The following is a 72,089-nucleotide window of genomic DNA, read 5'->3' on the forward strand; positions in this document are numbered from 1 at the left end:
TCTTTTCCTACTTTCTCCTTTCTATTGTGTTTTCTGGATTGCATGTATATTTTTGAATACCGCATCGGGTACTCTGAGCCTATATGCCTCGAAGAAACCAACTTTTGGGACTCTATTGATTATATTTTTGTTACTTTCGGCACATTTCGATGCCGCGAGTGGAGATCCCTTTGTCCGCAACTCCGAGCGTCCCTTGATCTACACGAGGAACCAGCTTCTCGGACTACGTGACTCCTCGCGCTGCGGCCCCGTTCATCACCACGCTGAGAAACTATACATCCCCGCAGAAATACGGAGGAGGCGGAGAGGATGTCGGGGCGGGAGGACGAAGCGGAGGAAAGGTTATTTACCATCGGTTGTCACGGGAAACGTTAGATCTTTACGGAACAAGACCGAGGAACTCACAGCACTAACCCGTTTCCAGAGTAAGTACAGAGACGCTAGCATTATGTGCTTCACGGAGACGTGGTTAGATGGATCTGTCCCGGACTCAGTGATCTCCACGGACGGCTTTAAACTTATCCGCGCGGACAGAACTTTTGCGGGGAGCGGAAAAAAGAGAGGGGGAGGGCTGGCGGTGTTTGTGAATGAGAGGTGGTGTAACGCGGCGCATGTTCACGTGAAGCAGCAGATATGCTGCTCGGATGTTGAACTTCTCGCAGTGAGCTTAAGACCTTATTACTTGCCGAGAGAGTTCGGCCACGTGATCATGCTCTGTGTTTACATCCCTCCCTCCGCGGACGCCGCCGCCGCGTGTGAGCGGATCCACGCCGCTGTAAACAATCTGCAAACACAGCACCCCCGCGCTCTCCTGCTGATCACAGGGGATTTCAACCATGCCTCTCTCCGTTCCACCCTCCCCACGCTCACCCAGTACGTCACGTGTAAAACAAGGGTCAATAAAACGCTGGACCTTTTTTATGCTAACGTTAAGGATGCTTACACCTCCGCCCCCCTCGCCCCTCTGGGACGCTCAGACCACAACTTCGTCTATCTGCTCCCCCATTACATTCCACTGGTGAGGAGACAAAAGGCACAGAAGAAGTCAGTGAAAGTTTGGTCAGACGAAGCCAGTGAGAGACTGAAGGACTGTTTCAGAACCACAGACTGGAGCATGTTCCAAAGCTCTCATGGAGAGGACATCAACAGCCTGACTGAATGCATCACTGACTACATGAACTTCTGTGTGGAGAGCATCGTGCCTACACGACGGCTACGATGCTTTCCAAACGACCCCCGCTGGGTGACCCCTGAGCTGAAAGTCCTCCTGAACCAGAAGAAGAGGGCTTTCTACTCAGGGGACAGAGAGGAGCAGCGTAGAGTCCAGCGGGAGCTCCAGTGGAAGATCAGGGCAGCAAAGAAGGATTATGGGAAGAAGATGGAGGAGCAGCTGGCACAGAACAACGTCAGGGATGTGTGGAGAGGTCTGAAGAACATCTCCGGCTTCGGGCAGAGGACCAGCAGGGCTGCAGACGGTGACACCAAGACTGCAGATGAGTTGAACTCATTCTTCACTCGGTTCGACTCCCCCCACACTGGCCCCCTCCCTGCCGTCAACTCTCCACACGTCTCCAACCACCAGCGCTCCAGAGACCTACCATCCCCCCCACCGCCACTCCTATCAACGACTGACCCATCCACACCTTCAGCCCTACCTTCCTCCCCCCTCACAGTCACACCAATGCAGGTGAGAGGACAGCTGACGAGGCTGAAACAAAGGAAAGCCTCAGGACCGGACGGCATCCCCCCCAGGCTGCTGAGGACCTGTGCAGATGAGCTCTGTGAGGTCCTCAGCTACATCTACAACCTAAGCCTCAGCCTGGGGGTGGTGCCCACCCTGTGGAAGACCTCCTGTGTGGTACCGGTTCCCAAAACGCTGCACGCCAGGGGACCGGCCGACTTCAGACCAGTCTCCCTGACCTCCCACCTGATGAAGACCATGGAGCGCCTCATCCTAGCTCACCTGCGCACTGTGGTCAGCCCCACCCTGGACCCGCTGCAGTTTGCCTACCAGCCCAACATCGGAGTAGAGGATGCCATCATCTACCTGCTGCAGCAGGCGCTAACCCACCTGGAGACCACCCGGAGCGCTGTGAGAGTCATGTTCTTTGACTTCTCCAGCGCTTTCAACACCATCAGACCGGTGCTACTGAGGGGGAAGCTGGAGGACGCTGGGGTGGACAAACATCTGGCTGACTGGACCATGGACTACCTCACTGACCGCCCTCAGTACGTGCGGCTGCATGGCTGTCAGTCAGAGGTGGCACTCTGCAGCACCGGGGCCCCCCAGGGCACCGTTCTGTCTCCGTTTCTCTTCACCCTCTACACCTCGGACTTCACCTACAACACGGACAGCTGCCACCTTCAGAAGTTCTCTGACGACTCGGCCATTGTGGGCTGTGTGTCTGAGGGGAACGAGGTGGAGTACCGGTCGGTCATCATGGACTTTGTGGACTGGTGTGAGAAAAACCATCTGTGCTTAAACACCAGTAAGACCAAGGAGATGGTGATCGACTTCAGGAGAAGACCCCCACCTCACTCACCTGTGAACATCCAGGGGCAGGACATAGAAACTGTGGAGAGTTTCAAATACCTGGGTGTTCACGTCAACAATAAACTGGACTGGACTCATAACACTGATGCTCTGTATAATAAGGGCCAGAGCCGCCTCCACCTCCTGAGGAGGCTGAGGTCTCTCAGCCTCCTCAGAGAGTGGGAAGCCGGCCTCTGCTAAAAACTTTTTATGACTCTGTGGTGGCCTCAGCCCTCCTCTACGCTGTTGTCTGCTGGGCTCCTGGCAGTGCAGAGCGGGACAGAAAGAGACTGAACAAGCTGGTGAGGAAGGCCACTTCTGTCCTAGGCTGCACTCTGGACTCAGTGGAGGAAGTAGCTGAGAGGAAGGTGTTGTCCAAGTTCACATCCATCATGGATAACACCTTCCACCCCCTGCACCAGACTGTAGAGGAGCTGAGCAGCTCCTTCAGTGCAAGACTTAGACATCCTGTCTGTAAAAAGGAGCACTACCGCAGGTCATTCATTCCTGCTGCTACCAGATTATACAATGCTGCACTGTAACTGCAACTGTGACCATAACTGTAATAATTAATGTGCAATAACCAAGGTGCAATAATCTATTTAATACACTGTCCTACAACACGTGCAATAATCCTGATGTAGTGACTTCCGCTGCTATCACCACCTGAACATAAGCCTGCCCACATGTATGTATGTATGTATGTATGTATGTATGTATGTATGTACAAATGTATACAATGTATGTGCACGTTCATACGCGTAGGTGCGTATGTAAGTAGGCGCATAGATATATGTATATATTTAAGTATATAGATATGTTTATATATATATATATATAGATAGACCACTAAGAATGTAAATGAGACATCATATGCCCATTCCTATTTCCTTTTTTGTATTTTTTTTGGTATTCTTTCTGATCCATTGTATATATGAAGATTCACTGTATATAACTGAATGCACCTTCCCTACTCTGCACCTTCTTGTATGAGCCGATGTGACGAGTGAAATTCTCCATTGTGAGATCAATAAAGACTATCTTATCTTATCTTATCTTATCTCTATGCAGACAAACTAAAAGACATATCAAAACCCGGCCAAGTTAAACCATCAACATGTGATCTAATATTCCTTAACAGTGGTTTAATAGAAAGAGCGTACAACTCTTGTAACCTTAAAAGATTTATACAAGCAGCCATTAAATTTCAGTACACTCTCAATGTCTTAATACAGAACCATAATCTTGGCAATAAATTCAGGGCCGAGACCAAACCTTCCAGAGGTAATGGTGCTCAACTCTGTCAAAATCCTGGTCCAAACAAATCAAACCAACATTACAACCCAATGAGCAAGAGACCTTCAAAGTATTTCTGAGGGCTATATTATCAAACATAGAACTGCCTGGAACACAGTAAGTTTGTGTCCAATAGACAATCTGATCAATTACTCTTTTCAGTTTGTTTGCCAGCACTTTTGACAACAGTTTGTAATCTGTACACAATAGAGAGATTGGTCGCCAGTTTTTAATGTCCTGAATATCTTTTTTCAGTAACAATGTGAGAATTGCCCCCATATAGCTCTGAGGTCAAAGTTCTTCGACAAAGCTCTGCAGAACTTATCAAAACACTCATCATCCTCAGTGTATTCAGAGCTATAAAGATCAATATGATGTCACCATCTGCAGTCAAAAGGACCTTGGCAGCTGATTTTAGGCCATGCAAAAACTAGCTTTGTCCTTTTTTTTTTCCAATGAGAAGAAAAACTTTGTAGCAGTGTCTGTCAAACCAACTTTTTGGAATATGCACCGAACCAAAGCTCTTTGTGTTTTTGAGCACAGCTGGTCAGCCAAAGCAACTTTTACGACGATCCCACCACTGCCTTGGTGATGCAAAATCCTCTTTTCTAGTTCTGTGAATTCTCCATTAAAATAGTAATAGTAATAGTAATATCATCTTTATTGTCATTGAAACATACATTACAACGAAATTTGTTCTCTGCTTTTAACCCATCACCCTTGGGGAGCAGTGGGCTGCCATGTGCGGCGCCCGGGGAGCGTTCTGGGGTCAAGGGTCTTGCTCGGGGACCCAGAGTGCAGGCGCTGGGGATCGAACCGGGTACTTGCATCCTTCTCTGAGTGCAAGCGCGCTGCTCTAACCACTAGGCCACCACTCCCCAGCAAAAAACTTAATGCCTTCTTAAAATTGGCATCTAACAGCAAAGCAGTGTTAAAATACCAATAAGCAAATTTATGTTTGGTGATAAAACCAGTACAATAAACCAGAGCATGATCAGAAAAGCTTACAGGATGAATATTACACTCTTGGAAAATACCAATATTATGTCTAAAACTGTATATTCTATCTAACCTAGCTGCAGAAAAAGTATTATCTGAACTCCTGGCCCATGTATATTGTCTTTGTTTAATATGTATTTCTCTCCATACATCAGCTAATCTAAATATATCTATTAAATATTTTAAACAAGTTTTTGCAAGTGGATGAGGTTCAAAATGATTCCTATCTAGTTTATCATTTTCGGTACAGTTAAAATCACCACCCAAAAAAAGAAAACTTTCAGCATCACGTTTAGACAACATCTTCAAGCTTGTGCAAGAAAATAACCCTCTACCATCCTGTATTTGGAGTATACACATTAACAATATAATATTGAAACATTCATACTGCGTTCACCACCATTAGTCTACCTTTTGCCAACTCTTCAATTTTGTATGATTCTGGTAAAAAAAAAAATACAGAAAAGAATTTCTACTCCACCACTAGTCTGGTTTAAATGACTCAAAATGACTTATCCCTTCCAGTCTACCTAATTTAAAAGATCACTGTGTTTTTCTTGAACCATTAACACATTCAGATGTTTTATATTCATTAATTCAAATGCACCGATTCTCTTCCTCACATCTCGGGCTCCTTTCAGATTTAATGAAGAGACTCTGAAGTGGCTCATTCCCAGAGGTGTAAGGACTAACACTAAGATAAAAAACAAAGAACTAAGGGGCTTCAGAGTCCTCATTATTAAGTTATTGTCTAAGTTTTCGGATACATTTTTTTAACCGGTAGATTTCTTTCTCAATATAGCCCCCCCCCCCTTTTTTTTATTATTCAACTGAGATCTCACATACAGGAGAAACAACATTTTCTTGTCAGGGAAAAAAATCCTCTACTTTAATAATTTTCAAGTTCTTCATAACCTTCAGAAATTGTTTAACATTCTGTACAGTATAACCTTTCCCCTAATTGTGAATAACAAATCTACATGATGAACTCGCCAAACTACAGTATCTTCACTTTAGACTTTAGACTTTAGAATTTAGACAGCTTTATTTGTCAATTTGTATGCACAAAGTGCGTACAGAACGAAACTTTGTTTGCATACAGCTTGAAAGATCACAGTAAATTGCACTAATTGTCAGGATAATGATGCAGCACTGATTTATGTAAACACTTGAAATGTAAACAATGTAAAACAATGTAACAATGTAAACAATGCAGGGGAAATAGTGTGCTATTCACGGTATCTAGGAGAGTATTATTAAAACCGTGTAATATACGAATGTGGTACAGAGTCCATTTGTAGCTTCAGCCTTTCAGAGTCCATTTTGGGCTTCATCAGTCCAGCATTCTGAAGCATATGTGCAAATGTGTAGCTAGTCCGTTTAGTGGCTTCAGCAGTCCAGCATTCTGCGGTCTAGCATTCTGAAGCATATGTGCAAATGCGTAGATGTGCAGTTATGCGAGTGTGGTGCAGTGTCCGTTTTGGGTTTCAGCAGTTCACAGTCCATTTAGTGGCTTCATTAGTCCAGCATTCTGAAGCATATGTGCAAATGCGTAGATGTGCAGTTATGTGAGTGTGGTGCAGTGTCCGTTTTGGGTTTCAGCAGTTCACAGTCCATTTAGTGGCTTCATCAGTCCAGCATTCTGAAGCATATGTGCAAATGTGTAAATGTGCAGTTATGTGAATGTGGTACAGAGTCAGTTTTTCAGGCTCGACAGCCCAGAGTCACTAGCAGTTCAACAGTCTGATGGCAACAGGGAAAAAGCTTTTGCAGAACCTGGAGGACCTACAGCGGTTGCTGCGGAACTTCTTCCCTGAAGGCAGCAGGGAGAACAGTCCATGGTGGGGGTGTGAGGGATTCCTGATGGTGTTACGGGCTCGGGACACACAGCGGTGCTTGTCTCTGTCGGCTCGAAAGGTGGCTAGCCTTTTGAATATTTTGTGCAACTCGGGATTTGTATTGTGAATGGGTTGAAATCCATGTCAATTGTTCTAAATTAGTTAAACTAATTTAAGCTCATTCCATGTTCAGATCTGCAGTGAACCAGGATTCACTAAATTATTCTGATGATGATTAACCACTTTTGTTTTGTCTTTTGTGTGTTTATATAGTTCCTTAGCTTAGCTTCTTTTTATCTTTATTTTGCTTCGTGGTTTTAGTTAAGTTTCACTAGCCTAGTAGAGAGGATTTGTTGATTGAAATATAGTGTTAATTCAGATAAACAGCTTTCTATAGTGATGTTCTCTGGATCTTCATTTTATTTCTGTTATTAAATTCTTGAACTTGAAGAGAAGTTGTCACTCATTTATTCTCGATCAAAAGATCGCCAGTGCTCGTATGTTCCCTTTCAACTATCGTCCTGATATCAGCTTAAGAGCTGATATTTACCAGACAATACCTAACAGACAGAGAGTTATTTATTAAACAATAAATAACTTTAAACAGTGTATAATTGCAGAACACTGAGCATCAGATGTTTGGTAAAAAAAAAAAAAAAAAAAAAAACAATCATGCAAACTTAACTCTTCACCACAACGGACTGGTACAGCGCCCGCTTCACAGCAGACACCGCACCAATCTGCCTGTCCATTTCCCGCTTCATCTTCCCCTCATTCGTGAACAAGACCCCAAGATATTTAAACCCCTCCACCAGAGGCAGCACATCCTCCCCAACCCGGAGGAGGCACTCTACCCTTTTCTGGCTCAAGACCATGGTCTCGGATTTGGAGGCACTTATCCTCATCCTGGCCACTTTACACATGGCTGCGAACCACTCCAGCAAGAGCTGTAGATCGCGCCAATAGAACCACGTCATCTGCGACTAGCAGAGGTTACCAAAACGGATTCCCTCAACACCTTGGCTGCACCTAGAAATTCTGTCCATAAAAGTTAAGAAAAGAATCGGTGACAAAGGGCAACCTTGGCGGAGTTCAACTCTCACCGGAAACGAGTCCGACTTATTGCCGGCAATGCGGACCAGACTCTGGTACCGGTCATACAGAGACCTAACAGACCTTATTAAAATGCCGTTACTCCATACTCACAGAGAACCCCCCACAGGACCCCCCCTGAGGGACACGGTTGAATGCCTTCTCCAGATCCACAAAGCACATGTAGACTGGTTGGGCAAACTCCCATGCAACCTCCAGGATCCTGTTGAGGGTGTAGAGCTGATCCTCCTTCAGCTTGACAGCTTCCCTCATCGCTGGTGTCCACCAGCATGTTCGATGGTTGCCACCGCGACATGCATGACAACCTTGCGGCCACAGCTCCGACTAACCGCCTCAACAATAGAGACACAGAACATGGTCCACTCAGACTCAATGTCCCCCGCCTCCTGCGGGACGTGTTCAAAGCTCTCAAGGAGGTGGGAGTCAAAGTTCCGTCTCACGGGGGACCAGCAAACCCTCACAATACATTTGGGCCTGCCAGGTCTGACCGGCTTCTTCCCCCACCATCAGAGCTAAATCACCACGAGGTGGTGGTTGGTGGAGAGCTATGCCCCTCTCTTCATGGGCCATTCCTCCCAACCACCTCCTCCAGGTCTCACTGTCATTGCCCACATGAGCGTTGAAGTCCCCCAGAAGAACGAGGGAGTCCCCAGGAGTGGCACTCTCCAGTACCCCCTCCAAGGACTCCAAAAAGGGTGGGTAATCTGAACTACTGTTTGGCGCATAAGCACAATCAATCAGAACCTGTCCCCCCACACGTATGCGGAGGGAGGCTTCCCTCTCGTTCACTGGGGTAAACCCCTACATACAGGCACCAAGATGAGGGGCAACAAGTATGCCCACTCCAGCTCGGCGCCTCTCACCAGGGGTAACTCCAGAATGGAAGAATGTCCAGCCCCACTCAAGGAGACTGGTTCCAGAGCCATGCGTCGAGGTAAGTCCGACTATCTGTAGTTGGAACTGCTCCACCTCGCGCACTAGCTCAGGCTCCTCCCACACCAGGGAGGTGACATTCCACGTCCCAAGAGCCAGCTTCTGCAGCCAAGGATCGGAACGCCAAGGTCCCCGCCCTCGACTGCCACCCATTGTACAATGCACCGACCCCTTTGGCCCCCGGGCTCCATGGGCAAAAGCCCGGCCACCAGGCGCTTGGCAACGTGCCCCACCTCCAGGCCTGGCTCCAGAGTGGGGCCCTGGTGACCCACGTCCGGGTGAGGGAACACGATGTCCATTAATTGTACTCATCATAAGTGGGTTTTGGCATGGACATTGAAACCATATCCACATTGTAGTCAAATTTAACAGATTTCCAAATTTAATGAAGATCAAGAAAAATGGCATGACATATTCCAACTTCTTTTAAGAACGCAAATGATACAGATGTCAAATAACAGCTGAAAATAAATATTTAAAAATAAATCATACATAGATTCATTTCATGCTCCTTCACTCTCTGGAGGCTTTCCCTAACTGTCAGTGCTGTAGCCTGGGGTCCGTTCTTCGTACGTTGCTTAAAACATCCAAGATCAAATGAGACATTCAAGATGATTTCATCCGGCTAATCATGATCAGGCTAATTGGGTTCTTCGAACACACCTGTTGTTTCCGATTAGTATGGCTGGATTGAGTTATCTGAGACAACTGAGCGTTCATTTAAAAGGGGAAATGTATTGATAGTAGAAACAATGATCAGCAGCGCTGCTATTGGCTGTTCAGCATGGCCAAAGAACGCCCACAGTTTTTCTCCCAAGCAGAACACGACCTTTTAATGGAAGGTTATGTCGAATTTGAGTCAATAATTAAAAAGACAGGGAACACCACAAAGTCTGCTAAAGACAGTTGAGAGGGCTGGCAGAAAGTAGCAGACAAATTAATGCATAAATACTGTCCATGGTAGATGTTTCTATCACTTTCTACAGTATGAATTTTTGCATTTTAATAATTTCATATTTACTTTATTCTTTTATATCAGAGCCTCCACGGGAGCCACTAGAACATGGGAACAAGTAAAAGTGAAATACAAGAATATTCTACAAAATGGTAGCCTTTAATTACAATACTTTATTTTAAAAAGGCACTTGTTATGTCAAGAGATCCAAATTTCGGTGTCATTCCTTAGACACTGGAAGTAAAGAACACGTGCAAACTGGGATTTTTAACAAAAAATTATTTATCTATAAAAAAATGAAGTTCTTCCTTTTCCAAGTCATCCACAGTTTTCACGGTCAAAAACTGTATTGCTCTGTGTCTAGATAATCCATCCATAGTTTTTTTCTAATACAATATACGGCTCGACAGGAAGCAAGCCTTTCAAAGTAAAACTAAACTTCACAATAAAATGGCCTGAACAAACCTTCTTACTGAATATGATAAAAATAAAAAGCAAACCATCATACAAATAACTTAAATATTTTCTATTTATGACTCTATCTCCTCCGCTTATACAGCTGCAATCTAATCCTGTTTACATGAAATAAGCCTGCTCGCAATCCAAGATCATGCCAAATTGTCAACAATCAAATCCGGCTAACTGAGTTAGCGACGTACGAAGAACGGACCCCTGGTCTTTACCCTGATTCATGGCCTTCTCCCTGGGCTAACAAAGTACAGATTAAAACTATTTTATTGTAATGATCAGAGGCAGCGGACCCAGAATTCAGCCAGACCAGCAGAGGTTTGTTTAAAGGAAAGGCTCTTTAATAACAAAATAAAAAAAAACAGGGAGAAATCCAAAGAGACCGTTGAACAAAAAGGTATAAAAATAAACAGACCAGCTGGGCAGGTACAAACAGGGACAGACCGACCGAACAGGATGACTCAGGCTTCTGGAGACAAGAGGGTGAAAATAATCCAAAAGACAATACAAAAACTGAATGCTGCAGGAGGAGACTCACCCATCAACTCAACAAGACAACCTGACACTGATGTCTGGTCCCAACAGCTTATATGGAGGTGGAGGCAGGTGAAACCGGTGAGAGGTGATTGCAGCAGGGAAGAAGTTAGGCAGGTGTGCAGAGTAAGTAATTAGACCTGGGGTCCGTTCTTCGTACGTTGCTTAAAACATCCGAGATCAAATGAGACATCCAAGATGACTTAATCCGGCTAATCATGATCTGGCTAATTGGGTTCTTCAAACACACCTGTTGTTTATGATTAGTATGGCTGGATTGAGTTATCTGAGACAACTGCGCGTTCATGCGTTTGTTTAAAAGGGGAAATGTATCGATAGTAGAAACATTGATCAGCAGCGCTGCTATTGGCTGTTCAGCATGGACAAAGAACGCCCACAGTTTTTCTCTCAAGCAGAACAAGAGCTTGGAAGGTTATGCCGAATTTGAGTCATTAATTAAAACACCTCAAAATCTGTTAAAGCCAGGAGAGACGGCTGGCAAAAAGTAGCAGACAAATTAATGCGTAAATACTGTCCATGGTAGATGTTTCTATCACTTTCTACAGTGTGAATTTTTGCATTTTAATAATTTGATATTATTTGTTCTTTTATATCAGAGCCTCCACGGGACCCACTAGAACATGGGGACAAGTAAAAGTGAAATACAAGAATATTCTACAAAATGGTAGCCTTTAATTATTACACTTTATTTTAAAAAGGCACTTGTTATGTCAAGAGATCCAAATTTCAGTGTCATTCCTTAGACACGGGAAGTAAAGGACACGTGCAAACTGGGAACTTTAACAAAAAAAATCTTTATCCATAAAAAATGAAAATCTTCCTTTTCCAAGTCATCCACAGTTTACACGGTAAAACTGTATTGCTCTGTGTCTAGATAATCCATCCATAGTTTTTCCTAATACAATATACGGCTCGACAGGAAGCAAGCCTTTCAAAGTAAACTAAACTTCACAACAAAATGGCCCGAACAAATCTTCTTACTATAGTATAAAAATAAAAAGCAAACCATCATACAAATAACTTAAATATTTTCTATTTATGGCTCTAACACCACTTTTTCCTCTATAAAAGCCACTGTTAAATGATGTGTTTCTCTTTTATAACAGCCACCAAGAAAAATCTCTCTACAATTACACTGTCGCGCTGCGCTAAAGGATCCTGTCTATTGCGCAATACGCAATTAATTCGAAAAACTCTGCAAATTATTCTTGCACCTTCCGCAACAGGTTGCTGTCGTAAAAATGGACATGGCTACGGCAGACTTCCCTATCTCCTCCGCTTATACAGCCGTGATCTAATCTTGTTTACATGAAATAAGCCTGCTCTCGAGCAGGCTTAAGCTGGCGCACATGTTGCTATGACAACAAGTGCAGGATGTCTTTCGAAGAACCAAACGATCCAAGATCATGCCAAATCGTCAACAATGAAATCCTACTAACTGAGTTAGCGACGTACGAAGAACGGACCCCAGACATCAGTGCTGAGGCCCAAAACAATAACAGAGCAGAAACCAAACCTAAAAAGCTGACAGGACAAGTGGACAGAAACTACACCAGACTTGCTAAAAAACAAAACCACCCTGAAGTACAAACCCTAAAACAGAAGATAAAGCTAAGACTAAAACTGATGACAAAACAGGATAACCTAACAGTAAACAAGAACCTAGACAAGACAAAACTCAAAGCAACCAGAGAACCTAAGGCAGGAGAACAAAATAGCTTAAACATAAAACCAGAACAGAAACCAGAATATTACATTTTATAGTGTAAACGAGAGTTATTCTGAAATATATTTGAAAACCCTGACCTGACAACTGCATTACCTCAGATATATTTTACTCAGCAATGTGTAGCCTCTCCTTACCTGTGAAGATTCAATACCATCATCCATTGCTTCTGGCTTCTGCTCTCTCTGACTCTGCTATTGTGGCAATAAAGATTTCTGTATGGAAAGTGACAGTGAACATAGGAAATTAAAGAGGGCTGTGTTTGTTCTCACCATGATTCAAAAGGTGGGGGGTACATGTCTCACTTATACCCCTCGTCCGTTCCTCTGATCGTTCTTTCCATTTAGCTTTCACTCTTTCACCCACTGTGAAGCTCAAGCCTTGTTAAAGGAACCCCCGGACCTAGACCTCACCATCATTTCTAAGCTAACCTATGACACGGCTCCAGACCTACTTGTTTAGGATACCCCAAACTTGTATGTAGGCAGACATTTTAAAATATACTACTTTTCCAATAGTTCTGACGATTTGGTAATAAGTTGAACAAAAAGATTAGACAACTCTAAAGTACTCATACATATAGAATGCTATCTAGCTTATTAGTTGCAGACAGTGAGAGGAGGGAACAGGAGGAGGATTTAACTCACTTAGCATTATTTCTTCTCATGTTGTAAAGAATACAGACAGAAATCTGATACATATATTTGCCTTGGAAAAAGTTTCTTCCTCTTGTGTTCACATCCCTCTCGTTTTCTAATAATCAGAACACAAGAGTAGGTGGCAGTGTTAACAAGTAAAAACAGTTTGCTTGCATTTGAAAGCAGCAAGGAGCACTGATTTTACTCAAATCTATTGTAACATGATCTATTGGGGTGAGGTGTCTTAACTCCTTCATTTTGGAAAACCGCATCCAATAAGTTTTGTATAATGAATTAAACAAAGTTTTTTTTCATGTCTACCTTTATTAAATTACTTAATTTTCCACAAACAAATGGCAGGTCCAGAAACAACCTATTTGAGGTACTTCATAAAAACAGTTTGATGTGTACATAATGTTAAAGATATGTAAAAAGTCTGTTGTATGAAAAGTAAAAAAGTTTGGACTTAACTAAGCTGTTTCAGGATTCTGACAACAGATCTGCTAGATGATCCAAGAGTGACTGAAGGAAACGAGGAGGAGTCAGTTAGTCAACTGATCCTTCTTAACACATTTGTTTGATATCAGCAAGAGGTTCTGGTCTCTACTAATCACTGAAGATGAAGACTCAGGACAGTGCAGACCTCTGCTACCCACACCTCTACAATAACTCCTGCAAAAAGCCTACATCTCTCTGGACTGAAGTTGTCCTGGTTCAGATCATATTGTCAGTCATCTCTCTGATCGCCGTGGCTCTCAACTTACTCGTCATCATCTCAGTCTCCCACTTCAGGCAGATATTTCATTTTATCTTTCTTTCTTTTTAAATGTGATTTATCAAGCCTTTTAAACGGATGTTTCTTAATTAATTATTTGTTCCAGATGGAATTAGACTCATAATAAATTTTGGAAATATAGACAATTGGTTATTTTTTCTCTGTAAAATTTATTTTTTTGGAGAAAAAGTTTAATTACATTTTTTTCCCTCCCATCCAGGCAGCTCCGCACACCCACTAACATCCTCCTCCTCTCTCTGGCTGTGTCAGATTTGCTCGTAGGGTTCATATCAATGCCAGGGGAAATCTACCGAAACACAAGCTGCTGGTTTCTTGGTGATAATATTTGTTTTATATTTAATTACTTGTGCTTCATCATCACCTCTGCTTCAGTAGGCAATATGGTGCTCATATCAATTGATCGTTATGTGGCTATTTGTGATCCTCTGCATTACCAAACTAGAGTCACAGGGAGAAGAGTCAAAGTCTGTATCTGTCTGTGTTGGCTCTGTTCAATTGTCTACAGCATTTTATTTGTAAAAGATGATCTGATTCAGACAGGACGGAATAATTACTGCTATGGAGAGTGTGTAACTGCTATGGACTTCATTACAGCAACTTTTGATCTTGTTATAACCTTTATGGCTCCAATTACCATCATCATAGTCCTATACATGAGAGTATTTGTGGTAGCTGTGTCACAGGCTCGTGCCATGCGCGCTCAGGTCACAGCTGTAAAACTGCAGCTTTCCACTACAACAGCAAACAAATCTGAGCTGAAAGCAGCCAGGACTCTTGGTGTTCTTGTACTGGTGTTCCTGTTATGTTTCTGTCCATATTATTGCCTCTCTCTTGCAGGAGAAGACTCATTCAGCAGCTCCACAATTTTTGCAGTGTATTATCTGTACTGTTTTAACTCATCTTTAAACCCAGTGATTTATGCCCTGTTCTACCCTTGGTTCAGAAAAACTGTAAAACTCATTGTCACTCTAAAGATACTAAAGCCAGGCTCATATGAGGCCCAAATATTGTGAAAAAATATTAGAACTTAATTGACTTTATTGAATCTGGGATTCCTTTGACATCCATGCAGACAGGTTGCATTACTAAAAGGCTTGTACTACAAAAACATGATGAACCCAAATAATGATTTGCTAAACTACATAATTCCAAAAAGTTTCAACACTCAGGGAAACACATGACCTAAATCAACTGCCTTACTAATGATGAGTATAGTACAAAAAACATCAAATGGATCTTTAACAGAAGTGCTAAAAGAACAAAAAAAGTTTTCAAAGGCCACATATCCTCCCAAAATGTAAACCTGCCTGTTTGGACTTTTTAAAGAACCTTTTAACATGGGACAGTGAAAGACAGGAAAATAACAATTTATCTTGACCAGTCCTAATTTCAGAGTTACCTGCGCAGCACATACATCCCAAAGATTCTCTTGACTCTGTGGTGGCCAATCCATGTGTGAAAATGTCTGATGTATCCTGAACCACTCTTTCACAATTCGAGTGTGGTGAATCCTGGCATTGTCATCTTAGAATACGCTTGTGCTATCAAGAAAGGAAAAAGTCAATTGATGGAATAAACTGGTTGTGATGGCCGCATGTGCAACCACACAACAAATGATTTGGTAATGATTTCATTTAAATAAATGTCATATTTTACTTTAACACATGTCACTTTTTCACTTTGATTTGACATTGGTTAACTATTTGGGTGCACACATTTAGTTGACTCATTTTGTCATTTCTTGTGTTTTTGGTTTACTTTAAACTAATATACTTTTCATCTGAGTTGCCAGTTCCTGGGAGGCTGTCATGTGGGTGTGGCCAGTAGAGGAAAGGAGTCCCCAGCTGCAAAAGATCCCCATGACAAGGAGGCTTAGTTGGACTCTTCCATTTAGTTTTAGAAGGGGTGTTGGAAATGTTTAGGTTTTTCTATGTGGTTTTGTCTTTTGTAATTAAATTTGGCAAGTTTAATTATTTAAGTCCTCTTCCTCATAGGTTGCTGATTTTAGTACTGTACTGATTAGCTGGTCTTTTGTTGTAGTTTTGTTTAGGTAAATGTATTTTATGTTCCCCTCTTGTGTCAAAATGGTCTGATCAACCAGTGTATATGTTTCCCTTGTGTGTCAGTTTAAGAGAGGAAGGAGAAAAAGTATGTTCGTGTGGTAAATAAATTTTGTTACTTTTTTTCCTCAAAGATTTCCCTGTGCTTCTCTGCTTTTTCGGCTCGGTCCCTTACACTGGTCATTCATTATATTCAGGTAGTCAGCTGACCTCATTCTTTGAGCACATACTTTTGCTGAACTGCTGTCTGACCAACGGCAGCAACCCCAGATCATAACAATTCCCCCCACAGGCTTGTACAGTAGGAACTAGACATGATGGCTGCATCACTTCACCTGCCTCTCTTCTTACCCTGATCCGCCCATCACTCTGGAGCAGGGTAAATCTGGACTCATTGACCATATGACTTTGTTCCATTGCTCCAGTGTGCAATCTTTTTGCTAGGTAGCAAGGTGAAGACTTTTTTTTTTCAGTTAGCCTTACTGATTACCAGTTTTCTTAAGGCTACATAGCTGTTTAGTCCAAGTCCCTTGAATTCCCTTCACATTGTGTGTGTGTGTGTGTGTGTGTGTGTGTGTGTGTGTGCGCGCGCGCAGTGAGAACATATTTTTAATATTTTGCCATTAAAGTGAGTACTTTGATGTAGAGTGAGGACCTGGTTACTGCAGCAATTTGATCAAATGTCATTTATGAGCATCAGCCAGAAAACGGGTATGGCTCTACCCTGGAAACCTTCCGTTTCATAGCGCTTGTATCCAGTGTCCGAAATTAACTTTGTGATTCACCGGCCAAGTTGGCCGGTAGATGTAAAAATCCACCGGCCAGGCATATTTTTTACCGGCCAAAATATTAATCCTGACCAGACCTCAACTTTTATAAAAATTAAGAGTGAGATTATGTTAATTATGGGGTGTGTGGTTGGGGGCGTGGCTGACTGGACCCTGGAAGAGAAACCTTTGTTTCCTGACTTAAAAAAAAGAAAATATTGTAGTTGATTATAAAAGACACAATATGAATTATCAGATTCACATCCAGGCGATTAAAAAACACTACAGATTATCATTATTCTATCCATGTTGGTCTTATTTGTGAATGAGGCAGTTTCATCAAGCCTGTACGGTCAGTGGGGGTTCTAGACCAAATTTAGCAGGGTGGGTCAGGGTGGGGCCAGTGTTTTTTCACAGGGGCACAGAACAAAAGATTGGGGGGGGGGGACAGGTCAAGATTTCATTGTTTAAAATATTAAGTTAGCCAAAGAGCCAATTGTGGCTCTGGAACTGCAGGTTGCAGACCCCTGATCTTTTCTCAATACAGCGGGAGCTTAACGTGAAACAGCTTAATTTTAATTGTTATTTTTTTATATTTTTTAAATTATTTTGTTATTTTATTATTGGGTAAAAACATAAACAAAAAAAAATACAACTGATCCAAATGACCAGTCAGTCACGTTATCTTTGTCAGCATTTTATCATCCTAAGAAATTTAACATCATGTTTTTAGTACAGGGGCCATAACAGGGGCCAGGAACAGTTCTACATGGGCATAGGCCCCTGTTGGCCCCTGTCCAGAACCGCCCCTGTGTACGGTTCAAAATTTTCCCCTCAGCTGCAACACTTAAAGCACTCAGGGTTCACGCTGCGTCTTTACGCTGATCTCGCTGCTGGATTTTACCCTCGTGCGCTGCGCCCCCGATGTTACAGGTTACATGTAACGTAATTTTGCGCACCTGAATTCAAGCGCAACGCACCACGCCTACCGAAGCACCGCTGGTTCTGTGTCGTTAAAAACAAAAGAGCATGAAAAAACAGTTACTGACTCTGACTTTAATTGGGACATTTTGGTACGAGTGGAAGGACATTAAACGTAGCGATTCACGTTTTGAAGGCTGGCCGCTGATAAAAGCACCTTGCTCCGAGAGGGGGGGCGGGGGAGGCGCAGTAAAAGCGGTGAAGCACAGAACCGCAGCGCAGGTAGTTAAAAAAAAAAAAACAGAATAAATAAGAACGAAACTTATAAACAGACTAATTGGCGTTTTAGACTGTATCTGGTTAGCAGATCTGTTTTCTGATCTAGCGTTCAGCCATGACTGGTTCTGAATGTGAAAGAAGCTGAACCAGCACCGCAGAAGGCGGGTCTAGACTGAGCTCTGGATAGACAGAGCTGTGAACGGATCATATGGGTTTCGTTATTTTTATGTTATTTTTATTTTATTTGGTACAAACATTTACTCGCCATGTGGCAGCTAGCCCTCTGAAATTCACTCGCCAAACGGGAAATTTACTCGCATTTGGCGACTGGCGAGTGTTAATTTCGGACCCTGCTTGTATCATGGCGCCCATCTGATGAACTTAAGCCACACACCCTGTGCACTTAACCTTCAAAATAAAAACTAATGTTAGGGTTAACTTAGGTAAAAGTGACTAAATGTGGAGGTTTTGATGAGCTTTTATGTTGAAATCGCACATCATGAAGTGAAAAATTGTGAACCATCTGGAGGTAGCCTACTGTCACGATGAAATAAAATTATTCACTGGAACTCTACTGTGTCGTAACAATATTGACAGCAACCATGTCAAAGTGGCTAAATGTAGAGGTTTTGGTGGGCTTTTATTTTGAAATTCCACATCAGATGTGGTTGAAATTTGTTGAGCAGCATCTATAGGTGTTCTACTGTCATGCTGAAATGACAGTATTCAACGAAAATTTACATTTCCTAGGCAACCTTGACAGCAACTTAGGTAAAAGTGGGACATAAGAATTGATTGCATCCAGTAGTGGTCCCCCCAGGTTCTTTGCCTGAAAAATGTAGTGTTCTCTAATTGTAGACTTCAGTGACCTCTGTAATAATAAAAAGACTCTTGAAACAAAAACTATATTTTAACATATTTAATCTGAAAAGGTAGTGGGATGTTACGGCTTCAGTACTGGACTCTCATAGAAATAACAACGCAAGACGGGCAGATTTATGGATTCAAGAGACAGTGTCCAACTGTTAGTTATGTCAGCTTAGATAGATCAGCAAAGCCTTCTCATAGATTTGCTGATTCCATGTTGTCTTCCAGGACACGTATCAGAGTCAGACTGAAAGAGTCTGGCTCCATGGCTATCCATGTGTCCATTTCTTTGAAGTCCTTGAGTTTGTGTGTTGTCCAATCGTTTCCTTGGTAACTGTCTCTCGCAGCTCCAGCCTCTATGATCACATAATCTTTAACAGTGACTGAATGTAGAGATTTTGGCGGGCTTTCATTTTGAAAGTCCACATCAGATGTTGTTAAAATTTGTTGAATAACATCTGGATCTGGATTACTTTATTTATTTTTATCGATACATTGTGTATATGTGGACACACTGTATTTACCTCATGCACCTTTTCCTCCTTTTGGCACCTTTTGATTATTGAGCCGACATGACAAGTGAATTTCTCCACTGTGAGATCAATAAAGTCTATCTTATCAGAATAAGAATCAGATATACTTTAATAATCCCAGAGGGAAATTGCTTTTTCAGTACAACCGCCATAACATAACAAACATCACAAATATTTACAGGGGGAGACGATTTACTGAAGCCTTGTTGCCAAGGACAACCGCCTTACACTTACTTATACACAGCCATCAGGTCTCCAGGCCTCCTATGTCCGAGTGGTGTGAGGCCATAGTGACTTCAGAATAATAATTCTTATAACATTCCTCTCTTTTTTTTTTCTTTTTTTTTTTTGGATGATGGCGTCGTCAGCATCAAGACAAAACAAGATGACCCATCATATGAAAATGTGAACAAAGCACAGAGGAACCATTTCTGTAAACTCGTAAAGTGGGACCCAAAGGGTTCCTGTGTTGGAACCGGGTAGTGCTGGAACTTTTAGTACAGATCTACATGAATGCTTCATAGAGCTTTAACTCACACGATCAAAGGTTTAGCTTTTATCTACAATTTAGGATTCATCTAATTAGGTAAGGCCTGTTTTAGGTCCCTATGCGCACATTATTTTGAAATTACATTAGACTAGATAAGCTAAAACCTGTTCAGTAACCAAGGTCCAATCCGTCTACTCTCACCCACCCTGAATACCCTCCTACTCCTTTCTCCACTCACCCCTACGATGGACAATAATCCACCACTCCAAACTTACAACACCAGGAGCAAAGGCAGGAGAGGTTCAGTGAGGGCAGGGGAACCCCAAAAATGTACCCCCCCCCCCCCAGGGGGTAGTAAAACCTGGCAAGGCCCCCCTCCCAGGGAGATCTGCTCTCGGCCAATCTGAGCCTGAAAACCCTGTATTGAATCTAAGTGTTAACATTACCAGCTAATATTAAAGGATATTTAGAGCCAATCCGATCCTGGTTCTTCCTATATCAAATCAAAAAGGTGCATAAACCATAGATCTTTGTGTGTCTGAAGCAAACAGTTTCCATTTTTCCCATACAACCATATTGATCAACATGATGTAACATTAAAGTGTAGATCTCATAACACAAAAAAAATCAAACATGTGAGTCAGTGGAACAGAGCAGTTAAACAAACAGCAACAAAATATGAGAAGAGTCTGAAACGTCAAGAACGCAAAGTTAAGAAAGCCTTCAAGCCATTCAGGCACAAGGCAGAAAATAATCTAATCGCGCTTAGGGTTCTTCAGGCAACTTCTCCCGTTGAAGAATAAGGAATAAGTTCTCTGGCTTCTTCATCCCCAGTCCTCTTCTTGGTTCCTCCTTGCAGGCTGGACGATTGAGCTGGATGGTATTAAGCGTTCAGTTCTTAATTGGGCCATTAGCATTTTATTTTGCAGTTCTCCCTAATAAAACACTTTGGGAAGATGGTCTGCAGACACGAGTCCTTGTTTCCACTGGGGAACAGAAACAAGGTGTAATTAGTGTTCTTATCAAAACCCCCATTCATGTGTCATTTATTAAAAAACATCCTCCAAGCACTTTCACATTCAAGATATTTCTGTCCACTATTATTTATCTCTCAGAATTCTGCAATTTAATTATTAGTTAAAAAGAGTAGTCTTTAAGTTCAAATGTATCTGTAGTAAATTCATAATAATTCTTAACAGAATGCTTTCAATGTGTGTCTTAACTGTTGTTGTCTGACAGTTGAAGTTCTCTGCAACATAATTTCATCAACATATTCGTTTCATGTCATTTCCCATTTTATTTTGAAAACCCAACTGAGAAAAAGAAAGCCTTTCCATGTGAAAGCCTTTTTCCCTCTTTCTCTCTCTTTTTTTAAAGAAGAAAGTGAGGTGCTGTTCTGCACAGAAAAGACAAAATATCTACACCATGCTGTTACTGTTGAAGGACGCCAAGGTTCTACAAAACAAAGCAGTGAGCAGGAGAGAACAGGAGCTTTTGAAAACGTTCTAACATTGTTGAACAACCAAAGCTACTTAGGCAAATCAGAATTAGTTCCCAATTTAATCCTAAAATAAAGTAAACCTTACATTGTGTACATTGTGATTATTTATTTATTTATCTTCTTAAACTGAGGATTAAGGACTTTGATTAAGAAGTTCTTGGATGAACGCGTCTCTGCGTTCCTATTTGTCTAGGCCTCTGCAAGCTGATCTATGATCTATGTTCTGAGTGCCTGGTCAGGAAAGGTTAAAGGTTCTCTGAAGCTTTCTGTTTTCAGCAACCCTGAAAACCCAGAACCCTTTACAGTCAGTGTAAGGTGTCGGGTGACCTGTGGGACCACCTCGTCGTCCCTCTGGTTCCACCAGCTGTGTCAAGTCCACAGCAGCTCGTCCTGGGTGCCATGCCCCAGGGGTCTACACATACCCCTGTGTGGAACGTCTCTTATTGTAAGGATCTCACCTTATGTCCCATTCAAGATGTTCTTTACACAACAGGAGTTTCAATGTGGTGTGTCTTTGCTGCTTTGATGTTCCTCAGAGAAAACCTTCATTTACTGATACACCTTCAAGCTGTTACCCTTTTATCATCATAGCCCCCAGCAATCCTGACCAGATCCAAAAATGTCCACATAATTTAATCTAATTAAATTAATCTTACTTATTTTCTGTATGTAAGACGATAACCATTAAATTATCCTGATCTAAAAGCCCTCATGTTAACAGTTAGCTAAAACTCAGTGCTATGTGTTTTTTCCCTTAGGATGTTTAACTGGTTAAAAAGACTTTTGAGTTATTTGTGTTCTAGTTGAAAGATATTAAATCTCCATAAATATTATAACCATTGTACCCTGATGCTTTAATCCTAAATTTACCCATGTTAGTTAGTAGGATGTGTCATTATGCTAATTTCATTGCAACCTTATCCATTTTAGCCAGTAACCTTTTCTTTGCGTTTTATTGAAGCCTGCCAGAGTAGCAGAAATCAGCTTACTCTAAGATGTTCATAAAATGAAATGCTATTTAAAAGTTCACATTACTCTGCTTATATAGTGAAAACTAATTAATTCATTTATTTATTTAACTGTTGATATAATACCCACCTAATTTATTAAGTTGCTCTATGATTCCATCAAGTTGCTTCTTTAAAAGTTTTCACCTTTACATAATCCTAATGTGTTTCGTAATGTGTTTTGCTTTAATTGTGTACAAGAAAATCTGAAGTGAAATGCATGAAGTCGTGTCTGCAGAACTCATCTGTGTTTTTGTCGAAGGTTGTCCGATGCCTCAGTCATAGTCCTTCATTGTCCATTTTCAGTCCAATGTCTGAGATCAACAGCACAGCGTTCTCCTTCCCTTCAAGAGTCCATCCTCCAGTCCTCACGCCTGCAAACAGAATGAATTCTGCCAGCATTTTTTGCCAAAGAAAACGCTCCATAGGTTGAAAAGAAATTACAGCAAAACAGTCACAAACAACATTTTAACTACAGTGTTCCCTCTAACATGACAAACATAAAAGTTATTAAATTAAAAAAATAAAATAAAAATAAAACTTTGTCTCTGACAAAATAAAATTCAAAACTGGATCAAGCTGAAGTCAATGACATCACCTTTAGTCCTTGTCCCAAGGATCAGCCTCCCCCTCACTGCGGCACTGTTATGGTATTCTCTCGCATCTGAGAATGTCTAAAATGAGACTAAATCTCTATGTTAGCACATTCCTATCATATTGACCAGGTTTCTTTGCAAAGAAAAAGAAGCAGAAAGATAGAGCTGTTAATAGCAGAAAGCAACAAACATCTTTAAGACACCACCTTTCCCACTGGAAGATCTCCTGGCATAAATGGTTAAAACTAAGTACAATTAAGTGTCCAAATGTGATTATGACTCCTTACCGCAGTGCTTGCACGGTCCTCTCAGAGTCTTCTGTTGGCAGAAAGGTGGCTTCTCCTTTAATCTGAAAGCAATAACTCAGAGAAAAACAAGAGTGTTAATAGCATGCAGTTAAAACCCTGGTCCCCTTAGTGTCACTTTAACGTGATGTTGTTCTGCTTTTTCTTGCTGATCCTGGGAAGGTATCTATTTTTCACCTTTCCTTCGAAACTCTGTTCAAAACACCTCCAAAACAAAGAAAACAAAAAAATAACCAAAAAAACTAAAACAAAATTGTCTTCCAAGGAGCACAATTATGTATTTTCCAATATGTCATACATTATTAACTTATTACAACTTTTGATTTCTTTCTGGTCCTTTGACCATGTGTATTTGCTGTTAGTAATACTTTTATTCATATATACCTTTTCAATCTTAATTGGTCAAGGGTGAAACTTTAAAGCAATGATTGTTCCCTTTTAGTTTTTGAGCTTCCAGTGTTTCTCTATAAATGATAAGAGTTTTCCCCATAATTCAGCACACTGAGAAGGCTACCCAAAACAAACCAAGATTAGAATTAGAATTTAACCCTTCAGAAGCTGGCTTTATTTTATTTTTTCCCTCTGACATAGTTTTCGTGCCCCCAGCCCAGAACACACAGACCCAGCCTTGCCATAACATTCAGATGTTTACATCATGGTCAGATCTGTTTATCATATCTATTGTCCTTCTCAGGTTATACTGTCCCTCTGAGGATCGCCTCAGCTCAGCATAACTAATAACATCAGATGATTTTTGTAACTTATGACGCCTGTAACGTAGCCTTCTGATACTCTGACGCTTTTCAAAATTTCTCATTAGTTGCATTCAAATTCCAAGTAAAAAGAAATTAAATAAATGAATAGAAAACCCTTAGAAAAGCAATTCATATTCAGTTCCATACAGTTTGTTCAAAGCACAGTTTTTCCCATCTATTTAAATAAAAAATCATGTATATCTAAACTTCTTTCAACTGGACTGGTTTGTGATGAATCATTATTATTACAAGCAATGAGATCTCAGTAATTTTAAATTACTTTAGGGCTAAAAAACAAGTTATAAGATCTAATTTCATACAGTAAACTCAAGAAGCTTTATGTAAAGCTTATTACCAGTTCCAATTGTCTAACAAAGCTGAAATATTTTCGATCAAGATATGTTAATCTCACCGTGTATCAATTTAATTTGGTCCGGATATTTAATGTGAAAAAGAACAAAAAACAAATGTTATTAGTGAAGTATCTCTTTTCCTTTATCTTTTTGTTAACATAGTCCATGTTTAAGATGTCACTTGAATTACGGAGCTGCAGTTCTCCCAAAACAAATGAACACCTTGAAACCATGAACATTAATTTTAACCCCGAATTAATTCACACAGATGAACGTTTAGTTATATACGATACATACATACGTACAGTTACATACAAACAATGACATTCAGACAGACAAACACGTGCAGTTCTGCTTTTCCACTATCTTAAATAGTTCTATGTTTTTCATAATTTTTTAAAAGTTTATGGCTACGCCGAAAGATGTATTTTCAACGTGTTAAGTTCCCGCTTAGTTTAAAGAGGGGAGAGCGTGCGCTGGTTACGACCCACAAATGTTTTTTCCACACGCGGGTTTACGCTTCAGTCCCGCAAGGATACAACTCTTTGTCTCGCAGACACCTGGACGCTTACCCATTTTTGAAAGTTATACGTCACTATTAGCAGTTCAGAACACTTTTACCCATAACGGAAGTGTCTCTTGTCAGTCCCCCTGTAAACGCTTCCTCGGTGCAACGTTCTTTTAGTTCCGTTTCCGTTTTCCTGTTTTTATTCAATTTTCGCTTTTCTTTTTTTCTCTTAATTTTATTTTTATTATTTAGTAGCAGTACTGCAATAAAATAAAATAATAGTAATAATAATAATAATCCCTATGTGAGAAATCTGCATGTTTAATTCAAATCATTTCAAATCATTTATGCATGTCATGCTTCTGGGCCCCTTCTTTTTCAGCATGAAATCAAACCTCTCACCCTGGGGCAAGGCTTGACCCTGAGAAATCTGCCTTTTACCCATTACACGGACTCTTCTGCATCCAGACTTTTTTTTTGTTTGTTTTTATTTATTTTATACTCGTCCTTAGCACGATCAACCAACTAAAATGAAAGGCCTTACATCTGATGGTCGCCTTTTTGGTATAATGGTCGGGGTCCCCACTTATCAAAGCTGCGAACGTCTTCGCAACAGTCAAGGACTTAAGCATCCCTGCCGCTTTCATCCACAACAGAAGTGGACAGCCTCTTGTACAAAACCAAGACAAGAGGACTTTAATGGACCAGCTGCAAACTGCTCAGCCGGTCACCCGTTCTCCAGGTGAAAATCATTCTGCCCATCCTCCTCCCAGCATGAGAGTCCGTATTTCAGCTGAAAACGTATTTTAATTCAATTTTGAATTTTAGTTTAATGTTTAAACCTTAGTCACTGTTCGGTATTGCGAACCCTGTTTTATTTGCCTTAAGGATTAAATATAATTCATTATTTCTATCGGCTTTTACTTTTACTACCTTTTAGGTTTACAGTTTTAAATTTTAAAATTTCTTGAGGTATTCTTTAAAATGGCGTTTAAATTTTAAAAGCTTGCAAGCATTTTTGAGCAATTGCGTTTGTTTTTAAAAGAGCTGGAAAATAATCCCCTTACCGTCTCATGAAAGAAAGGTTCGGATCTTCGCGCCGACGCCCAGAGATCCTCCGAGACCAGGAGCTCCTCCACGTCCCTTGAAAATCCATTCGGGGTACCAGAGGCCGGATAACCTCTCCAGGTTGGCCAAAACAGCTCCTGTCCTCGGACTCCCTGGCTCGTCAGTCGAAGATCTTGTTCGTTTACGCCAAATTGTTATGGGAGTTTTGGGTGGAATACCAAACAATTGTAACCGAGTTCCTATCTTTACTAAATGACGAGACGGTGGTAATGACGTTCCAGCACTTTTATTGAGAAACAGAGCAAAGATTCACATAGATGGAAAGTAATCGCACCCCACGGTTCCGCTGCAGTCTCTGCCTGCCTCGCTTTTCGGGCTTCCCCTAATACTGCACAGTGGCCTTGGTTTGAGACATAACAAAGACAGTCTATCATAGACAATAATCATTCTACGCAGCATTCAGCCTTGCACTCGGCAAACAGTGGATCTTATACACAGCCATCAGGTCTCCAGGCCTCCTATGTCCGAGTGGTGTGAGGCGATAGTGACTTCAGAATAATAATTCTTATAACACAGAAGGTAAATATTTGAGACTAGTCGCGTGTAAGTTCATCAGTTTTATGAGCATCAGTTATGTGTGTCTGTTTGGCTGAAAGTGTTTATATTTTCGTGAACACCAGATCTCCAGAAGCCATTGTCCTTGATGTTATCAGCCGGCTAACAGTTCAGAAAGCATCCACAGATGTCAGCGGGGAAAGCGGGTAGCAGGGTAGAGTTCTGAGCTTGTTCCTCATAACAAAACCAGGAGTGATTAGATAGGGAGGGCATAGACCAAATATGTTATTTGTTATGAGGGCAAGCTGCACTACTTTTCTGTCAGCTTTAAGTCTTTTGCTGGCTCCAAATGGTGAAATCCAATTTTCCAAATTGTTGGGCTTTTCCACGCTTCACATCCAGATTTTATCCCAAACTCCCCTTGAGTCCAACCACCGAAGCCAGTCTGCGTCCCAGCACATCCAGCTTTTCGGTGTCGCTCCTCCACCTTCCAGAACTGTGCATTCACCGTCTTAGTGAGCGCGTCATATGCAGCCGGCAGCCTGATCAAGGCCAAATGGTTACCGACATCCATTGTATTTGCTGATACATCAAAAATCCACCAAATCCAATAAGTAGAAATCCAAGTATCCTGAATCCAAACATGCAAAAGTTTCAAACGTCCAGGAATGACAAAGTCGAAAGACACACCGTTTTCCATCCAAGAATATAGGGTGTATCCCACAAAATGAATCAAATTAGGACCGGACGGGTCCCTCTTTCATTGCCAACCCATTAAAAAAAAATATCAATAGCATTGAGAGACCTGCTTACCAGATCCATAATCTTATCTTATCTTGGATGTAGTCTACTGTCATACTGAAGTGAAATTGTTCACTTAAAATATATGGTTTAGTAGAAACATAGACAGCAACTTAAGTCAAGTGTTTTGTCCTGCTTTTATTTTGAAATTCCACATCGTGTAGAATGGACTTTGATGAGTAAAATCTGGATGTCTTCATCTGTTATTTTATAAGTGAATGTTGTTGTTTTAGTAGTTAGAGAGGCTAATGAGAGTGAAAAAGAATATATCTCTATATTCACCAATAGACCTGAATAATAGGCAGAAGGAAACATTTGTGACTCCATGTTCCAGCAGGTTTGCTTTCCTAAACTTTGTACATGCTCCCTCAGTCTTAGCTCCTCCTACACATATAAAAGCAGGGTGCATGCTTCAAACTCTGCTATTCTTCCCTGTGTAACGTCTCTGGGAATTGCTTTCTGACAAGACATTCCAAAAAGTTTTTAAAAATCATAAGAATTGACCGCATCCAGTTGTGGTCCCCCCAGGTTCTATACCTGAAAAATGTGGTGTTCTCTTTTGAAGACTTCTGTAGTAATAAAAAGACTCGAAACAGAAACCATAACATATTTAATTTTAAAAGGCAGGGGGAGGTTTACAGCTTCAGTATTGGACTCTCATACACAAAACAATGCGAGACTAGCAAATGTCCAGACACGAGAGAGATAGTGTCCGTTCATTACTCACACAAGCATTAAGTAGGAACAATTGTGCACACCCATACAAGGGCATGCCCAGTATGACACCAATGTCCCTTGCATCACATTGGTGGAGAAGATCCTACTATAATGTAGATGTGACCAAGTTGACTCAATTTTCCCCTGATCAGTCATTCTGTCCAATTTAAGTATGTCAGCCTCCAAGTCTTCAGTGTTTGTGGTTTATCTGTTGTTTCTATTAACTGCTCTTCACAGCTCCAGCATCTTCAATCTCATTACAGTACAGACAGTACAGACCTCTGCTATCCACAGATCTACAATATCTCCTGCAAAAAGCCTTCATCTCCTTGGACTATAGTTGTTCTTGTTCAGATCATACTGATTTTACAGTTACTGATTGTGCAGTTCTGCTCTCTAAATGAACCAGTCCTTGCCCGCCTTCTAGAGGAATATACCAGGTTGTAGGTATACCAGGAAGCCTTGGGTATACCAGGCTGTGCAAGAAAAGCACAGCCTGGTATACCCAGCGTTTAACTTTATCAGGCAGGATTGTATTTTTGGGAGTAGGAGTAATTTATGCCATAATAAAGAAGTGACTAGATTATTTATAATAAGCACTCTTCCTCTATAAGACAATTGCAACAACAACCATCTCCACTTTCCTAACCTTCCTTCCACTTTCTTCAATACCCCTTCCCAGTTCTTTTGTACTGCGTCCTCATCCCCCAAGTACACTCTGAGATATTTCAAACCTCCTCTTTTCCATTTTAAACCACCAGGGAGTTTAGGAAGCCCTGTACCTACCTATGGCTAGATCCTCACTCTTACCCTATTTAACACGTGCAGCAGAAATTTACAAAATAAATTAACAGTTTTTCCCTAACTTAGTTATTTCTTCCTGATTTTTTTTAACAATAACAATGATATCATTAGCCTATGCAGACAAACTAAAAGACATATCAAAACCCGGCCAAGTTAAACCATCAACATGTGATCTAATATTCCTTAACAGTGGTTTAATACAAAGAGTGTACAACATTCCAGACGAACAACCTTGTCAAACACCTCTTGTAACCTTAAAAGATTTATACAAGCAGCCATTAAATTTCAGTACACTCTCAATGTCTTAATACAGAACCATAATCTTGGCAATAAATTCAGGGCCGAGAACAAACCTTCCAGAGGTAACCAAAATCCTGGTCCAAACAAATCAAACCAACATTATAATCCAATGAGCAAGAGACCTCCAAAGTATTTCTATATCAAACATAGAACTGCCTGGAACACAGTAAGTTTGTGTCCAATGGACAATCTGATCAATTACTCTTTTCAGTTTGTTTGCCAGCACTTTTGACAACAGTTTGTAATCTGCACACAACAGAGAGATTGGTCGCCAGTTTTTAATGTCCTGAAGATCTTTTTTCAGTAACAATGTGAGAACTGCTCCCATGTAGCTCTGAGGTCAAAGTTCTTCGACAAAGCTCTCTTCAAAAACCTCCATAATGACCATGCAGCTGTCCAACCAAAAAGCTCTGTAAAACTCACTTGGAAGTCCATCATTGGCAGTTGCTGTCCCTCCTTCCATACTTTGCAGTGCACCGTAAACCTCATCTAGAGATAATGACTCTCCCAACTCTTTGGTGAACTCCACAGAAACCCTCGGAAGACCCCTGCAGAACTTATCAAAACACTCATCATCCTCAGTGTATTCAGAGCTATAAAGATCAATATGATGTCACCATCTGCAGTCAAAAGGACCTTGGCAGGTGATTTTAGGCCATGCAAAAACTAGCGTTGTCCTTTCTTTTTTCCAATGAGAAGAAAAACTTTGTAGCAGTGTCTGTCAAACCAACTTTTTGGAATATGCACCGAACCAAACTCCCTGTGTTTTTGAGCACAGCTGGTCAGCCAAAGCAGCTTTTACGACGATCCCACCACTGCCTTAGTGATGCAAAACCTCTTTTCTAGTTCTGTGAATTCTCCATTAAAAACTTAATGCCTTCTTAAAATTGGCATCTAACAGCAAAGCAGTGTTAAAATGCCAATAAGCAAGTTTATGTTTGGTGATAAAAACAGTACAATAAAACAGAATATGCATTTCCCTCCATACATCAGCTAATCAAAATACATCTATTAAATATTTTAATCAAGTTTTTGCAAGTGGATGGGGTTCAAAATGATTGCTATCTAGTTTGTCATTTTCGGTACAGTTAAAATCACCACCCAAAAAAAAAAAAACTTTCAGCATCACGTCTAGACAATATTTTCAAACTTGTGCAAGAAAATAACCCTCTACCATCCTGTATTTGGAGTATACACATTAACAATATAATATTAAAACATTCATACTTTGCGTTCACCACCATTAGTCTACCTTTTACCAACTCTTCAATTTTGTATGATTCTGGTAAAAAAAGATACAGAAAAGAATTGCTACTCCACCACTAGTCTGGTTTAAATGACTCAAAATGACTTCACCCTTCCAGTCTACCTAATTTAAAAGATCACTGTGTGTTTCTTGAACCATCAACACATTCAGATGTTTTATATTCATTAATTCAAATGCACCGGTTCTCTTCCTCACATCTCGGGCTCCATTCAGATTTAATGACGAGACTCTGAAGTGGCTCATTCCCAGAGGTGTAAGGACTAACACTAAGATAAAAAACAAAGAACTAAGGGGCTTCAGAGTCCTCATCATTAAGTTATTGTCTAAGTTTTCGGATACATTTTTTTAACCGGTAGACTTCTTTGTCAGTATAGCCCACCCCCCCCCCTTTTTTATTATTCAACTGAGATTTCACATACAGGAGAAAAAAAATTCTTGTCAAGGAAAAAAATCCTCTACTTTAATAATTTTCATGTTCTTCATAACCTTCAGAAATTGTTTAACATTCTGTACAGTATAACCTTTCCCCTACTGATTGTGAATAACAGATCTACGGGATGAACTGGCCAAACTACAGTATCTTCACTTTAGAATTTAGACAGCTTTATTTGTTATTTTGTATGCACAAAGTGCATACAGAACGAAATTTCGTTTGCATACAGCTTGAAAGATCACAGTAAATTGCACTAATTTTCAGGATAAAGATGCAGCAGTGATTTACGTAAACAATTGAAATGTAAACAATGTAAAACAATGTAACAATGTAAACAATACAGGGGAAATAGACAGTGTGCTATTCACGGTACCCAGGAGAGTATTATTAAAACCGTGTAATATACGAATGTGGTACAGAGTCCATTTGTGGCTTCAGCATTTCAGAGTCCATTTTGGGCTTCGGCAGTTCAACAGTCTAAAGCATATGAGCAAATGTGTAAATGTGCAGTTATGTGAGTGTGGTGCAGAGTCCGTTTCTCGGCCTCGACAGCCCAGAGTCACTAGCAGTTCAACAATCTGATGGCAACTGGGAAAAAGCTTTTGCAGAACCTGGAGGACATGCAGCGGATGCTGCAGAACCTCTTCCTAGAAGGCAGCAGGGTGAACAGTCCATGGTGGGGTGTGAGGGGTCCCCGATGATGTTACGGGCTCGGGACACACAGCGCTGTGATGAGATGTCCTTGATAGAGGGGAGAGGAGCCTGGATGATCCCTTCTGCTGTCCTCACCACTCTCCTCACATTCTTCCAGTCGGTGGCACTGCAGCCTCCACCCCACACAGTGAGACAGCTGGTCAGGATACTTAAACTCCTCCACCAGGGGCAGCACATTCTCCCCAGCCCGGAGGAGGCACTCTACCCTTTTTTCGCTCAAGACCATGGTCTCGGATTTGGAGGCACTCATCCTGACCGCTTCACACTCGGCTGCTAACCTCCCCAGCGAGAGCTGTAGATCGTGCCCTGATGAAGCCAATAGAACCACGTCTTCTGCGAATAGCAGAGACGCGATCCTAAGGTCACCAAAACGGATCCCCTCAACACCTTGGCTGCACCTAGAAATTCTGTCCATAAAAGTTATGAACAGAATCGTTGACAAAGGGCAACCTTGGCGGAGTTCAACTCTCACCGGAAACGAGTCCGACTTACTGCTGGCAATGCGGACCAGACTCTGACACCGGTCATACTGAGACCTAAAAGCCCTTATTAAAGGGCCGTTATTCCATACTCCCAGAGTACCCCCCATAGGACCCCCGAGGGACACGGTCAAATGCCTTCTCCAGATCCACAAAGCACATGTAGACTGGTTAGGCAAACTCCCATGCACCATCATCCCAGTCTGCCAATCCAGGGGAACTGCCCCCGCTGTCTACGCAATGTCCACCCCTGGGACCTTGCCACTGAGGAGCTTTTTAACAACCTCAGCAACCTCAGCACCAGACATGGGAGAACCCGACCCAGAGTCCTGAGGCTCTGCTTCCTCAATGGAAGACGTGTTGGTGGGATTAAGGAGGTCTTCGAAGTATTCCGCCCACTAACGCACGACATCCAGAGTCGAGGTCAGCAGCACACCACCCCCACTATAAACAGTGTTGGTACTGCACTGCTTTCCCCTCCTGAGACGCTGGATAGTGGACCAGATTCTCTTCGAAGCCATACGGAAATCTTTCTCCGTGGCCTCTCCGAAGTCTTCCCATGCCCGAGTTTTTGCCTCAGCAACCAGCGGAGCCGCCTGCCGCTTTGACTGCCGGTACATATCAGCTGCTTCGGGAGTCCCACAGGCCAATAAAGCCCTATAGGACTCCTTCTTCAGCTTGACAGCTTCCCTCACCGCTGGTGTCCACCAGCGTGTTCGATGGTTGCCACCGCGACATGCATGACAACCTTGCGGCCACAGCTCTGACTAACCGCCTCAACAATAGAGACACAGAACATGGTCCACTCAGACTCAATGTCCCCCGCCTGCTGCGGGACGTGTTCAAAGCTCTCCCCGAGGTGGGGGTTAAAGTTCCGTCTCACAGGGGACCAGCAAACCCTCACAATACATTTGGGCCTGCCAGGTCTGACCGGCACCCTTATGGACACCCTTATGCTTGAACATGGTGTTCGTTATGGACAATCCATGACGAGCACAGAAGTCCAACAACAGAACACCACTCGAGTTCAGTCCAGGTCGGCCATTCCTCCCAACCACCCCCTCCAGGTCTCACTGTCATTGCCCACATGAGCGTTGGAGTCCCCCAGAAGAACAAGGGAGTCCCCAGGAGTGGCACTCTCCAGTACCCCCTCCAAGGACTCCAAAAAGGGTGGGTAATCTGAACTACTGTTTGGCGCATAATCAATCAGAACCTGTCCCCCCACACATATGCGGAGGGAGGCTTCCCTCTCGTTCACCGGGGTAAACCCCAACATACAGGCACCAAGATGAGGGGCAACAAGTATGCCCACTCCTGCTCGGCGCCTCTCAGCAGGGGCAATTCCAGAGTGGAAGAATGTCCAGCCCCTCTCAAGGAGACAGAGCCATGCGTCGAGGTAAGTCCGACTATCTGTAGTCGGAACCTCTCCACCTCGCGCACTAACTCAGGCTCCTCCCACACCAGGGAGGTGACATTCCATGTCCCAAGAGCCAGCTTCTGCAGCCGAGGATTGGAACATCAAGTCCCCGCCCTCAACTACCACCCATTGTACAATGCACCCCTTTGGCCCCTCCGATAGGTGGTGAGCCCATTGGAAGGGGGACCCATTCTTCCTCTTTGGCCTGTGCCCGGCCGGGCTCCATGGGCAAAAGCCCGGCCACCAGGCACTCGCCAACGTGCCCCACCTCCAGGCCTGGCTCCAGATTGGGGCCCTGGTGACCCACGTCCGGGTGAGGGAACACGATGTCCATTAATTATACTCATCATAAGGGGGTTTTGGCATGAACATTGAAACCATATCCACATTGTAGTCAAATTTAACAGATTTCCAAATTTAATGAAGATCAAGAAAAATGGCATGACATATTCCAGCTTCTTTTAAGAATGCAAATGATACAGATGTCAAATAACATCTGAAAATAAATATTTAAAAATAAATCATACAAAGATTCATTCCATGCTCCTTCACTCTCTGCAGGCTTTCCCTGAGTGTCAGTGCTGTGGCCTGGTCTCTACCCTGATTCATGGCCTTCTCCCTGGGGTAACAAAGTACAGATTAAAAATAGTTTATAGTGTGAATAAGAGTTATTCTGAAATATATTGGAAAACCCTGACCTGACAACTGCATTGTTTTAACTCAGATATATTTTACTCAGCAATGTGTAGCCTCTCCTTACCTGTGAAGACTCAGTACCATCATCAACTGCTTCTGGCTTCTGCTCTCTCTGACTCTGCTATTGTGGCAAAAAAGTTTTCTGTATGGAAAGTGACAGTGAACATAGGAAATTAAAGAGGGCTGTGTTTGTTCTCACCATGATTCAAAATGTGGGGGGTACATGTCTCACTTATACCCCTCGTCCGTTCCTCGGATCATTCTTTACATTTAGCTTTCACTCTTTTACTCACTGTGAAGCTCAAGCCGTGTTAAAGGAACCCCCTGGACCTAGACCTCACCATCATTTCTAAGCTAACCTATGACACGGCTCCAGACCTACTTGTTTAGGATACCCCAAACTTGTATGTAGGCAGACATTTTAAAATATACTAATTTTCCAATAGTTCTGACGATTTGGTAATAAGTTGAACAAAAAGATTAGACTACTCTAAAGTACTCATACATATAGTTGAATGCTAACTAGCTTATTAGTTGCAGACAGAGTGAGAGGAGGGAACAGGAGGAGGATTTAACTCACTTAATTTTTTCTCATGTTGTACGGAATACAGACAGAAATACGATACATATATTTGCCTTGGAAAATGTTTTTTCCTCTTGTGCTCACATCCCTCTTATTTTCTAATAATCAGAACACAAGAGTAGGTGGCAGTGTTAACAAGTAAAAACAGTTTGCTTGCATTTGAAAGCAGCAAGGAGTTTCACTGATTTTACTCAAATCTATTGTAACATGATCTATTGGGGTGAGGTGTCTTAACTCCTTCATTTTGGAAAACTACACCCAATAAGTTTTGTATAATGAATAAAAAAAGTAATTTTTCATTTCTACCTTTATTAAATTACTTAATTTTCCACAAATAAATGGCAGGTCCAGAAGGAAACTATTTGAGGTACTTCATAAAAACAGTTTGATGTGTACATAATGTTAAAGATATGTAAAAAGTCTGTTGTATAAAAAGTAAATGTGTTTGGACCTAAATAAGCTGTTTCCGGATTCTAACAACAGATCTGCTAGATGATCCAAGAGTGACTGAAGGAAACGAGGAGGAGTCAGTTAATCCACGGATCCTTCTTAACACATTTGTTTGATATCAGTAAGAGGTTCTGGTCTCTGCTGATCACTGAGGATGAAGACTCAGGACAGTGCAGACCTCTGCTATCCACAGATCCACAATAATTCCTGCAAAAAGCCTTCATCTCCTTGGACTGAAGTTGTTGTAGTTCAGATCATACTGTCCTTAATATCTCTGATCACTGTGGCTCTCAACTTACTTGTCATCATCTCAGTCTCCCACTTCAGGCAGATATTTTTTTTCTATTTTTTCTTTCTTTCTGTTGAAATCTGATTTATAAAGCCTCTTAAACAAATCAATTAATTATTTGTTCCGGATGGAATTAGTTATAACAAATTTTGGAAATATAGACAATGTGTTACTACAGATGTGATCAGTAAATAAATATTTTTGCACTGTAAGTATTTATTTATTTTGAAGAAAAAAATAGAATGCCTTGTTTATTTAATTCTATTTGTGTTTTCCATGCAGGCAGCTCCACACACCCACTAACATCTTCCTCCTCTCTCTGGCTGTGTCAGATTTGCTTGTGGGGTTCATATCAATGCCAGGGGAAATCTACCGAACCACAAGCTGCTGGTTTCTTGGTGATAATATTTGTTTTATATATAATTACTTGTGTTTCATCATCACCGCTGCCTCAATAGGAAATATGGTACTCATATCAATTGATCGCTATGTGGCTATTTGTGACCCTCTGCATTACCAAACTAGAGTAACAGAGAGAAGTGTCAAAGTCTATGTCTGTCTGTGTTGGCTCTGTTCGGTTTGCTACAGCATTCCATTTATAAAAGATGATCTGTTTCAGACAGGACGGAATAACTCCTGCTATGGAGAGTGTGTAACTGCTATTGACTCCATTACAGCAACTCTTGATCTTGTTATAACCTTTATTGCTCCAGTTACCATCATTGTAGTCCTGTACATGAGAGTATTTGTGGTAGCTGTGTCTCAGGCTCGTGCCATGCGCTCTCAGGTCATAGCCGTCAAACTGCAGCTTTCCGTTACGACAACAGCAAACAAATCTGAGCTGAAAGCAGCAAGGACTCTTGGTGTTCTTGTACTGGTGTTCCTGTTGTGTTTCTGTCCATATTACTGCTTCTCTCTTGCAGGAGAGGACTCGTTCAATAGTACCACTATGTCTTTTATGTATCATCTGTTCTATTTTAACTCCTGTATAAACCCGATAATTTATGCATTGTTCTACCCTTGGTTCAGAATTACTGCAAAACTCATTGTCACTTTAAAAATACTGAAGCCAGGCTCCTGTGAGGCCCAAATATTGTGAAAAAAATATTAAAACTTATTAAAAATATATAGTTTTTGGTGATTATATATGCTAGTATATTTCATACACCCTATTGTGGCATTTCAGGCATAACATGCAGAGAGGTGGGTTTTTACACATTTCAGGGAAGCTTTGCGCTTCAAGAAGGATTTCTGGATATGGTTTTCTAATTTCTTAATGTATGTGTGTGTGTGTGTACACTTGCAGCTGAGCGAGAACATAATTTGGAAAGGTAAAAATAAAAGAATAAGCAAAATTATATAGTGGTTTAATATGGAGTATAATAATATCTATGCAGTTGATTGCAAAGAAATACTAATTTATCTCTGACTGCACGATTGCCGCTTGGTTGTTTTTACTTAATCTAGTCTAATCACTAAGTCTGCTTCTAAAGTCATACAACTGTTAAAAGATCTGGGGCCCGTTCTCCGTACGTCGTTAACCCAGTTAGCTGGATTTGATTGTTGACGATTTGAGATGATCTTGGATCATTTGGTTCTTCGAAACTCATCCTGGACTTGCTGTCATAGCAACATGTGCGCAAGCTTAAACCTGCTCGAGAGCAGGCTTATTTCATGTAAACTAGATTAGATTGCAGCTTTATAAAAGGAGGAGATAGGTAAGTCTGCCGTAGCCATGTCTTGTCCAATTTTACGACAGCAACCTGTTGCGGAAGGTACAAGAATAATTTCAGAGCTTTTCGAATTAATCGTGTATTGCGCAATATACAGGATCCTTTAGTGCAGTGCGACAGTGTAATTGTAGAGAGCTTTTTCTTGGTAGCTGTTATAAACAGACAAACACATCATTTAACAGTGGCTTTTAAAGACGAAAAAGTTGTGTTAGAGCCATAAATAGAAAATATTTAAGTTATTTGTATGATGGTTTGCTTTTTATTTTTATCATATTCAGTAAGAAGATTTGTTCAAGCCATTTTATTGTGAAGTTTAGTTTTACTTTGAAAGGCTTGCTTCCTTGTCGAGCCATATATTGTATTAGAAAAAACTATGGATGGATTAGACATGGAGCAATTCAGTTTTTGACCGTGTAAAGTGTGTGTGACTTGCACACGTCCTTTACTTCCAGTGTCTAAGGAATGACACCGATATTGGATCTGTTGCCATAACAAGTGGCTTTTTAAAATAAAGTATAATAATTAAAGGCCACAATTTTATAGAATATTCTTGTATTTCACTTTTACATGTTCTAGTGGGTCCTGTGGAGGCTCTGACATAAAAGAACAAGAACAAAGTAAATTTGAAATTATTAAAAAGCAAAAATACGGGGCACGCCCGTGGCAGAGCGGTTAGCGTGAACCATATTAGGAGGCCTTTAGTCCTCGACACGGTCGGCCCGGGATTGACTCCGACCCGTAGCGCTTTGCCGCATGTCTTTCCCCCTTTTCCACCCTCTTCCTGTCAGCTCACTGACAATAAAACGTGTGCCACTAGAGCCACACACGCAAAAAAAAAAAAACATACTGTAGAAAGTGATAGAAACATCTAACATGGACAGCACTTATGCATTTAATTTGTCTGCTACTTTTTGCCAGCCGTCTCTCCTGGCTTTAGCAGACTTTGAGGTGTTACATGCCGCTTTAATTAATGACTCAAATTTGGCATAACCTTCCATTAAAAGCTCTTGTTCTGCTTGGGAGAAAAACTATGCGCGCTCTTTGGCCATGCTGAACAGCCAATAGCGCATTCAGCCGATGCATGAATGCGCAATTATCTCAGATAACTCAATCCAGCCATACTAATCATAAACAACAGGTGTGATCGAAGAACCCAATTAGCCGGATCATCATTAGCCGGATGAAATCATCTTGGATGTCCCATTTGATCTCGGATGTTTTAAGCAACGTACGAAAAACGGGCCCAGATTGGTTTAAGGTGAAATCTTTTAAAAATGAACCAGTTCTGGCGAGCTTTGGTGGCACAGTGGTTGGCGCCCACGACCCAGGTATGGAGGCAATAGTTCTCGACGCAGCTGACCAGGGTTCGACTCCAACCTCCAATCTTTATCAGGCTAATTGCAGCTGACATATATTTGTTAAACTTTATTTGCTAATATGTTAATATTAGCAATATATATTTTGTTAATAGCTTAAATTTGCAGCAGGAAATGAAATCTGTCTGTAATTTAATAGCTCATGAAGCAACAAATTATTTTTCTACATGGACAACTTATCAATATTAGGATCCCCAGGGGTGTGATTACTTAGCTCCCTGGGGATCCTGTTGTACTTTTATATAAGTAGTTCAGACCTATCCTTGTCTTTTCCACCAGTTTAGTACTGTTCAGTATTTATGCTTGTTGTGAAATGAGCCAATAGGAAAATAACAGTAAGACTCTAAGGCTGAAGCCACATGGAATGTAAGACTGTTGCAGAATCAGCCCTCTCCAAGTCACTGTCCCCTTACAGCAGGATGCCCACTCTATAAAGCCTAGCCCCCCAGGAAAATCTCCGTCTTTCGCCGGCTGATCTTCAGCACCAGAGGGCAGACCCTTTCATCTTTCTCTTTTTCATGGGCCCTTGTGAGGAGAAGGTCTACACTCATTCCATTCTACACTACTGAATGTCGTTCGGAGACCTGCCACTTGGGTGCAGGCTTGATTCGAAGCTAGATACAGCCTGCTTTCTTCAACATTGAAACTTAAGCAGCCAACCGCCATGGAAAAAGGCTGTTTGTAATCTTTCCTCAGCTTTGCAGGAGAAAATCCCAAGAAAAGCCTTTGGATTCTCACACTCCACAGGCCAAGTGAAGCTCACCAGAGATCCAAGAGGAACTCATCCCAGACCGGGATACACAAGGAGTGAGAGCCACTTGCCCACCGCTGACTCAAAGTGCATTACAACTGGATGCCCCAAAGTAGACATCAAAGGCAGGTTTGACAGAGATGATAGGGAAAGTCTGGATGGGATTAATCATTGTAGTTTACTTTTAATGGATTTAACTGTGTTTTAAGGCCTGACTGAGGTTAAGACCTGGAGCTCACAGACGAAGCTACCTTCGAAACAATGATATGCTGACGTGTTTTGGGTGTATTTTAAGGTTATGACAAATTTATTTCCATAAGGGTTTTCAACACCGATGGAGCATTAATGTTGGTGTCTTCCAGTCCACTAGTTACACCAAGATATAGCCTAAAAACTTTTTAGATGAGGTCCGAATGTCTGCTAGCATTTGCCGCTATTAGCCTTGTAAATATCCTGCCACTAACCCTAGTCAACATAACTATAGCATATTTAAACATAATGCTTCTTTTTGTCTTGCTCCACCATCGTCTGATAGTGCTACGAGCATTAGTACAGAATTAATAGATAACGTTAATGTTGATTTATGGGTGATTTGTGTAAATTAAAGAATAACCCATTAAGCTAATGGCCATATGACCCAGATGTGCACCGACATCATTTACGACCGATTGTCCGCCTGCAGCACCCTCTAGCATCTTATGTTACCAATTTGAGTTTTAATTATTGTCAGTAGAAATAATTACATCAGTACAAATCAAGTGTCCTAAATTTTATGGATTTGTAATTAGCAAATCATTCTTTAAAATGTCATTACCTCAAATAATGTTTTATATTGCTGTTACGTCCAAAAAGGACCCAACATATTTGAGGATACGTAGGCAAAAATGAGGGTTAACAAAAGTTATTTTATTTTAAAACTGTCTTGGACTTTTCTTTTGGTTCAGCTGCTTTGAGTTTCTGTGGAGGAAGAAAAAAAGGAGAGTTAAATACCCTCAGTTCCCTGTGTCTCAAAAAGAGAGTAAAAAAAACACAAAAATCCCAAAAGTATAAACAGAAAGTTGGACCTGGTGAAATAATCAAAAGAACAGAATGGTACAGCAGGGGACCAGCCCTATACAGGGCCGTCGAAGCCCCAACTATTACCAGAATATAGCAAAAAAGAATCTACTGCAAAGAAAGAATTGAAAACAGGACAACCAGTCCCACCAGGCCAAAATCACATCGAACACAGCAAACAACCAAAGGCTAAGAAAAAAGATCAGGACACATCCTTAGTAGTGGTGGTGGTGGTTAAGTGAGCGGAAGGGCGGGGTTTCAAACATGTCGAAACCCAGCCTATTTATAGGTGGACCAACAGCGCCACAAATTAATGTAATCAAATTACCAAAAGAAAATAAAAAATTATCCAAACTCCAAAATATCTCCACAAAAAATCCTATACAAAACAATCTAAAAAAATAGACAAAAATAATTATAATGGGCCCCAAGCACATAACAATAGGGTGTTTTCAGCTGACGTCACGCTCACGTGACTACTCAGCGCGTCCGCCATATTGGGTGGCAGTCGTTTCGCACCGTTGACCTGCATTGTATGACGCCTTAGGCAGTATTGGAAGTGAACAATGGGGAAAACGTGTTTAATGGTTGGTTGCACGGCCCGTGGAGGTGGAGATCAATGCTCTTTCTATCGCCTACCAGCCGTAATAGTGAATCAGTGTGAAAAAAAAAACAGCTGTCTGAACAACGCCGTCACCTATGGCTGACACGGATATCCAGGTCCGACTTGGACGGTGTTAAGCTGGAATACGCCAGAGTCTGCGGTGCTCACTTTGTCACAGGTAATTAACTGTTAAGTATTTAAAACATATAAGAAGAATATATTAATAATAGGGCTTGGGCGTTATGACTTATTACTTTCCGCGGCTGTCATGTTGACTGCCTCCGCCGCCTCTACTGCCTATTACTACCGCGTACTGTACTCCCTCTCTCAGCCGTGTTTTAATTTGATTAATTTCACCTTAACTTGATTTCAACCATGGTAAACCGTTGCTGTATTGTGGGCTGTAACAGCGCAACACATGATCGCCATGGGAAAAACATAGAAACAGATTAATTTTCCATCGCTTTCCTGCCTGGAGGCGCAACCACGGAGAACAACTGTTAGTGATAACAAAGAGTCGTCGGCTCGCTTGGATCGCGGCTGTAAGTCGACCGAACATAACTTTCCACAGTATCCCGATGTCAATGAGAGTGTGTTCTAAACGTTTGAAACACATAGCAGCTAGTTAAAAGTACATTACATGCGCGAGTGGTTGTTAGCGCTAACCGTTAGCATGAGCCAGAGCCCGTCTGTACGCAGCTTACCTTTGAACGAGTTACAGAGATAACAAAGAGATCGTCGGCTCGCTTGGATAGCGGCTGCAAGTCGACCGAACATAACTTTCCACAGTATCCCGATGTCAATGAGAGTGTGTTCTAAACGTTTGAAACACATAGCAGCTAGTTAAAAGTACATTACATGCGCGAGTGGTTGTTAGCACTGACGGTTAGCAGCTACTAAACTAGTATGGGCCAGAGCCCGTCCGAGCGCAGCTTACCTTTGAACGAGTTGCTGTGTTCCCACTGTTTGCTGGCTTTATGATCTGCAGCTCCTACCGGCGCCAATACGGTAAATACAACTTAATTTTGCACTGGTCATTGTTCTGCTTAAATAATTAAAGCCGCGAGCGGCGTCGATCGGCCTTGCAGCCAAGCGCCTTCGCGCACCGCCGGCCGCCAGCCACCGCAGAAGCATGCGACACATTTGCGTCGGATTGTTTACATTTTTACCATCTTATTAAAACTCACCCGTCCACGTATGATGGCGATTTCCTTGATGTACATAACCAGATGTGAACTGGTTGTGAGCCTCTAGACCCTTGTAAGCTCTCATTTCCTCAAGAGTGTGCAGAGGGTTTTCACCGAACACCAGGTAATGCACTATGTCGCCGTGCTCTACATTTTTCCAATCATCTGGATTACGGCTAAACAAGGCACCGTGGAGGGCATACGGGTCCATATGGTCGATCACGGAACATTTCCTCAGATATACGTCCTTATCTGGTCGCTCTAGCGTGCTGGCGTACTTATCCATTCGCGATACGATAATACGTGTAAGACAACTAGAGATAAGGAAGTGTGCCACCCAATATGGCGGACCGGAAGTTGGCCAGTGACGTCAGTGAAAACACCCTATTGCTAGAAGTTGCATTGTGAATGGGTTGAACACATGCCCAATGTTTTAAATTAGTTAAGCTAATTGAACCTCATTTTATATCTTTTAAGATGAACTTTGGTTTTCTAACTTAGATCCCCTTAACTTAGAGGCAACAGTGGCACAGAGGTTAGGGAGTTCATCCTGTAATTGGCGGGTTGCCGGTTGCCGCTCCGACCATCTCAGTTATAGTGTCAAATTCCCTGCTGGCGGTGGTCAGAGGGCAATTCATATAAACATCATTCTATAATGGTGTTACCAGGATGTGCATTTGTTTCTGTTAATAATTTATTATTATACTTGAAGAGAAGTTGTCACTCATTTATGCCATATTCTTTGAATAGGTAGACTGAGGAATGTTGTCAGTTGTTTCAGACTGCCCTCATGGGTGATTGATGCCCATCTTTTTATAAGGTCGTCCTCAGTAAAAACCTCTTGTGTTGTGGGAAATATTGGGTGTTTTAGTGGATGAACGTGTGTCAATAAATTGAGGCTCTTCATCTGCAGTATTGTGTACTGATAGGGTTATTATAGATAACCCCTTTTATCCTAGAACGAAAACCACACAACACAAGTTTTGGACTGTTCAATAGAAAAGGACAGAGGATACCCAAACGGAGAACTTTACTCCCTGAAAGTTTAGGATTGTCTGCGTCGGGTCATTTCTGACCTCTTGTCTTTATTGTCACACATCAAACAGGGAGTCAGGAGGGTTGGGTCAGAAGGATTCAGGAATTTACAACATGGGGGTGGAAAAGATTTAAGGGAGCAAGCTTTGTTGCGGCCTTATCTGGGAGAACCATTTGTTCTCCCTGTCTAAGGTTAAATACAACAGAACCTTCCTGAAAGCAAACTCTTAAAAACAAACCAAATACCTGTAACTTGATAGAAATAAAATGATGACATTCACATTTTTCTAACATGTACATTTTCATCTGCTCCAATTATTGGAAGATGGATAAAAAAAATTGCACCACCCATCCTGTAAGCAATATACATTTAAAATGCCATTATGTTAAAGCCATGATGAGAGAATGAATTAAGTCAGATTGAATTCTGGACAACTCAGAAGGGGGTTGTGAGAAAGAGAGCCAGCCACCCCTGCAAGCTACACCGCTGTCTTCACTTCTCCTTCATGGGGCTCTCAAGGACAGATAGTCCCCCCCTGCACGAGCCAAACAATGGGGCCTCATGGGGCCCAAAAAGCCCACAAGCTGCACAGAACGGGCGTTCTGTAACACTCAGAACACTCAGATAAGATATCATATCTTATCTGCCCTCGCTTCAATGGAGCGAAAAAGGAGCAAATTCTTGTTCTCTGTGGAGCGGAGAACCCAACTGAGTTCGAAGATTCACCAACCAGATCGAAGCTAATTTGCACTCTGAGTTCTGCGCAACCAGCTGTGAAGTACAGCTAACAGCTAACAGCTGACTGACAGAGGCTGACTGCCTCTGTCAGTCAGCCTCAGGGCACCTGTGACTACTAACATAGCTCACCACTGCAGTCTCATCAGGATGTGAATGAGTGTGTGAATGGCTGAATGACACTAGTGTGCCGTGAGTGATCGTCAGGTGTGCTGTAGAAAATTATCCAATTTCACATAAGTGGTCTAAAAAGATTGTTTGAAAACTTTTTATTTGAAAGAAGAAATAATAAATATGATAATTAGGGCTGTCAGTTTTAACACGTTAATGCGTTAAGTTTGTTATACCATAACGTCAACATTTTTTTCACACATTAATCACGTGTCAAAACACACACATTTCCCAAATGAATTTTTTCCCACAACGCTCTCCAGACCTTGTTTCCAGAATTCAAAGAATCCTAGAGACTGTAGCAAAACAGACCCGTGCTCACTGTTGCTAAGTCTGCTTATTTCATGCGACTTTCATGAGTCGTGGGTTCCGGCTTTTTGGGCTTGTTTCTGAAAGTGAAGTTGCTTATTTGGGCTCTAAAATACACTCAACAAAAATATTAACGCAACACTTTTGGTTTTGCTCCCATTAACATTCAATACACGAGCAACAGCTCTGGTTGACATTTCTGCTGTGAGCATGCCAATTGGACGCTCCCTCAAATCTTGCAACATCTGTGGCATTGTGCTGTGTGATATGAATGAATGAATGAATGAATCTTTATTGTCATTGTCACAAGAACAACGAAATTTAAAAAAGTGCCATCAATCAGTGCATATGTTTTAAAAAAAAATCACTGTCCCACAATTTACACACAATATAAGAAATAAATTAATAAAAAACAACTAATAAATAAGAATAGCACATTCTCACACACATTATCCATGATGATTAATGGTTATTTTCGGTTGCATTTAATATTGTTATTGCTGTCGGGTAAAAACTGTCTCTAAGACGGTTGGTTCTTATTCTGATTGCTCTGTATCGTCTGCCTAAAGGCAACAGTGTAAACAGAGAATGTCCACGATGAGAAGTGTCCTTTGTGATGTGTTGTGCCTTTTCTAGACTGCGGTTGCTGTGCAAGTCCTCCAGTGAGCTACCCTCTCCACACATTTTCCCCCAATGATTAGTGGTGTAATGTCCGTTTTTTTCCTCCTGTAATCTATTATGAGTTCTTTTGTCTTTGAGTTGTTGAGGAGCAGATTGTTCTCCCTGCACCACACCAACAGCCGCTCCACCTCACTCCTGTAGGCCGACTCGTCATCTCCTGAGATGAGCCCCACCATTGTGGTGTCATCAGCAAACTTGATGATGGTGTTGCTGTCGTTAGCAGAGGTGCAGTCATGTGTGTATAGACAATAGAGCAGGAGACTCAGCACACAGCCCTGTGAAGAGCCAGTGCTAAGGCTGAGGGCAGTGGATAAATGTTTCCCCACCCTAACTCTGTACTGTCGGTTGGTCAAGAAGCTCATAATCCACTTGCAGGTGGAGTGAGGGAGACCCAGGTCCTCCAATTTGTCCACCAGTCTGTGAGGGAGGATGGTATTAAAAGCAGAGCTATAGTCCACAAAGAGTTTGGGAGACATGCACAGACTGTTACAAAAGCTTTCGGCCACACCGGCCTCCAAACTCGACAAAGGTTTGTGGAACAATACCTTTTCGATTATGAAGGTAAGAGCTTTGTCTTCTTTTGTTAGCATAGATGCTAGGATAATGATAGCTATGCTACCAACAGGACTTTTGTAATTTATTAGTTTTCTATTTCTTCATTATATTGCTAAAATTCAATCGAAGTTCAATCGCAAGTTCAATCGAAGAAACTCATCGCCTGCCTCCATTCAGAGTCCGATCCGCCTCTGATGTGAGCCAATCAGCTACGAACCACACCTCCATGAAGCCAATCAGCATCCCGCGCTCATCTTAAAAGCAACTTCAAATCCACGTCTCAGCCTGCTAACCAGCAAGCGCAAACGGATTGCATGTCGGATTTCGAATCAGATGTCCGATTCAACCCACCCCCAACCCCTTCTCCACCATCGTAGCTGAGTTCATCTAGCTTCCATGACGTTCCTCCATCCTCAACCCATCAGAGTGTTTTCTCCCTTCAGTCTTCAGCACTCCCTATCAACTCGTTATTGGTCCGGCAGAAGACCACCATGTTGGGCCCGGTTCTGCCAGAGGTTTCTTCCCAAAGGGGAGTTTTTCTAGCCTCGTGAGACCATCCTGATCTCGCGAGCTTTCAAGGTTTCACTCGCAGATCAGTCTGGCTACTCTCCGTTAAAGAAAATTTGGAGCCGTTCACCAAACGAACGTCCAATCAGCGTTGGCTTTGAGGCGGGTTGAGGTGTGACGCAACGGGAAGCGCGACAGTTCAGTCTAAAGAACATGGCGGCTTCAGCCGATGAAACTAGCGTTAGCGGGGCTATCGAGCAAGTTTTATCGGAATTACAGAGTATTTCTTTGCTGAGCTAACGAGCCTTTACCTGCAGCAGCAAGAGTAGCTTGGCTTGTGGTTGTGTTTTCGTCGTCGCTCTGTTACGAGCAACAACGAATCTGATTGGTTTATTTGGCCCGTCTATCACCAACATAGGCCAATCAGCTAACCAGTATTTTCGCCCCTTCCCAAAATTACTTCAACGGAAGGTTTCCAGATGGATATGCGGAGCAAATCTATCTGGCGGAGTCAGGTAAGAGTTTTTCCTCTCCACAGTCGCTTCAAGTTTGCTCATCATGGACAGTTCATGCAAACCTGTGTTTATCAAGTTGGACATCTATCTTAAACAGATCACCATATGGACTGAACCAACTTCTTCTATCTCCACTCCACCCCGGTTTCAGACCTGGGGGGAACATCCCTGTTCTCATACATCTACTTATGCATATTAAAGTATGATTCAGCATTAATGTTCCTGCCGAGGTCTGAGCGCCAAAGACTTAAAATATTGTGTCAATAAAATCCTTCTAATTGCTATTTCTTTTTCTGTGAGTTTTTCAGATTGAACTTGCTTTATTGCTATATCATCTTATCTGTTTCACAGCTTTTAGCCAACGAGTCACACCAGGGATATAGTCAGACCTCTCAACTTTTATCAAAAGTTAAGAGTGAGATTATGCTAATTTGGGGGCGGGGCTTGTTTGGGGGGCGGGGCTAACCGGACCCTGGAAGAGCCGGTGGAGTCAACTCCATCTCATTTTTATCCCACCAGACATTGAAGTAGACATGTATTACTTTTGTTAAAAAGAGAAAGAGACGTATTAATACTTTATTGTTCAGTTAATGGATTAAGACATAAAAAATACATAATTGTTCAAATAATACTGAATAAAATTAAGTAGTTTTAAGTTATTGACTGAATTATTACACTGTTACACATTTATCTATGGGTTGTTTATCATTGTAAATCTATAACCTGATTGGTGAATCAGGCTGAGTTTCATCAAGCCTTTATGATCAACAATTTCCCCTTTAGCAGCAACACTGAAGCACACAGAGGTTCCCGCTGCGTCTTTACGCACGATCCAGTTGCTGATGTATCCCTCTTTTCAGCTCAATGCACTTTTAGACTGTTACAGTTTATAACATTCTCATCACCTTTCACAGCGACAGGTTTCTCAGTCAGTCGCCGCGCTAATCAGACAAATCTCTATTGCTCCTGTCAGTGCACTCTGGGCGGTGAGGTGGGCGGATTTTACCCCCGTGCGCTGCGTGCGAGGGATAAACAGTGGGGAAAATGCATAACTAAATACTGTAAAGGGCTCCTATAGGGAACAGGGGTACTGACAAGTCTGAGATGAAGCCCCTGATCGTACAAGTTCTTTAAAATGACCATTAAAAGTGCGCACCTGAATTAAAGCGCAAGGCAGCACGCCCACCGAAGTGCCACTGAATCTATGTTGTTAAAAAAAATAGCATGAAACACAGCTAGTAACTCTCCTATGGACTTTAATTGGCACACGTTGCTACCGATGTGAGGACATTAAACGTAGTGATTCACGTTTTGAATGGTGAACGGTGATAAAAGCACCTGGTCCGAGGGAAAGGAGGGGGGAGAGGAGCAAGCGCTGAGGCACAGAAATACGGTGCATGTAGTTAAAAAATGCAGAATTAATAAAAACGAAACTTATAAACAGACTAAGTGGCTTTTTAAACTGCATCTGGTTAGCAGAACTGTTTTATTATCCAGCGTGCAGCCATGACTGGTTTTGAATGAACTGGTCATCTGGCAGCAGCTCTCCCCCCGCCCCCTCCCCTCCTGTGTACACGGTACAGGACCTTACTGGCTTACTTTCACCACTGTTAAGACTAAAATTATTCATAACTCTGATCACTCTTCCTGCTGCTCTGTTAAAAAGAACCGCAGCAGGAATTACTGATGGCCACAGCAGAAGGCAGAGTTTTGTCGTCCGCAGCCCAGACGGGCTTTGTGATTTTTATGCGTGAGAAATTCCATGTTTGTGTGTGAAATGTCATGTGTTGCGTGTGAGCGTGTGAAGTCAGTGAAATGCGTGTGTCACACGGTCAATTCGTGAGAGTTGAGAGCCCTGGATATAGTTGATGTATAATGTTGAGCCTTTTCATACTTTGTTTTGGAACAGTGTCAAATGCTGTTGGCCACTTGGTCACAGTTAGAGCACGCTGTCACAGCTCTATGAATAAAAATGAGGAGCCTCATTCCCTTCTGCTTTTTCCTTTTATGTAGTATTTTACTGCGGTTGCAGACTTTACAGTATCCCACAAAATTCCTCTGTGGGTTCAGTGTGTTTCTCAGTCTCATCAGTAGATTTGGAGCCTCAATTAATAAAATAATTCTGCCCATTCCTGTTAAAACTGTGATAGTTTAGGACATCAAAGACTGAGAAAGACACTGTCAATTGTCACGGCGGAGCAAAAGGACCCAGAATTCAACCAGACAGAGGGTGCTTTGTTTTGTTTATTCAAACGGAAAAGACAGCTGCGCGCTGTGGGACTGTCCTCAGCGTCCTTGGCCGGGAGGTCTGGAGAGAGGAACAGCAGGTGAGTTATTTCGCCAACACTTCAGGGCTGATGTGTGAAAGGGAAAATAACCACTGACCTCTTAGAATGCGGGAGACGGGAGAAAACAAAGGATGGCCGGCGACCGTGGGTAGGCGGACCCGCTGGAGATGGTCGTTCAGCTCGGGGGAGAAGCCTTTGACAGTCACTGGTTGCTCGAGGGGCGAGCCGATGTTCGGATCCGTTAGGGATCGTGGGCAGAGGGTTCAGAGGGGATGTCCAGCTGTCGTGTTCCGATGTCCAGTCCAGGGTCAGATCCAGGTCAGAGGTCCGGGTAAGGTCCGAGGGGAAATCCAAGGCGAAGTCGAGGTCCAGTTCCAGGTCGGTACACAGATTGGCTAGGCAAAACAGGCAGGGGTCAGGCAGGCTCAGAAAACGGGAAAACAGATCAGGTCAGGAAACAGGCAGTCAGGTACTCAAGAAATAACGCTGGATTAGTCTAACCAAGTGGCTCGAAAAAATCTGACACTCGTCTCTGGTTAGGAGGGAGATTAAATAGTGACAGGAACAGGTGAATGAGGTGAGTGGTGATGAGAAAGGCGGAGCTATCCAGGTGTGTTGGGTGATGAATCAAACCAATGTGAGTGCCACGATCATGACAGTCAATAATGCTGCATTCACACTGCATGCACACTAATAATCAGTTCATTATAGTATTTATGGATTATGCTGCTGTCGGGGCAAACCCTTCGTGTCCTATACTGTTATTTTTCAGGAACTGACCAAAAAAACATGGATTTCAAAAAACTTCAGACATCACACTTCATATATTTTAGTTATTTATTACATAGATAGGCATTCCTCGGTTTTTAATATTTTAACTAAATCATGCTTGCATGAATTAGTGTTCTTGACACAATTGGAGGATTGAGCCTGAGAATGCCATAAAAACAACAAAACCTGGTGTCTTATCAGATTTTTATAGCTTTCAGTCCAAATAACGGTGTCCCATAGGGGTAATTTGATTCTGATAACACTGATTATTATTATGCACATGTAAATGTAGTCAGTGAGTGAAAAATAAACTTCTTTGCATCTGCTGTTTCCAACAGTCATAATTTTCATGTTGCTGCTTTGATAAATTAAACATTACCTAAATCCATCTAAAACAGCATGTCTCTATTTCTAGTTTACACCGGATAACAAAGAGGACCCCGTGGCTCTGGAGTGCCTGTCGTGTTCTTGTGCTGCAGGTAAAGCTCTATGTAATTACATAGTAGCCCTGCTACTTCATAGCAGCTCTGTCCATTTTACCTTTTACCTGTCCTGTTTATCCTGCTGCCTTGCTTCGGTTCCCCTCTGCCTTACAGAAGAGCCTGCTGCCGAGCTCTGGTGGGTTCTACCCTGAACTGTCAATTCTCTGCCGAGCTGTGGACCCTGCTGCCTGTTCCTGGTTCCAAGAAGTCTCTCTCGGGGCCGTCAGCTCCTGCCAACACCATCACCCTGTTCCCGTGCAGTTCTACCTCGCTGGTTACATCACCCTCCATCCCATCAAACCTTCAATAAAGACTTTCATTTTAAGTCCCTTGTGTGTGGTTCTGGGTTCATCCATAGACAAATCGTGACAATTAGACTTAGACAACTTTATTTGTCTTTGTGTATGCACAGAGTGCGTACAGAACGAAATTTAATTTGCATACAGCTTGAGAATTACAGTAAATGACAGGACATAGTGCAGCAGTGATTTAACAGTAAACAATTGAAATGTAAACAATGCAGGAGAAAGAGACAGTGTGCGATCACAGTGTACAGGTGAGTATTTTTAAAAACCATTTATGTGCAGAAATTAATTAATTTCTCAGATTAATTTCCTTTCATTAACAAATTGATTTTGACAGCTCTAATAAAAATGTATGTGGTGACCCACTGAAATTATCTTGGGAAAAGCTTATAACTCAATTATCTTTAAGAAAGAAAGATGGAGTTTAATTTGTTAAAAAAAATCACCGGGAGAGGGATGGCAGCTGTAGTTATGATAATTTTGCACTGCCTCCAGGTGCGACCAATCCTCTGTGCTGCCCCCTTGAACAGGCCTCTCATTGTCAGCTGCAAGGCGTTTTCTTGCTTGCCTTGCAGATTGCTCACCTCTTCTTACAATAGAAATTTTTGTTATTGTTTAGATGTCATTTCAAACAAGCAATGTGATTGCAACACTTAAAACAGCAACCACTATTTTAAAAGAAAGAGTTAGCATGAACCCCTTAAGGTAAATTCTTGAGTTCTGAGTAAAAGTTATCTATTAATTTATTACCAATTTAAATACTGTACTCTTACCTTTGCTCCAATCATTCCACAGGAATTTAGAGGATACTGCTCCCTTCTTTAACTTCTTTAGACCACTTGCAGAAACGTAGGTCTCCTCGGAAGAGAAGTGCTGACTGCAGACGTAAGTGCTGCCGCGAAGGGTTTTAAAATTTGGCCCCTCGTCTCTTCTTATTGCCGTCACCATACGGGCTCGAATCTCAGCATCAACCGGGAAGTCGTGAAAACTGAGATATCGAAAGTTTTTTTTTGTTGTTCGAGCACTGTGGGACACTGCAGTAGCAGTTTCTCTGTGATTGTGCCATGCTTGGTGGATATGATGCTGCTGAGAGATGGACACAAGGAGGACAAGGGGAGAAAAAATAGATTAATTATAATACTTTTTAAAACCTTTATTTAACCAGATAAACTCCCATTGAGATTAAGATCTCTTTTTCAAAGGTTGATCTGACAAAAGAGGTCAGCAGCACGTCATTACTAATATAGTATAATAAACAAAACAATTTCAGGCTTCTACTTAAAATACACAGTATTTTGCACAAAAACTAAGAAAAAAGTGCATTAATATAAAGTGCAAATAATATTATGAGAAATGCAACACAGAAAATTCAAACTTCAGACCCAGAGGCACTGTCCAATAGACCCACGGTCGTTATTTTTTTTAGGAATGAACAAAAAGATTTAAATGGAATAAGATCTTTTGAATTCAGTGCAATTATATATAACATGTCACCATAATCAAGTAAGGGGAACAATGTAGCAGATAAATGTCTCTTTTTTCACTCAGTGAAAAACAAGATTTATTTCTATAATAACAAAGCTACAGTAATAATTTTATAACATCTACATCAGATTAATAATAGGTAAAGTAAGCTTACAAGCTGCTTCATGTTAGCTTTGATCTTCATGTTACTGTCCCAATCAAAGCATCTATATAACAGCAATGATCGCTACCAGTACAAAGGTGAATAAAGATAGTCAATAAGACACGTTTAATATTGTGCTCTCAGTCTCACCTAATGAAATTGCGCTGATTTCTGATAGGTAAAAGTTTGGTAAAGTAAGCTAACAAGCTGCTGCATGTTAGCTTTGATCTTCATATTACTGTCCCAATCAAAGCATCTATATAACAGCAATGATCGCTACAAATACAAAGGGGGAAAAAAAAGATAGTCAATAGGACACGTTTAATATTGTGCTTTCAGTGTTACCTAATGAAATCACGCTGATTACTGATAGGTAAAAGTTTGGTAAGGTAAGCTATCAAGCTGCTGCATGTTAGCTTTGATCTACATGTTACTGTGACGATCAAAGCATCTATATAACAGCAATGATCGCTACAAATACTATGGAAAATAAAGATAGTCAATACCACACGTTTAATACTGTGGTCTCACTCTTACCTTATGAAATCGCGCTGATTATCAGTGAAACACGTCTTCACCTCCCGAATTTTCTATGTAAAAGCATGTAGCCGGATGTAAAGATACCCTGCTCCGCTTCAAAACGGAAGTTGAGTGACGTCATGTGAAAAGGGTCTATTACCTTTTTAATCCCTCCTTTTCCATGGCTGCACTGGAACCTACTTGCTCTGCAAAGTTTTGATAATATATACAGCAAAAATAAAAAGAAATGTAAGAAAAAACACAAATTCATAGTCTCCAAATAATGTATGGCTGTACAAGTTGGGCTGCAATAATTTTCTTTGTCGACTTTTCCATCACAGTGTATGTACCATATTTGGCCGAGTGACTATCCCCTTTTCATCTCTAGAATAATTTTGATTACGTTTTCATGTTCAATTTTGTAAACATCATTGACAGAAGGGACAAGGTATTTAGTTTGGTGGTTCATATAAGTAGCATATTCTGCACATCCATATGGTTAAGCATCCTTAATGCGTTGGCAGGTGATAATGGAGCAAAAAGGATTGCAGCACTAAGGGAGATGTTGCCAGCTTTAGTGTTACCAACATCTCGTTAACTTTGCCAAACCCTTTTGTATTGACAGAACCCTGCCTGACACTGGAAGAATCTTTCTCCAAGTGATCATTGCTTTTTAACTCTGTAAAAAAATAAAAGATGCTGATAGAAATTGTTGTTTAAGCAAGTTTTAAAATACCGGTAATCCAATTATTATATGAATACCTACAGATTTTGGTCCTCATAATTGTCATCAGAGGTTGGTTCATAATCTGGATCTTCAACTCCATCATCATCAACATCAGATGAGGACTCAGAAATATCAGCCGATTCAATAAAACTTTCATCCAAACTTCCCCTTATCGGATCCTTTCGTCCTCAAAATTGAGTTGACATATTACGACATTTTGGCTGCACTGATAAACCTATATTAGGAATTTTAAAATGAGGAGGAGGATTCTAGGAATTTGTCTTAGTAAATAAAAATTAAAATTAATTTGACATACCTTTACTTCTTTTGTAAACTTTACACTTTTTATTCACCTGGATACCTTTATCAGCCACTTGTCTTTCAACTGGATCATTTAGGATACGGTCAGGAGTAACATTGATGTCATCACCACAAGCACCTGTGGCTGCTGCTAGGCAAGGCAAAGCAAGGCAAGGCAAATTTATTTGTATAGCACAATTCAGTACAGAGACAATGCAAAGTGCATCTCTCATCCACCAGTGCAGCATTTAATAACTGTAATGATAGCATCAGACAGTTAACTAAAGCGGACTGTTCATTGTTAACAAGCCTTTCCTAAAGTGTGGTTGAATTGAGCTTATAAATAAATAGTATATTTTAGGCATTTTCGGGTAATCAAATAGCAATAAGAAAATTTCAATTTGATTTTTGAGTTAGAAAACCAACATGCCTATAAGGCTATAATTTATTTACTTTCTTTTACTTTCTTTTTTTAGGTATCACATTACACATGTCAGCTTAAATAATAATACATATGATTTAGCAATGATATCAAGGTGTTACACGATTGTATCTGTTGCTTTATGTCTGTTGGTTGTGCTGTTCTTTTTGTGTCTCTTTCCAGGTGATGGAGCAGACAGAGGACGTTTTATCATTCTCTTCCTTTTATCTCTTCTTTCTTTCACCTCTTCTTTCTCTTTTTTTTCTCTTCTTGTTTTTCTTTTACTCTCCTACTTTCCCATTGTAGTGCTATTTACACGCACAAATCAAGCGGAGCATTATGGCGAAAGCTGTTTGCTCCACTTGTGAAAGTAAAATCTGTCGAGCTCTATTTGGCATTAAGATATCAATTTTTATTGCCACATTGCTAGACAGGACACTGGAAAAAAAAAAAAAAAAGAAAACCAACATGCCCCTAAATGTTTATGATTTTATTTTTATAATGTTTTTATTCACGGCCGGGCTGCTATAGCCAAACCTTTGGTCACTCGTGCCAATGCCAAACGTCGGTTTCAATGGTGCTAGGAGCGCAAATCTTGGGTTGTGGACAATTTGAAACATGTATTGTTCTCTGATGAGTCCACCTTTACTGTTTTCTTCACATGCGGGAGAGTTACGGTGTGGAGAAGCCCCAAAGAAGCGTACCACCCAGACTGTTGCATGCCCAGAGTGAAGCATGGGGGTGGATCAGTGATGGTTTGGGCTGCCATATCATGGCATTCCCTTGGCCCCATACTTGTGCTAGATGGGCGCGTCACTGCCAAGGACTACCGAACCATTCTGGAGGACCATGTGCATCCAGTGGTTCAAACATTGTATCCTGAAGAAGGTGCCGTGTATCAGGATGACAATGCACCAATACACACAGCAAGACTGGTGAAAGATTGGTTTGATGAACATGAAAGTGAAGTTGAACATCTCCCATGGCCTGCACAGTCACCAGATCTAAATATTATTGAGCCACTTTGGGGTGTTTTGGAGGAGCGAGTCAGGAAACATTTTCCTCCACCAGCATAACCTGGCCACTATCCTGCAAGAAGAATGGCTTAAAATCTCTCTGACCACTGTGCAGGAATTGTATATGTCATTCCCAAGATGAATTGACTATGTATTGGCCGCAAAAGGAGGCCCTACACCATACTAATAAATTATCTGTAAAACCAGGTGTTTCAGTTTCATTGTCCAACCCCTGTATATATATATATATATATATATATATATATATATATATATATATATATATATATATATATATATATATATAAATGTTAGTATATCTGAATATCTGTAGCGTGTAACAAAAGTAATTTCCCTCTGGGATTATTAAAGTATGTCTGATACTGATAAATGGCATTGATCAAATTGTAGTGGTAAACAGGTCCTCACTCTACATCAAAGTCCTTACGTTGGTGGCAAAATATAAAAAATATGTTTTCACTCAGCTGACAGTACATTCATTCTCTCTCTCTCTCTCTCTCTCTCTCTCTCTCTCTCTCTCTCTCTCTCTCTCTCTCTCTCTCTCACACACACACACACACACACACACACACACACACACACACACACACACACACACACACACACACAATTACTCCAAATGGTTGAAGGAGATATCCCTGGGGGAAGATTATACAAAGTACAAAAGTCAATATTAACTAGAAATAGAAGGGAAGAAATAATAATGATCAGATTACGAGTAGGTCATACCTATTTAAATGACAATTTATATTTAATAGGGAGGAAAAATAATGATAAATGTGAAGGTTGTGGAGAGAAAGAAAATATAGAACACATATTGATGAACTGTAAAACATATGACCCTGAAAGGGAGAAATTGAAAAGAATGGTTGGAAGGACAGGTCATGATTGGAGTCTTAATAGAATATTGGGAAATTAAGGAAACATAATGGATATTTACAGATTAAGACAGCATTATTTACTTATCTTCAGAATACAAAATTAAAAAATAGAATTTGATAGATGTAAAATTATGTTGCTACACACTTGTGTGCAGTAGGTGGCGATATGCACCTTAAAGTTGTTTGCGCTCCGCCATAATAGAAAAGAAGAAGAAGACTTCCCTGTGTAACGTCCCTGGGCATTGCTTTCTGAGAGCACATTCTAAAAGGGTTTTAAAAATGATAAGAATTGACCACATCCAGTTGCAGTCCCCCCAGGTTCTATGCCTGAAAAATTAGACTTCTGTAGTAATAAAAAGACTCGAAACTGAAACTAGACTTTAAAATAAAAAAAATAAAAAATAAAAATATTTTGAGATTTTTCACAGGTCTAGTGGCTCGCTTTTTTACACAGTAGGCTGACAGGAAGGGGGTAGAAGAGGGGGAGAGACATGCGGCAAAGGACCGCAGGTCAGAGTTGAACCCGGGTCAACGCTATCTGCTGCGCCACCAGCGCGCCCAATTATAACATTTTTAATCCAAAAAGGCAGAGGGACGTTTACAGCTTCACTACTAGACTCTCATACACAAAACAATGCGTGACTGGCAGATTTCCAGATGCGAGAGTGTCTGTTCATTACTTACACAAGCATTAAGTAGGACTAATTGTGCACACGCATACAAGGGCGTGCACAGTATGACATCAATGTCCCTTGCATCACATTGGTGGAGAAGATCCTACTATAATGTAGACCTGACACTTTCACATCTCCCACAGGTGCTGGGTCCCAGGTATTAAGTGTTCACTTATATACAGTAATCTTATAATTTATTTATTTATTTATTTATGTTCTTTCACTTTCTTTTTTCAAATATCACATTACACATGTCAGCTTACATAATAATATATATGATTTAGCAATGGCATCTAGGTGTTATTCGAGTGTATCTGTTGCTTTATGTCTGTTAGTTGTGCTGTTCTTTTTGTGTCTCTTTCCAGGTGATGGAGCAGACAGAGGACGTTTTATCATTCTCTCCCTTTTATCTCCTCTTTCTTTCACCTCTACTCTTTTTTTTCTTTTCTTTCACTTTTTGTTCTTCCTTTACTCTCCCATTGTCATGTCCATATAATTTTAAATTCTCCTTGCAGGAATCATAATAAAGCTATTTACAAGCATAAATCAAGTGGAGCACTATGGCGAAAGCTGTTCGCTCCACTTGTAAAAGCAAAATCTGTCGAGCTCTATCTGGCATTGAGACATCAATTCCTATTGCCATATTGCTAGACAGGACACTGGAAAAAAAATAAAATAAATAAAAAAAATAAAAAAATAATGTAGACCTGACCAAGCTGACCCATTTACCTCTAATCAGTTATTCTGTCCAATCTAAGTATGTCAGCCTCTAAATCTCCAGTGCTCGTAGTTCATCTATTGTTTTTGTTAAATGATCTCTCCAGCTCCTCTGCATCTGTAATCTCATAAACTGTATCAAAAACATGCAGGCAATGTCTCTTTCGTCCCTCCTCATTCCTTCGAAGAAGAAAGCTCTGTGCAGCTTGGAAATCCAGCTGCATGAAGGCAGCAGATTTCCAACTTTATTCCTGATCAGAGACAGGACCTGAAGTGGAACACAGTGTTAGAAAAGTCATAGGAGGTTTTCCCGAGGAGACAAAGGCATTCTAATTTTTCTTCCAGTCCACTAACATAATTTTTGCTTCCTGAACTGAAGTAAAACTGGGCTGACCTTAAACTAACAGACGTGCTGTATCTCCAAATCTAACCTCAGACTTTTTTCAGCTTTTTCCAGCTGGCAGAAGACAGCAACAAGTTTACTTTCTAGCTTCCGCAGGAGGTTTTTAGAAGTAAGATGGTCCTAAACTATCACATTATGTTAGAATTATTTAACTGTTGCCTTACACTACGAGCTGAGTTTTCATGCAAGGATTTTGTATGTGTTTTTGTTCCAGTGTCTGTGTATTTCAAATAGTTCCCAAACTGAGTCCAGGGCCTTTGAGGTTACAAATGGGTTGTCTTCCTTGTCCCCTGGCCACATGACCCTTTGTTCTGGAAAGCTAGTCAGCAGCTGGAAGCTAAACCCACTGATCTCTATTTATTCACTGGAATGCTGATTGGCCATTGGTAGTACACGTAGCTGTGAAGCCAGCAGCCGCCATATTGGTACTCCCTATTTTCCTCCAGTAACTAGGGAATACGTGCACTACAGAGTGCAGAGTGTAATACACACACACACACACAATATATATATATATATATATATATATATATATATATATATATATATATATATATATATATATATATATATTATGCCATGGCTCCTGATATACTGGCCTGTGTCCTGGTAGCGCCTCCATGCTCTGGACACTACGCTGATAGACACAGCAAACCTTCTTGCCACAGCTGGCATTGGTGCAGCATCCTGGATGAGCTGCACTATCTGAGCCACTTGTATGGGGTAAGAGAGCTTTCTAAATAGATTTGTACATAAAAGGATAGTTGTGTCCATATCAGTCAGAAGTTGTGCATAACAAACATTTGTAAACTCATAATAATTTAAATCACATTCAAAAGATACAACATACGGTTTAAATAGTTACAACTTCAATAACTAATAAATACAAATTTCAAGTTTAAATTTGTGCTTTACTCTTTATGAACACAAACAGCAGCGGCTGCTTGAGAATACGGATTTTTTCTTTGAGAATACGAATTCACAACAGTGGTCTGACGTCACGGTTTCCAAGGCTGGTTAATGGAGCACAGAGTGCGAAGATAGGAGCCGCGCATGCGCTCTTCAGACTGACCGTCTCTGAATGCACCGCGGCTGCAGCTTCATTCCAGACAGCGCAGAGCTCACAGTGGTAAGTTAAACACTCCCTTTTCTGCTGCTGTTCTTCAAAAGTACGTTTTCAGGCAGTTTGAAGCGAGAACATTATACTTTTAAGCTTCCCTTCGTGGCCTGTTTACAGAGTTAGTGCGTAATTTTAATAAAAAGTCCGACGTTGAGCGTCTGTGCCAACTGGTAGGTTTTTTGAGACTGACAGCCTATTTCCTACTTTTATCTTTAAAAAAACAACATTGAGGATGGTATTAAACATGTGATCACGTTGAAATTGTGACTATTTATCTGTAAATAATTAAAATGAAAACACAATTTTTATATATTAGTAACAGTAAAGGGAGTAGAGTTAAGCTACTTTGTCTAACCTTCACAGCATTGTTCATTAAGGAAAAGTTATTTCTGTCTGTCCACCTTTACAGCGATTAATCTATAAATTATGTGCAGTTAGTTCAGTTCATTCTTTCAGTGAAATGGTAGAAATACCAGAGAAGGGAAGCCATTTGTTACATTTACTACTATACATTTGACCCTTTCTTTCTTGAGAACTATAATAATCTGCACGTTAACTACATATAGTTTTATGGTGTGAAAAGGTGAGGATTGAAAAAAACAATTATGGTAACATTTGGCATTTTTTATTTACAGGAAGAAACAGAAATAAAATATGTGAGGATAAACACTTCTGTGCCAATCCTCCAAATATTTTTTTAATGAAGGGGACCTGAAACCAGCCTTCAGGCTAAGAAGGGCCACCATCGTCCTCCTCCTTCAGCTGCTGCCCATCAGAAGGTCCATGGATGGCCACAGGAGATAGAGGAGCTGGTGACCCTCTGCTGGCTGGCCTGTGGTGCATCCTATAGGGAAACAGCTTGCCAGTAAGATCTCTTACCTTCTTGTCCTTAAATAGAGCCAGCAATGACACACAATTGATACATAGATTATATTAATTGGATAGAAGATTAAGACAGATCAGCATATTACCTAAATTACAAGTTAATTTTATATTTGGTACAGGTCTAGTGGAGGCACGCTACAACAGGCACCACGACAAGGCTGATAAACATCACTGAGTGCGCCTTTGGTGATCTGAAGACACGGTGGCGTTCCATCTTCTTCAGGGCGCTGGAGGTCCGCCTGACGTTTGCCCCAAAAGTAATCGCCGCCTGCTGCATCCTCCACAGTATTTGTATAGCAGCAGGTGACCAGCTAGATGAGGAGGACGAGGAGGTTGACCCAGAGGAGGACGGCCATCCAGCGGCTGAAGACAGGGAGCTGCTCCAGCTGGCTGCATGTTTAAGTGAACATGACTACACCTGACCTTATGTAAATCAGTTCTAGTCATGTCCACATGCTGCTTCATTTCATTTTTTTCACTACCTGTAAAAATACATAAAATAATCAGTAAATTAATTTCCATTCCAACTATTTTTAATTGTATGTTTGTAGGTGTTGTCTATTTGTATAAGATGTGAATAGAAGTTATTTCTTTGTTTTAAACCACATTAGTAACTGCTAATTTGTTGAATATGTTACACCTTCATTCTGTTCCAAAGTTAAAACATTTGTCTAAAATAAATATCTGTATTTTTTCATATATTGTTACTATTGTTTTCTTTCCCTCTTTCTTCTCTCGATTCTTCGTGTCCTCACTCAGAGGAAACTCACTTAGATAGGAAAAACATTTATAGAATTTATTTATAGATTTATTTATAGATTTTATATTAGGGCTGGACGATATAGAAAAAAAGCATATTGATAAAAAAAATGCATATTGATCGATAGATAATTATCAAAAAGATTTAAAACCTGGCTCTTATAATATTGCTAAATGACTTACTTTTAATATATCACACACAAACACTCAATCCCAATTTAATTCTTATTTAACCAACATTTTTAATTATAACTGATTTTTTTTTTAATGAAAAATGACTTAACTTAAGAGACCTGGGTGATGTTATTAAATACTGACAAAGAATAAACTAAAGTGACCGGCGCTGTTAGAGAAAAACTTGCAGCCTGGAACTTTTTATCATGGATCATGAGTGGCGAGTGATTGTCTGAAGCCAGGTTTTTCAGCTGCAGACAACAGCAGCAGCACACCATCACTATGAAGCACGTTACTGCATGCGTGATGTCCTTACGCCGCCAGGACGCTTTGTCATTTTATCACAAAGAACGGAGCCCAGTAGCTGCTATACCTGCTTTGTTTTGGAAGAACTTCCATAAGATTCCTAAGAAGATGACGCGCAGCAGCGCGGGGCTGACACAGCTCGCGCTGCTGAGGTAGTGAGCGGCTTACGTGATGAAACAAGTTGGTTGCGTTACCAGACTTTGTTTTTACCGGTTCCTTGCAAATGTTACAGTTCACTGTGGTTTATTTCAGTCAGGCTGGCGAACTAGTAAAACCCCGTTTTGGGACAATTTCCTCCGCCGCTCCTTGCTGCGACATATTCACATGCTCTGTGTTGTGGTTTGAGAGGGCGGCGCTTGTGACGGCGTGCCTGGGTCCGCGATTACGATTGGTCGAGAGGAAGCAGTGACTGCAGCATCAACTAATATAGGCTAAGAGGAAGGAAGGGACACTGTCTCTATAACCAACTTTTATCGACCCTTTTTTCCCCTTATTGTGCCACACGTCTTTCGACTGATATATATTGTTATTAAATTATGGTCCACCTCCATTTTATATGCTTCTGTCATTCTTTGGAGACATTTACAATTTATTCCAGCAATTATTGAGTTAATAAAGCAACACGCGTCAGCCTGATAAACACAAAACAAATGAATCACTCTTTTTTTTAAAATTACGCACTAACTCTGTAAACAGGCCACATAGGGAAGCTTAAAAGTATAATGTTCTCGCCTCAAACGATCTGAAAACGTACTTTTGAACAACAGCAGCAGAAAAGGGAGTGTTTAACTTACCACTGTGAGCTCTGCGCTGTCTGGAATGAAGCTGCAGCCGCGGTGCATTCAGAGACGGTCAGTCTGAAGAGCGCATGCGCGGCTCCTATCTTCGCACTCTGTGCTCCATTAACCAGCCTTGGAAACCGTGACGTCAGACCACTGTTGTGAATTCGTATTCTCAAAGAAAAAATCCGTATTCTCAAGCAGCCGCTGCTGTTTGTGTTCATAAAGAGTAAAGCACAAATTTAAACTTGAAATTTGTATTTATTAGTTATTGAAGTTGTAACTATTTAAACTGTATGTTGTATCTTTTGAATGCGATTTAAATTATTATGAGTTTACAAATGTTTTTTATGCACAACTTCTGACTAATATGGACACAACTATCCTTTTATGTACAAGTTTATTATGGAACCGCTTTTACCCCATACACTTGTGTGGGTTGTAGACTCCGTCCCAAGCTACCACTAGAGTGAAAGCACTGCCAGCATTCAAAAGTGACCAAAACATCAGCCAGAAAGCAGAGGAACTAGTGGTCTGTGGTCACAACCTGTATTTCTGCTACTGATAAATCTTAGACAGAACTAAAGCATCCTTTCGGTGTGTAAATAATCTGTGATTGTGATTTCAATGCAATCTGACTATTGGGTCAAATGACCAAAAGACAATATTTTTTTGTACAGCTTACGCCGTAATATGAATACAAGTAAAATTGTACTTTTCTAATGCTGGTGTCATTCTATATAATTTAGAGTTTTTCTGCTTTAAACTCGGTTTTGGGTCCTTATGAACTGAAGGCAACAGATTTAAACATTCAAAAACTTTTAATTGTTACCGCATGTTACCGTGGTAAAATTTATTTTTAGCTGCTCTGGCTACACATAAAAAAGACAAAGAAAAAACAGGGAATGAACAAGGGTTACAGTGTTTTTTCTCATTATGGTGTTTGAAAGATTAAAAAAATAAAAAGATGAAGATTAAAAAGTTTGTATGAACTAGTTGTTCTTCATGAGTCACAGATAACAAACAATGAGATAACAGGATGGTTTAAGGAAAGCATTACCCTGGAACACAACGAAATAAAAACACAAACACCCAAGCATCATGACCAGGACTATTTCTGATCAATACCCCTCTACAAAATTACAAAAAAGACAGTTTCTAAGAGGGATTTAAAACTCCCCAGTATCGTAGTTCAAATCACCTCTTGTGCAAAGTTGAGCAACAAAGGTTGAGGGGATAAAATTAAAATAGTCAGTGATGAAACCTATTTGCCAGTCCAGCTGGAATAACAAGTCCAGCAGGGATTTGCTGTTGTCATGTTGTAATATTCTTTCTGTTTCAGGATTCTAACAATACACCTGGTATAGGTTCCAATCGACCCTGTCAGAAGGAAAAGAGGAGGAGTCAGTCAACTGATTCTTTTTGATAGAATTAACTCAATATCAGCAAGAGGTTCTGGTCTCTGCTGATCACTGAGGATGAAGACTCAGGACAGAGCAGACCTCTGCTATCCACATATCTACAATACCTCCTGCAAAAAGCCTTCATCTCCTTGGACTGAAGTTGTTCTTGTTCGGATCATACTGTCCTTAATCTCTTTGATCACTGTTGCTCTCAACCTACTTGTAATCATTTCAGTCTCCCACTTCAGGCAGGGATTTTAACCTTCCTTTCTTTTCAAAGCTGGTTTATAAAGGCTGTTAAACAAGTATTGTTTAATGAATAACTTTTGCCTAATAGCATTAAAGTCAAAACTGATTTTAAACTAAAAGGTAAAACAAAAGCAGTTTATTATATCCAGATATTACTGAGACATGAGAAAATTGCTCTTTGCACTGTGAATAATGTGATTTCAGTTTTAGAGTAAAGAATGTATACTGTATTGATTTAATTCCATTTGTGTCTCCCATCCAGGCAGCTCCACACACCCACGAACATCCTCCTCCTCTCTCTGGCTGTGTCAGATTTGCTCGTGGGGTTCATATCAATGCCAGGGGAAATCTACCGAAACACAAGCTGCTGGTTTCTTGGTGATAATATTTGTTTTATATATAATTACTTGTGCTTCATCATCACCGCTGCCTCAGTAGGCGATATGGTGCTCATATCAATTGATCGCTATGTGGCTATTTGTGATCCTCTGCATTACCAAAGTAGAGTCACAGAGGGAAGAGTTAAAGTCTGTGTCTGTCTGTGTTGGTTCTGTTCAATTGTCTACAGCATTTTATTTATAAAAGATGGTCTGATTCAGGCAGGAAAGAATAACTCTTGCTACGGAGAATGTGTGACTACTGTGGACATCATTGTAGGAACATTTGATCTTTTCTTTACTTTTATTGCTCCAGTTACCGTCATCGTAGTCCTGTACATGAGAGTATTTGTGGTGGCCGTGTCTCAGGCTCGTGTCATGCGCTCTCAGGTCACAGCTGTCAAACTGCAGCTTTCCGTAAAAATAGCAAACAAATCGGAGCTGAAAGCAGCCAGGACTCTTGGTGTTCTTGTGGTTCTGTTTCTAATAAGTTTTTGCCCCTTTTACTGTGTCTACCTTGCGGGGGTTGAGTCATTCAGTAGTTACTCTGTGTTAGCAGTGGATTATCTGTCATATTTTAATTCATGTGTTAACCCTGTGATCTATGCCCTATTCTACCCTTGGTTTAGAAAAACAGTAAAGCTCATTGTCACTTTACAAATATTGAAGCCTGGCTCATGTGAGGCCATAATACAGTAAATAAATTAAATGTAATTTGTTCAAGGTAATATAAGTCTAAGTCTTTTCAGTGTTCAAATGCACATAGATAGGCAAATGTTTTGGTGTTCTACTATTCATTTAAAAGTGGTTGAAACTGAACGTTTTTCTTTTCATACTTGAAAAACTTAATTGAAGAAATAACCAATCTTATCTTAAGAGACATAATTTGTCTTGTGGTTAGTTTATATTTAACTTGCTTAAATTCAAATCTGCGGTAAAGTTGTTACTTTTCTACTATTAGCAATAAAGTACGGAATGCCATGGCAAAGCTACACATCAAAATACCTGTTTGTATTCTGTTGCAAAAGTATAAATAACTATATTCTACTTAATGCTCATTTTACATTATGAAATACTGTATTTGTCAGACTATAAGTCCCTACTATATATAAATTGGATCAGTCAAACATTTTTGTCATAATAGGAAACAAATATATGTTTCACTTGACTATACGCATTTGTTTAGACATTTATTTCACACAATTCGAGACTAAGAATTGACATTTAATCTGGTAAGCCAATTTATTAAATTACACAGCAGCATTCACAATTAAACATGGAACATACCTTGGAGGATGAATGAGGAAAATTGGCAACTCCAACCAGCAAGGTTTTATCCAGCGAATTTCAGCGTAACGGCCCATTACTCTTAAAGTTTTCAAAATTACTCTTAAATTTCACAGTGAGCATAACAGTGCTACATGCTAAGCTAACAGTATGACCTGGATGTTTGAGAGCAACATAAAGCTCACGTGCATCAGCGAAGTTGGAAACCTTTCAGACAATAGACCTGTATGGTAGTGCTAGCTGTAATTAGTTTTACAGACAGCCCAACAACAGGGTTCTTTCTTGGTCTGGGCCCTTCAAGCTGCACCACGCAATGCTCCCTTGCGTGAATTCATACTGAAATAGCGAAAGAACATATAAACATGTGTTTAGTCTTTGTTGTCTAAAAGTTAATGATTCAATTAATTTCTAAGTGGTACAGGAAAAGGATCATTTTCAAAAGCCTGGTGAGCCCTCTTTAGGCTCTCATGTTTACTCCTTGGTTTCTTACTGGTCAATATGAATTACCATTTAAATTTGATATACAAGTTGCACCTTAATATAAGTCGCAGGATCGTATAAACTATGAAAAAAGTGTGACTTATAGCCAGAAAAATACGGTAATGACATTCGAATAATTTCTTGTCAACTTTCTTGATAAGTTCTTCTTCTTATTTTGGTATGTTAGCAGATGCTAGAAAAATGTCATGGGTTTTTTTTAAAGAGAAGAAAACAGAAAATAACCTTTGGTTGGTCTGTTAAAATAGCTTTATCCTCTGCACCACTTGTTTAAACTTATGTTATTGTACCAGTTGACATTTGCTTGCTTTCTATCTTTACATAAATGTTAATTTTTTAGTTTTATTTTGCTTTGTACTTGTGACAGTGCATTGACAATAGAGTTGAATTGTATTCTATTATATTCTATTTATTTTAAGATTCTAAATGCAATACCTATGGGTTCTACTTTTTACATTCCTTAAAGTTAGCTTGTCAATTATTATTAAAGTAATTGAGTTTTGATAATTGTTCATCTATTCATCTTTGTTGATCTCAACAAATCTAAAAATGGCTACAAGAAAACAGCTGCTAATCTAAGCTTGCCTATATAATCAAACTCTTGAAACCAGCTAGAATTGAAACAAATAAAGCTAAATATTTCTGTGAGAGCATGCTGCCACAATGACAAGTGCATTTATTTTAAAGCTTCTTATAGAATCAGGGAAAAGGCTGTATCCAATAAAGCCCTAAAAAATATCAAATTCATTCCATTGGTCAGCTCAAGCACAGTTTTCAACAAATACTCTAAGTGGCAAAGCCTAGGACTGCCAGACTTCTTTCAGAATCCTCTCCAAGATTGTGATGTTAGTAATGTTGCATATCCTTTCCATCAAAAGTCTTTCGAGGTGACCAAGTTTCACAATCCCAGCTTGATCAAACTTAATTCCTATTGTTGTCGATGGCCTCAGTCTTGAGCAACAAAGAACAATGGTTCCTCAAAATTCTACATGCCAGGTCTAATATCAGGATCCTGAAAAACTTTTAAGGTTCTCCAAGTGACAATTGCAGAGCAATAGAGCAAAGCAGTGTTAATGATGTCAGATTAAGCTCAAGCGGTATGATTAGTGCCCCCCCCCCACACAATAAAGACGTGTAAATAAACATTTCCTTTGTAAAAATTAAAGATCAAAAACTGTAAATTGAATAAATAAATAAATAAAAATTTATTGTAATGATCTGTATTAGACTTGATTGCTAAGTGCTGTTGCACACCTACTGTTTTTTTTAAGTTAGGTTGTTTTGGGGTTATACCAGAAGAAATGGGTGGCTACCAGGGGGAGGAGTGGTGGATCAGGGGACTGACGGGGTCGTCTGTGAAAGCTGTCCAGGGGCCCGTTCTTCGTACCTTGCTTAAAACATTTGAGATCAAATGAGACGTCCAAGATGATTTCATCCGGCTAATCCTGATCCAGCTAATTGGGTTCTTCGAACACACCTGTTGTTTATGATTAGTATGGCTGGATTGAGTTATCTGAGATAACTGTGCATTAATGCGTTTGTTTAAAAGGGGAAATGTATCGATAGTAGAAACAATGATCAGCAACGCTGCTATTGGCTGTTCAGCATGGCCAAAGAACGCCCACAGTTTTTCTCCCAAGCAGAACACGAGCTTTTAATGGAAGGTTATGCCGAATTTGAGTCATTAATTAAAACCACAGGGAACACCTCAAAATCTGCTTAAGCCAAGAGAGAGGACTGGCAAAAAGTAGCAGACAAATTAATGAGTAAATACTGTCCATGGCAGATGTTTCTATCACTTTCTACAGTATGTATTTTTGCATTTTAATCATTTCACATTTACTTTGTTCTTTTATGTCAGAGCCTCCACGGGAGCCACTAGAACATGGGGACACGTAAAAGTAAAATACAAGAATATTCTACAAAATGGTAGCCTTTAATTATTAAACTGTATTTTAAAAAGCCACTTGTTTTGTTAAGAGATCCAAATTTCGGTGTCATTCCTTAGACACTGGAAGCAAAGGACACGTGCAAACTGGGAATTTTAACAAAAAAAATTATTTATCTATAAAAAATGAAGTTCTTCCTTTTCCAAGTCATACACAGCTTGCATGGTTAAAAACTGTATTGCTCCGTGTCTAGATAATCCATCCATAGTTTTTTCCTCGACAGGAAGCAAGCCTTTCAAAGTAAAACTACACTTCACAATAAAATGGCCTGAACAAATTGTCTTACTGAATATGATAAAAATAAAAAGCAAACCATCATACTGTTGTGCAATTATACACTGTTAAAAGTTATTTAATATTTCATAAATAACTCTCTGTCTGCTAAGTATTGTCTGGTGATGATCAGCTCTTAAGCTGATATCAAGACAACGGTTGAAAGGGATGAATTCGAGCACTAGCGATCTTTTAACAGCAAAACCTGCACACACATAGAATAAAAGAGTGACAACTTCTTTTTTAAGTTCAAGAATTTAATAACAGAAATAAAATGAACATCCAGAGAACATCACTATGTAATGCTGTTTACCTGAATTAACACAATAGTTCGATTAATAAATCCTCTCTACTAGGCTAGTGAAACTTAACTAAACTACTAAGCAAAATGAAGATAAAAAGAAGCTAAGCTAAGGAACTATTTACATGCAAAAACAAACAAAAGACAAACAAAAGTGGTTGATCATAATCAGAATACTTCAGTGACTCCTGGTTCACTGCAGATCTGATTAACAAAAACATGGAATGGAGTTAAAACATTTGCCATGTATTTCAATCCATTCACAATGCAAAGCCCAAGTCAAACAAAACATTATTTGTTGAAATAATATTCTGAGGACCGTTTGTCCTGTAAAATCATTTAATTCAGAAACGACCGAGTTTGTTAATGCGATTCTCCCTAAGGGCGCATGGGGTCGCTGTGGCAACTCGGTGGACAAGAGGTTACAACATAAAGTTGCCGAAATTGCCTTGAAAACCGGCATTAATATACCATATTGATGCGGGAATAGGGCTCATAACACCATCGGAGGATGGCAGAGCAGAGTAGTTACGCTTTACGCTTTAAAACGGACTCCTTTTTATGGGTCCGAAACCGGATGTTAGCAAGGCTAATATCCTGTTAGCTAGCGCGACCTACCGGTTAGCTCTTTGTTCTAAACACCACGGTTTACAAGACATTTCCCAATAAACCTTTTACTTCACCCTCAGCCCGCTGCCCAAACCTGTCCTTTTCAGTTCTGTTCAGTTTGGCCATTCACGGAAGGGGCGTTGAAGGAGGAAGTTGTTGGTTAGCGCTAGCGGGCTAGCCTTACAGCAGCATGTGGCTAACGGCGTGGTCGGGTCGGAGGCCTTGTCCTCCAGGCAGACTCTGACCCCGGTTGCAGTCACAATTTAAGCAGATCTCTCCTCGGCATGGGGACGTTGCTTCTGTGCCGGCTTTTCAGCTCTGCGTTGCCTGGAACCAGCTCCGTCTGTGGTGTGCTGAGAAAGCAGAACAAAGCTGGCATAGACGGATTCCTTCACTTCGGCATCTGTTTTAAGCAGAAGTGAGAGACTTATCTTTGAATTGGCTGGCAGTTTCTCCCTATGCCAGGGAGGAACTGAGTTTCAGAAAGGCTCATTCCCTTCTGCTCGCGGCCTCTTCCAGGCCCCATCGATGGTTCCGGGAGGCCTTCAGTCACATGGCTCCCCCCTCTCCTTGAGAGCTGGTCATCTCTGTGTCTCAGCAGCTTGGAGTCAGGAGAAGAGATCGAAGAGAAGAGAGGGGCGGGCAGAGGTGTGCTGTGTCTTTTATCTGTAAGGAGGTGGTCACAGCTGACCTCCTGCTGAGAAGAAGGGACGAGCAAGAGAGGGGGAGAGGAAGGCTTCTCCTGCCCCCCCCCCCCCCCCCCCCCCCCCTTATCCTTTGCAGCAGGAGTGGACTTTCTTTGTTGAATCATCCACTGTTCAGGATTCAATCTGAGATCACTATCATGGCATAACAATACAAATAACTTAAACATTTTTTATGGCTCTAACACCACTTTTTCCTCTTTAAAAACCACTTTTAAATGATGTGTTTGTCTGTTTTTAACAGCCACCAAGAAAAATCTCTCCACAATTACAATGTTGCGCTGTGCTAAAGGATCCTGTCTATTGCGCAATACGCGATTAATTCGAAAAGCTCTGAACTTATTCTTGCACCTTCTGCAACAGGTTGCTGTCGTAAAAATGGACATGGCTACGACGGACTTCCCATCTCCTCCGTTTATAAAGCCGCAATCTAATCCTGTTTACATGAAATAAGCCTGCTCGCGAGCAGGTTTAAGCTTGCGCACATGTTGCTATGACAACAAGTGCAGGAAGTCTTTCGAAGAACCAAACGATCCAAGATCAGGCCAAATCGTCAACAATCAAATCCGGCTAACTGACTTAGCGACGTACGAAGAACAGACCCCTGCTGTGCTCGTCCTAAAACAAAGTTTTAGCAGCAAAACGTTGGTCTTGTGCTTGGGTGTCATAACGGAACATTACTGTATTTACACAAAAATTTATTTATTCAGAAGAAGTCTTCCTCTACGCTTCATTTATACAAACACACACACACACACACACACACACACACAAACACACACACAATTACACGGAAACAAACAGGCACACATACCGCCTTTGCTGTGCTTTTTTCCTGCAGTTGCTTTTGCCTCCCATTTTAGCTGTAGGTCAGATCAGAGACTTTAAATTATAGCATTATGGATGAATATAAAGTATGAATAGAAACAATTAAGCTTTGAATTTTTTGTGATGAAGCTTCTTCCAGTTAAAATACAGACATCTAGTCAAGGATTTACTTAGCTTAATGTAATTCTTTTATTTTGGTAATATATGAATAGGAGTAATTAAGCTTTAAAATGTTAGTGATGAAGCTTGATAGGTTTATTTTAATCAGAATCAGACATACTTTAATAATCCCAGAGGGAAATCTCCTAACCTTAAAGAGAAAGACCAAACAGACACAGTATAAGTTTCACAAGCTTTTGCAAAAGGGGAGAGAACTTTACACCGAGGTATCTCTGTTCAACTCCAAAGATGCTCCCCTTTGCAAGCTTCTTTATTTCATGCAAGCGGGATGCACTCCATTGTTAGCACGGCAGGAAGAGGAGGAGAATTTCTTATCTGGACTCAACAGCTGTGTGAGTGTAACCCACCAAACCATTGTGGGCTGACCTGTGGGTGCAGCTTCAGAAAACACTTCCCTTCAATATGAGAACTGCTGAGACACATCTTTCACACTTCCAGTACTTAATATAGACAAATGTTAAACACACTACATAAAATGGTAACAGATTATAGGTATGGTAATTAAACCTTAACATATTCAATTCAATTCAATTTTATTTATATAGCGCCAATTCATGAAACATGTCATCTTGAGGCACTTTACAAAGTCAAAATCAATCATATTATACAGATTGGTCAAAAATGTCCTATATAAGGGAACCAGTTGATTGCTTCAAAGTCCCGGCAAGCAGCATTCACTCCTGGAGAAGCGTAGAGCTACAGGGAGAGTCATCTGCATTGTCCATGGCTTTGCAGCAATCCCTCATACTGAGCAAGCATGAAACGACAGTGGAAAGAAAAACCACCCATTAGCGGGAAGGAAAAACCTCCAGCAGAACCGGGCTCAGTATGAACGATCATCTGCCTCGACCGACTGGGGGTTACAGAAGACAGAGCAGAGACACAACAAGACAGACAAAACAGCACAGAAGCACACATTGATCCAGTAATCTGTTCTACATTAGATGGTAATAGCCGGTGATCTGTCTTCCTTGGATGATGTCACAGTTAACAGAACGTCAGACCAGGTGTACCTACTATGAAGAAAAAAGAGAGAGAACAAAATGTTAAAAACTGCCATTATTATTCAAGTAATACTATTAAGTATTAAGTTGCTATTGCCCCTTGTGGACTTGTGTTCATTTCTCCTGCTTATGGAGGTAGGTGTAGTGACATGTTCATCACTCAGGAGTCTGGGTTCCTGGAGTATCTTCGTCCTGGTGATGAAGTGATGGCAGACAGAGGTTTTCCCATCAGAGATTTGCTGTTTGAGAGAAAAGTTAACCTTGTTCTACCTGTATTCACTCGTAAAGAAAGACAATTGTCTGATGAGGATGTAACTGCCACAAGAAGGATTGCAAATGTCCGCATACATGTAGAAAGAGTCATCCGGAGGCTGAAAGTTTTAACACATTTATTTCTCTCTCTCTCTCTCTCTCTCTCTCTCTCTCTCTCTCTCTCTCTCTCTCTCATATATTACTAGAATCTTTCTCCAAAGTATCAGTTTACTCTATAAATTGGTGAAAAATCTACAGTACTGCCAATTCCCTGCCCTTTACAGAACCCCCTAGATTTACAACTACAGTCAGGGACTGCGTCATCTAAAATGGTGGATTTAACAAAACTTTACCACACCCCTCTTTTGAAGAAGATTAAGGATGATCTTGGCAGATGAAATCTTTACCAATTCCACTTA

At 40.8% G+C, this 72,089-nt stretch overlaps 3 protein-coding genes across 3 annotated transcripts; all 3 read left to right on the forward strand.

The window, feature by feature from the left end:
* The first annotated feature begins 13,672 nt into the window (after window positions 1-13,672).
* Window positions 13,673-14,863, forward strand: LOC105923114 (trace amine-associated receptor 13c-like). The gene is made up of 2 exons (XM_036138900.1): window positions 13,673-13,846; window positions 14,050-14,863. The coding sequence occupies exons 1-2, from the start codon at window positions 13,674-13,676 to the stop codon at window positions 14,861-14,863; spliced, it is 987 nt and encodes a 328-aa protein (XP_035994793.1). The 5' UTR covers window position 13,673.
* A 20,367-nt stretch (window positions 14,864-35,230) lies between these two features.
* Window positions 35,231-36,464, forward strand: LOC118563682 (trace amine-associated receptor 13c-like). Its single transcript, XM_036138899.1, has 2 exons — window positions 35,231-35,403; window positions 35,648-36,464. The coding sequence occupies exons 1-2, from the start codon at window positions 35,231-35,233 to the stop codon at window positions 36,462-36,464; spliced, it is 990 nt and encodes a 329-aa protein (XP_035994792.1).
* Window positions 36,465-63,234: 26,770 nt separating this feature from the next.
* Window positions 63,235-64,484, forward strand: LOC105924970 (trace amine-associated receptor 13c-like). Its single transcript, XM_012860736.2, has 2 exons — window positions 63,235-63,407; window positions 63,671-64,484. Exons 1-2 carry the CDS (start codon window positions 63,235-63,237, stop codon window positions 64,482-64,484), a joined length of 987 nt encoding a protein of 328 aa, XP_012716190.2.
* Window positions 64,485-72,089: the final 7,605 nt, after the last annotated feature.

This window comes from Fundulus heteroclitus, chromosome 7, assembly GCF_011125445.2.
Source record: "Fundulus heteroclitus isolate FHET01 chromosome 7, MU-UCD_Fhet_4.1, whole genome shotgun sequence".
Taxonomy (NCBI): Eukaryota; Metazoa; Chordata; class Actinopteri; order Cyprinodontiformes; family Fundulidae; genus Fundulus; species Fundulus heteroclitus.

Bases quoted from the DNA above. Each gene is read 5' to 3' on its own strand.
- LOC105923114 (XM_036138900.1), top strand. From the start codon at position 13,674: ATGAAGACTCAGGACAGTGCAGACCTCTGCTACCCACACCTCTACAAT. The intron at 13,847-14,049 runs GCAGATATTTCA...CCTCCCATCCAG, and splicing joins ATCTCAGTCTCCCACTTCAG to GCAGCTCCGCACACCCACTA.
- LOC118563682 (XM_036138899.1), top strand. From the start codon at position 35,231: ATGAAGACTCAGGACAGTGCAGACCTCTGCTATCCACAGATCCACAAT. The intron at 35,404-35,647 runs GCAGATATTTTT...TTTTCCATGCAG, and splicing joins ATCTCAGTCTCCCACTTCAG to GCAGCTCCACACACCCACTA.
- LOC105924970 (XM_012860736.2), top strand. From the start codon at position 63,235: ATGAAGACTCAGGACAGAGCAGACCTCTGCTATCCACATATCTACAAT. The intron at 63,408-63,670 runs GCAGGGATTTTA...TCTCCCATCCAG, and splicing joins ATTTCAGTCTCCCACTTCAG to GCAGCTCCACACACCCACGA.